Genomic DNA, 72089 nt, shown 5'->3' with positions numbered 1-72089 from the left:
CCTGCACAATATCAACAGCAAGGCTTCCAAGACACTTCCCTGGGGCACAATCTAAGTTACTTTGATATTTAATGATGACTCTTCATCCAAGATTACAAGCTACATTCTCCTTATCAAATATCCTCAACTGACGCAAATTTTCATTGATACCTCATAGTGCCTTACTTTTGATAATAGTATAGCCGTGGTACTGAATCAAATACTTTTCGAAAATCGAAAAATACTGCATTTATCTGCCTTCGTCCATTACTTTTAGCAGTCATCTGATAAAATAGCGAGTTGGGTTTCACGTGATCATTGTTTTCGGAAATCATACAGGTTGCCATGGGGAGGTCATTCTGTCAGAGATACCTCGTTATTTTTTAAATTTAGAATATATTCGAAGATTCTATAACAAATCGATATCAAGGATACCGGGTACGATCTGTGATTTCTTCCAACTACTGGGCAGGGCTTTTGTTCGTGCGATGGGCGATGGATTATAGTTAACAGAACTGCTAACGCAGCTGCAAATACAATGCACCGTGTTAAGGGATCGGTCGAGCCATGGAGCTTCATTCAATTTGAGAGATTTCAGCTGTTCTCAATGTTCGATGATCTATTGGAATTTCCCGGAAGCAATGGCCGAATGGTTCTAGGCGCTTCAGTCCGGGAATGGGCTGCTGCTACGGTCGCAGGTTCGAATCCTGCCTCGGGCATGGATGTGTGTGATGTCCTTAGGTTAGTTAGGCTTAAGTAGTTCCAGGTCTAGGGGACTGATGACTTCAGATGTTAAGTCCTATAGGGCTCAGAGCAATTTGAACCATCTGTTGAAACTGATTAAAGGTAAACACATTATATGAGCAGAATCGTTCTCTTCAGCAAATGCTTTGCAAAAAACAGATGACAGTCCTTTTTGAACAGCAATCTGTTGTAGACTAATTATTATTGGTTTTCCCATATTAAGGATACTGCAAATAATTAAATAGTATTTTCACCATATTTATAACACATCTTCCTAGTCATTCTGGGAGTATGGATATACGTTATAACACACATAAAAACTATAGGTCATGAAAGAATAATGCGAATGAGACGAAAATCCGTCGATGTGTAGTACATGTACAGAACAATGTGGATGATTTATCCAACAGAAAGTGCTTCAGAAATCGAGCAAGTAAGTAACGCGTTGATCCACATCTGGTGCTTATTCAGGTATTTATTCGATTCGGCATTATTAAGTACAGTTGTTGGATGTTCTCCTGAGGTATATCGTACCAAAATTCTGTCGAACTGACGCGTTAGATCGGCGAAATCCCGACGAAAGGTCCATACCCAAAGACTGGAAAGTTGCACAGGTCACACCAATATTCAAGAAAGGTAGTAGGATAACATTATGAATTACCTCGAAGAAAACGACCTATTGACACACAGTGAACATGGATTTAGTGAAGATCGTTCTTATGTAACATGTGAAGTGTTGACTGCTATTGACAAGTGATTTCAAATCGATTCCGTATTTCTGGATATCCAGAAGGCTTTTGACACTGTACCACATGAGCGGCTTTTAGTGAATTTGCGTGCTTTGGAACATCGTCTCAGTTTTGTGACTGGATTTGTGATTCGCTGTCAGAGAAGTCACAGTTCGTAGCAATCGACGGAAAGCCATTGAGCAAAACAGAAGTGACTTCTGGCGTTCCAAAGGTAGTGTTATAGGCCCTTTTCTGTTCCTTATATTTATAAACGATTTGGAAGACAATCTGAGTAGCTGTCAAAGATTGTTTGCAGATGACGCTGTCGTTTATCGACTAGTAAAGTCGTGAGAACAGCAAAACAAATTACAACACGATTTAGAAAATATATCTGTATACTGCGAAAATTGTCAATTGACCCTAAATAACGAAAAGCGTGAGGTCATCCATTTGAGTGCTAAAAGGAATCCGTTAAACTTCGGTTACACGATAAATCAGTCAAATATGAAGGCCGTAGATTCAACTAAATGCCTAGGAATTACAATTACGAACAACCAAAAATTGGAAGGAACACAAAGAAAATGTTGTGGGGACGGCTAACCAAAGACTCCGTTTTATTGGTAGGACACATAGAAAATGTAACAGATCTACTAACGAGACTGACTACACTACGTTTGTCCGTCCTCTTTTAGAATACTGCTGCGTGGTGTGGGTTCCTTACCAGATACGACTGACTGAGTACATCGAAAAAGTTCAAAGAAGGGCAGCACGTATTGTATTATCGCGAAATATGGAAGAGAGTGCCACAGAAATGATACAGGATTTGGGCTGGACATCATTAAAAGAAAGCCGTTTTTCGTTCCGACGGAATCTTGTCATGAAATTCACCAACCTTCCCCTCCAAATGCGAAAATATATTGTTGACACTGACTACACAGGGAGAAACGATCACCATGATAAGGGAAAGCAGAGCTCGTACGAAAAGATAAGGGTGTTCGTTGTTTCCGCGAGGTTTATGAGTTTCGAATAATAGAGGATTGTGAAGGTGGTTCTATGATCCCTCTGCCAGGCACTTCAATGTAATTTGCAGAGTATCCATGCAGATGAGGTGCTGCCCATAATGCTCCGAACGTTCTCAGTTGGAGAGAGACCAGGCAACCTTGCCGGCCGAGGTATGGTTTGGCAAGGACGAAGACAAGCAGTAGAAACTCTCGCCGTGTGCTGACAGGCATTGTCTTTCTGAAGTGTCAGACCAGAATGGCTACTCATGAAGAACAAAAAAAAAAAAAAAAAAAACAACACGTGCAATGTCTTGGACGTACCACTGCAGTGCTGTAAGGGTGTCGCGGCTGTCAACCAAAGAGGCCTTACTGTGAAAAGTAATGGCACCCCGGAGCATGACTCCTGGTTGTCGGGTCGTATGATGGTATACCACCACTGTCCATGAGGTTTCCACAAACGCTTTCGGCCTGGAATCTCATTGGCTGGGGTAGAGCTGTCTTCATTCTTGAGTCCCGCTTCGAACTGAGCGAAAGTGTGTCTGGAGGCGCCCTGGACAGCAGTGGGATACCTACTTGACTCTTCCAAATTGGCCTGTAGAGTGTAACGTGGTTACCGGTTCCAGTGTCTGCTTAGAATCGACGTTTAACGTGATCCGGTAACAAGATTTTGAGGTAATACTATTTTGTTCCCATCGGGATGCTTACTATCGCTGAGCACCCATGCCGCTCACCATTGGAATGCTTGATTTCGTAGAGTATCCATGGCAGGCGAGCCTGTCATTAACACCTTGTGGGCATTTTAACTTATTAGAGTGGTTGTGGTTTGTGTTCCGCGTAGCGGCCAGCGTGAGATTTACAGCGGTTGGGCGGAAACGCACATCTAAATCGGTCCAGGGAGGCGACCGAAGTGAAGCATTCAGCTTCAAATGGTTCAAATGGCTCTGAGCACTATGGGACTTAACATCTGAGGTCATCAGTGCCCTAGAACTCAGAACTCAGGATTGGAACCTGCGATAGTAGCGATCGCGCGGTTCCAGAATGAAGCGCCTAGAACCGCTCGGCCACAACGCCCGGCGAAGCATTCACGTGGTTTGGGCACTTATCACAGCCAACCCCGTAGGAAACAGAAAACTACGTTACCATACAAGTAGCTTATTTGCTAGAAATGTCTTTTATTTGCCCCGTACAAATTTACAACACACTCAAGCAATTTCTGAAGATCAGTATGTACCTTTTGAACAGAAAGGTTTACATTTACATCGTAAATGAAACGTAGAATCAAATGATTTGTGTCTTAAATGCAAAAACAGGCACAGTGGATATTTGTCAATTACAGCGCCATCTACCGCGATTGGGAAACAATGGTCTGCGTAGGCCGTAGGAATGTTTCTTTTTTCTTTTCTTTTCTTTCTTTTACTTACATACTTTCCTGCATGACGGACTGCCACCGACTCGTTATGTTCGTAGCTATCGCTTGGTCTCACGCTGTTAGTAAGATAGTAAGGGACTTCTGTCTTGGTGCGTGACAGTGGATAAGTGTGGCGAACAGAAATTCGCGAAATACTGAGCAACAAATACTCTTAGGAAGAGCTACATACTCTGTGATTTACGAACTTTACCGTACATATGAAAATGCGTTTATTGTTTCATTTGACAGACGCCATACGATGCTTGCCCAGTTTCATTATTCAAACTTTAATAAATATATCAGTTTTTAATGTTCCAGTGCGTTTTCGTTAATTGCAGTTTGAAGACAATCAACAGAGTCACAAAGAAAAAAAATCCAGATATACTACGAGGTAAAACCACTCGTAACAAACAAATGAGTAACCGAACGATTCTCTACAGTGATCTCGCATAAGCATTTCGCTTTTTCTTCATATGTATAATGCTTTTCACGATTTTGCGCGTTTCCGTCAGTAACTGCAAATATAGCCTGTAAGAAAATATTATGAAAACAATATATTACATATATGCAATGAAAAGTACATGCCTAATGACATAAGGCAGCTTCCTCGCATTTCGAGCTTCATTTAAATAGTATTATTTTAAGAGAGTATTACTGCTGTTAAATATGTCGCGTAACGCAACGTTAATGCCAGTATAGATGCAACAGGGAGAGGATTGTATAAGCGAGTATATTAAGTAATGCGGTAAAGTTCAAAGGTAATAGAGAATATAGCCTTTTCTGAGAGAACTAAGTGTTCTACATCCCACAGTACACTGAGGTATCTGCCAACCACAATCACTCACCTCGGGCCACCACAGTACTGATGAAACACGTTGAAGACTCTATCACCACTAAATTGCATCATAAGTGATACAATCAAAACACTTTTACATATATGGCAATGCTCCTAAGTCATATACACTGAAGAGCCAAAGAAACTGGGACACCTCCCTAACATCGTGTAAAGCCCCCGTGAGTACACGGAAGTACCGCAACTCGACGTGGCATGGCTTGACTAATGTCTGAGGTTAGAATTACATTAACACCTTCAGCTGCTGATGGGCTTTGATATATATAAACGAGCACAGGTGAAAATGTGTGCCCCAACCGGGACTCGAACCCGGGATCTCCTGCTTACATGAAGGACGCTCTATCCCGGTCGGGCACACATTTTCACCAGTCCCCGTTGCTATACGTCAACGCCCGTCAGCAGCTCAAGGTATTAATACAATCGTAATTTCGTTCTAGACGGCCTCAGGTCAGCAATTGTGTCCGTTCTTTTGGACGAGAGTCGTCCGACCATGCAACATATTTCCAGTCACCAATAGTCCAATATCGGTGTTGAAGGGCCTAGTGCAGGCGTAAAGCTTTGTGTCGTGCACTTATCAAGGATACACGAGTGGGCTTTCAGCTCCGAAAGCCCATATCGATGATGTTTCGTTAAATGATTCGGACGCAGCGATGTGGGAGACTTGATATTTTACCGGATTCCTGATATTCACGGTTCACTACACATACATCCTCACTTCGTCGCTACTTTGGAGATGCTGTGTCCCATAGCTCGTGCGCCTACTATAACATCACGTTCAAACTCACTTAAATCTTGATAGCCTGTCATTGTAGCAGTAGTAACCGATCTAACAACTGAGCGTGTCACCTGTTCTCTTATATTGCCGTTGCCGACCGCAGCGCCGTATTCAGCCTGTATTTGAATACGCATGCCTATACCAGTCTGTTTGGCGCTTCAGTGCATATTATTTAGTATTACCGAAGAGTATTTATTGCTCCATATTTCGCGGATTTTGCCTACTTCACTCAGCCACTACCACGTACCGCGACCAAACTAACATGGTAACTGCATTCATAATATCCTTAATGAGATATACGTCTGTGTGCATCTCATATCTAGACCGGTACGCATGGGTGTTCTCATGCCACACATTCTGACTCGGGCAACGATCTGGATGAGAAAAACTGGCGATACCTGCAAGAAAATGACCCAGGTTCCGAGCCAGAACCACAATCCCACAACGAGGCAGCTTTCATCGCATAACCTGGTGGCTGGGATTTGTTGCAGCTGCGGTGTTCATTCCTTCGTATGGGCCATTACTGTGGAGTAACACTTGTAAGCAGCAACAATCTGATGTAATGAAAGTTTACTTTATTACTGGCGCTTCCTGGCAGATTAAAACTGTGTGCCGGACCGAGACTCGAACTCGGGATATTTGCCTCACGGCGTTCTCTGCCGTCTGAGCTACCCAAGCACGACTCACGACCCGTCCTCACAGCTTCAATTGTACCTTCCTAAATTCACCGAAGCTCTTCTGCGAGCGTTGCAGAACTGGCTCTCCTGGAAGAAAGGATTTTGTAGAGACATGGCTTAGCCACAGCCTGGTGGATATTTCCAGATTGATATTGGGTACTTTATTACTGTTTAATTAAACAGCTTCATTAAACAACGAAAAAGTAACTCAAATTATATGAGCTGAATCACTAAGATTAAACTGCGTAATAACAGCAGCGCCGTCATTCACTAATGAACATGAAAAATATCAGTTCTGCAGAAGTATGTAAAGATTCTTACGAAAATTCCAATAGAGTTGCAGATTCTCAAGATAAGAAGGCTACACACAGCCCGCTACACTGGCCATACTAATGTAAAAGTTGATTCCTTATTTCCCTCGCAAAGTCCAAAACATCCCCACCACGCCTGAGGTTTTGCGGACCTCCTACCACGCCGTGCGTCAGCGCCGGCACGGAGACCTGTCTCTGAACTAACAGAGCGCTCCATTAATTCGGGCTGAAACACGCCACCACTCTCCAGGACAGGTGCAAGACCCACCCGTGGCTGGCGATAAGTCGCACGGAGACGTGGTGTGGATGTTTTACCAAATAGGCGCGCCTCCACTGACGGAACAGTTTCTGTCAACCTGCAGACTACAGGGCCCCTCATCATACAAGATACTTCCAGTCAGCGTTTGGTGTTAGGAAGCCTTCCAAATTTCGTATATACTCTACACTCGACACTCAAAATTATGTTTGAGAACATTTTTCATATTATCCCCACTATTTGTAGTTAAAGAAAGAAAATGATTACAGTGCTTCAAAAAGTAATATTTGCAGTAAACTGAAAAACGTATTGATTTAATTTTACATATTTTAAAAGAAGAAATGTTGAATTTTCTCGCGCAGAGTACGAGAGACTGGCGCGGCTATATGCGCACTGTTTTGACAGACAGGTGGAGCTGAGCTAGATAGGAGCTGGCGTGTATAGCTGGCTGTCTAACGAGCAGGCGATAACCGTGATACTGGCGGAATGTGTGCGCCACTTAGAAAGCGAGTGTCGTAATGACTGCAAGTCTAGTATACAGGCACGTTAATGCAAGTGCTTTTTCCAAGGGAGGGTGGTCTTCCCTGGCCCTCGCGACGTGTGACGGTGCCTCACGCCGCAAATTCTGAGATCGCAAGCTATTAGGATGGTGCATAAGATCGCAGCGTTTTCTTCTGTATATTAATATTGTTATAGGTTTGGGATTTTACAAGGAGTGTTATACGTCATTGGTCCCTTACCTGCATTTGTCGTAGATCCCTCGCCCAGCGCGAAGTTCCAAGCGACTGGAAAAAAAGCGCAGATGACTCCAGTATATAGAGAGGTAAAGAAACGGACCCGTAAAATTAGAGACCAATATCCCAAACTTCTGATTGCTGCAAACTCCCTGTACACATTCTCAGTTCGATTATAATAGACTTACGTGAGGCTAAGCAACATACGTCGACGAATCAACATGGCTTTAGGAAGCATCGTAAGTGCGAAACTCAGCTTGCCCTTTCCTCACGTGACATACTGAGAACTATGTATGAAGGGCAACAGGCAGATTCCATATTTCTAGATTTCCGGAAAGAATTTGACATCGTGCCCCATTGTAGATTGTTAAAGAAACTACGAGCATATCGAATAAGTTCACAGATATGTGAATGGCTCGAAAACTTCTTGAAAAATAGTACGCAGTATGTTGTCCTCGATGGTGAGGGTTCATCAGAGACAACGAAATGTGACAGAACGGCTGTTGTTCTTTATACAGGGCGAGGCCATCTAAATGTTCAATACATTAGCTCCGAGGAACAAATGGCAGTTTACTGAAATGTCCAGTCCTAGTTGCTTTTGGTAAAATATCTCAAAAGCTGGGGATAGTGAATTTTACGGGTAATTAAGGAAAGTATTAAATTGATGGGGGTGTTGAAGTAATGACAATTTAATAATTATACTTTGCTAACTTCCAGCATTCTGAAAGGCATTGTAGTGTCTCGAGAATTTCGGGGTAAATTCTAGAGACCCTCGTATTTCCACCGTCTTGAACACGGGTTATTTTAGAGACGAGTGTGGTAAAGTAGAATGTATCTACTGCACCACAATTATGTGTGTGCAGGACGGACATGTATGGGACGGATGATAGGCGCGGGCAGGTAGTCGCCGATCCTGGCTAACAAGGGGAAGGCCTCAGACACGGCCAACCGATTCGGCTCAAATTTGGCAGGTTGCTTGTGTAGAACCTAAAATGAAATAGTCCAAGATCTTTTGGGTCAACACCTCCGCAATTTTGAGAAAATCAACCCTAAAGGTTTTGACGAGCAACGGACTCAGAATTAGAGCGATCGATAGATAATTGTAAATAGAGCATTTTTCATCATCAGGTATGGGGTCCGCAAACGCAAACTTTTCCAAAAATTGAGGAAAGAAACTTTTACAATTGTCGCTCCTGTACCCACATGGTAAACGCTTTTCGCCGACAGCGGCGATAGCGGAACAGCTAAGGTAACTAACTGGCTGGGAATCGGAGAACCCTAGCGGATGTTATTATTTTCGTTTGTATTTTTCCATATCTCAATTGATAGGGATAGGATGGTTAATAAGGTAAATAAATTAATAAAGAATGATAATAATAAAGTAGGCAAACTAATTACCCCAACGCCATTGGTTAGTAAAGTATTAAACTTTTAAGGCTTGTCACATGACCACAACTACGACTAACAAGGGGAGGCCGCCAATTGTGAAATTCAGATTCGATCCCTACTGCGCATAATAAAAGCTCATGGCCAGAGGTGTAATGTGGCAAAGCACCAAGATGCACTTCTCAGCCGTTGTCGAGAAAATCGACAGTTAAAAGAAACCGTTGCGGTGAAATACTCTCTACGATTGATAGTTTTCTACAGCGTCGTGGATCAGCGGTAAACGCTCGGGTTCGTGATCCGAAGGTGGCCGGATCGAACAGCCGGCACGGTAGCTTAGCGTGTTCGGTCAGTGTGTTAGCTGCCGTCTGTAATAAAAAAACTGAGTTAATGGATCAACGACTAACTGAAACGGGTGTCTTGCGATGTCCGCCCCGAGCAGATACAATGAACAAAAATGAAATAAAACAAATATACAAAATAAAAAAAATCATTGGAACGCCTAACCAACTAATTAGCAGCATAAGCAGTGCAGGGTATATGAAGCGTGTCGGGAGAGGCGGAAAAATAAAAAAAAACAAAATCTCGCGCCATGCAACATTTTTTATTATTAGTGTTTTGTAATTCATATATGAATTGCTTACACATGTTGGTGAAGGCGGATCGCTGTCCAATTGTACCGCCTCAATTTTTCCGTTTGTTTAACAGGGTGTACCAAAGCTCTCACGTCCGCACTGATTTTCGACGATGTTATAAGTTGCGCTAGGGACCGCACCTACCTTCTTTCGAAGTTGGCAGGCAACTACGCTGTTATGCGGCGACTCGTTTCGGCCCATTCAACATCTGTCCTTCGAGTGTAACGAGCGAGTAACGGAGTTTATATTTCATACCTGCCACAGCAAATTTGTGTACGTGGGGTTTGTATTCTAATTCGAACGCTTGATTTACGCTATACGTATTCGTTTCGGAATATCGTTTCTACGTCTTCCATTAACTATACTTGGTTAACATTATGAAGACAATTAATAACATTAATGAAATACAACTTTGTTTGCGGAAAACATAATGATGTTCGAAGTTGCCAGTTTTTCCACGACAAACGACTTTCAACATCTTATTATATGCATAATTGTTGCAACTGATTGCTGGGAATTATATATATATTGTATGTATGTATGTACACACATTTGAATTACAAAAAACAAATACTAAAAAAAAATGGTTGCATGGCGCGAGATTCGATCCGGCGAACTTCGGAATTACGAACCCGAACCCGAGAGCTTACCGCTGCGCAACGACGCTGTAGAAAACTATCAATCGTAGTGAGTATTTCACGCCGGTTTCTTTTAACTGTCGATTTTCTCGACAGCGGCTGAGAAGGACATCTTGGTGCTTTCCCACATAGCACCTCTGGCTATGAGCTTTTATTATGCGCAGTATGAATTGAATCTGAATTTCACAATTGGCGGCCTCCCCTTGTAAGAGTGCTTCGAATTCCTCACGAGGGATCACAGACAGCCAACCGCGCGACGGTTGTTTACAGCGAGGCACGGGACAGAATGCACGCGGGGAGAGTTATGTTGTCCCGGTTGCCTCTTCGTCATATCATAGTTGTGAATCTGGAAAAGAGAAGGTGTCCAGCACGAGCCTTATAGACGTAAATCGGAAAGAGTTGTTTTCCGTCATTAGGCTGCCGCGATCCTGGCGGATACAGTAGTGATTTTTCCATCATTAATGTGCCGAATGAAATAAGTTTCGTGAATGAATACAGTGTTATTCTGTAAGTAACATATGACGAGTGTTGTATGTAGTTTGTAGAAATTAGATCGTCTGTTTATGCCGTAGTAACTAGTTATTATTTGTTGTCATATCTTTCAGGTGCATAATCTGAGTAACGGAGGATGTACACCCTTCGACTAGCGTTGTAATATATAGTTGGGAGCCTGTCACAGACGATGGCAAGCGGGAAGTTACCGTCACTGTGTTTTGGTTTGCAAAATACAGATGCATTATCAACGCACTACCGGAAGCAGCCAGGTCTGTTTCTCGGCGTTCCAGGTTGATAAGAACGGCTATGGTCGAGAGATTTTTGGTGGTGACGAACGAAATGACTTTTCTTGATACTGAGGTACTATGCCATGAAGACGAAGCAGAAGGTGATTCAGTGGAAGATATCCCGACTAGTGAATCGCTAAATTGTCATAACACTTCAGAAATCTCCACTTCTCTGGGAATATGTGCTTCATCCGTTCCCGATGAGTATCACGAACCAGTTACTAAACGACTTAACTACAGCTCTATACCCCTTGAAGTAAAAGTTAAGGCGGTAGCGCTAGCCTGGAATCATCCAAATTTGAACTTACAAACACTGCAAAAGAATGGAGCAACAACAGCCCTGGAACGGAAGAAGGACTTGAAATTGTGGGAAAGTGATATCGTTAAAGGAGGGACAAGATACGACAAATACCAGGCGATAAATATGTGGACTTACGACCGATTTGTCGAATCTTGTTGACGTAACGAGAATGTAACAGCGAGAATACTTCAGGAGTGGGCTGCAGGTGCAGCGCTTCAATATACGGCCAACAAGGATTCTACGTCTGCTGCATCATTATCTTGGGCAAAAAATTTCAGATCGGGGTATAAAATTCGTCAACGGCGCGTCACTAAATACGTCTCTCATAAGGAAGTACAAAATATAGAAGATATACAGAAAGTGGGAGCTCTTTTCAACAGGCAAACGGCGTCACTTATGAGCGGTTTTAATAGTGATTACGTGATCAACACCGGTCATACAGGATGCGAGTATTGGGTGAACATTCGAAGCACGTTATCGCATAAGGGAGAAAAACTAATCCTTGTCGCAGTTGGTAGTAAAAACCTAGTAAGACATTCGTACACGGCGCAACATGCCACTACAGCCTCTGGAAAACTGTTACGTAAGGTTTTCCTGTGTTTACAAGAAACGAATGTTACATTTGGTCCTCAGGTTATAGAAGAGGTCAACCGTTTAACCGACTCGTTGAAAAATTTTTACATTACCTTCTCCAAACTGACGAATGCGATTTACAGAACATTTCTTGAGAATGTTTTAAAACCATACGTTTCCGATAGCAAGTTTTTTCTAGTAGTGGATTCCTGGAGTGGACAAAGTAATGCTATATTATATGACACAATGATTATAGTTGGCGAGGGTCAGCCAACGTGCACGGTAAAAGTAATACCGCCCAACTGTACACCTGTGTACCAGCCGTGTAATGTTGATTTCGATCGCCAGGTTAAAAACCTTATTTCCAGGCTTCAGGATTGCAGTGTGCTTCTGGAAACCCAGCGGGAATGGACAACCGCACGGATACAATAACTATTTACAACATAATTCATAACCAACTTTCAGCATCGATTTTTCACGCAATGATATCGTATGCGTGGTACGCATCAAAATTAATTCCCGAAAAAGACATTTTGAAATGTAAACCAAGTTTGTTTTCCGCCTACTCTTGGGAAGGAACAGTGTAGCTTTCGAAAGATTGCATTCATGAGATGTTCTTGGTGCCGTGAGTATATTTGTTTCAAATTTTTATGTGACAAGTACCACCCATCTCGTTGTTCGACGAAAAATGAGGACACGTAACAGTGACTGGAAGAGCCATTCTAAAGTGACCTGGAGTAACATTTTAGATGTTTACTACCCCAAGAAGTTTCAGAAATTTATTTACCTACCTTATTTTTATCGTTCCTTATAGATTTACTTACCTTATAAACCCTCCTATTCCTATCAATTGAGATATGGAAAAGTACAAACGAAAATAATAACATCCACTGGGTTTCCTCGCGATTCGAACCCGGGTTCTCAGATTCCCAGCCAATTACCTTGGCTGTTACGCTTTCAGTGCTGTCGGCAAAAACCGTTTAAAAAGTTGGAACAGAAGCGACAGTTGCAAAACTTTCTTTCCTCGATTTCTGGAATAGTATGCGTTTTCGGATACCATAGCTGATGATGAAAAATGCTCTGTTTACAATTATCTATCGATCCCGCCAATTTTGAGTCGATTGCCCTTCATAACTTTTAGGGGTGATTTTTTCAATAACGCGGCGGTGTTGACCTAAAATATCTTAGATTCCTCCGTTTTAAGTGGTACACAAGCGACCTGCCAAATTTTAGCCGAATCGGTTGGCCATGTCTGAGGCCTTCCATTTGTAAGGAGTTACACGTCCAGCTCAAGGAACAAACGCGCCGTCTCAGTGCGATGTCAAACATTATTTGTGAATATTTGAATGTTGTTGAAAGAGAAGAAGGAACAATTACTTATTCATTCTTTCTCTTACTTTTGTAAGGTCCAGACGGTTGTCTTGTTAAATTTTGTGAGATTTGTACACTGTATTTATGGAAAAATGAATGTGATAGTTTCTGACGGACCAGAAGGTTCCGAGCTTGCGAAAAATGTTTTGTTGTTGTTGTTGTTGTGGTCTTCAGTCCTGAGATTGGTTTGCTGCAGCTCTCCATGCTACTCTGTCCTGTGCAAGCTTCTTCATCTCCCAGATCCTACTGAAACCTACATCCTTCTGAATCTGCTTAGTGTACTCACCTCTTGGTCTCCCTCTACGATTTTTACCATCCACGCTGCCCTCAAATGCCAAATTTGTGATCCGTTGATGCCTCAAAACATGTCCTACCAACGGATCCCTTCTTCTAGTCAAGTTGTGCTACAAATTGCTCTTCTCCCCAATTCTATTCAATACCTCCTCATTAGGTACGTAATCTATCCACCTTATTTTTAGCATTCTTCTGTAGCACCACATTTCGAAAGATTCTATTCTATTCTTGTCCAAACTATTTATCGTACATGTTTCACTTCCATACATGACTACACTCCATACTTTCAGAAACGATTTCCTGATACATAAATCTATACTCAATGTTAACAAATTTCTCTTCTTCAGAAATGGTTACCTTGCCATTGCCAGTCTACATTTTATATCCGCTCTACTTCGAACATCATCTGTTATTTTACTTCCTAAATAGCAAAACTCCTTTACTACTTTAAGCGTCTCATTTCATAATCTAATTCCCTCAGCATCACCCGATTTAATTTGACTACATTCCATTATCCTCGTTTTGCTTTTGTTGATGTTCATCTTATATCCTCCTTTCAAGACACTGTCCATTCCGTTCAACTGCTCTTCCAGGTCCTTTGCTGTCTCTGACAGAATTACAATGTCATCGGCGAACCTCAAAGTTTTTACTTCTTCTCCATGAATTTTAATACCTACTCCGAATTTTTCTTTTGTTTCCTTTACTGCTTGCTCAATATACAGATTAAATAACATCGGGGAGAGGCTACAACCCTGTCTCACTCCTTTCCCAACCACTGCTTCCCTTTCATGCCCCTCGACTCTTATGACTGCCATCTAGTTTCTGTACTAATTGTAAATAGCCTCTCGCTCCCTGTATTTTATCCCTGCCACCTTCAGAATTTGAAAGAGAGTATTCCAGTCAACATTGTCAAAAGCTTTCTCCAAGTCTACAAATGCTAGAAACGTAGGTTTGGCTTTTCTTAATCTTTCTTCTAAGATAAGTCATAAGGTCAGTACTGCCTCACGTGTTCCAACATTTCTACGGAATCCAAACTGATCCTCCCCGAGGTCCACATCTACCAGTTTTTCCATTCGTCTGTAAAGAATGCGCGTTAGTATTTTGCAGCTATGACTTATTAAACTGATAGTTAGGTAATTTTCACATCTGTCAGCACCTGCTTTCTTTGGGATTGGAATTATTGTATTCTTTTTTTAGTCTGAGGGTATTACGCCTGTCTCATATATCTTGCTCACCAGCTGGTAGAGTTTTGTCATGACTGGCTCTACCAAGGCTGTCAGTAGTTCTAATGGAATGTTGTCTACTCCTGGGGCCTTGTTTCGACTCAGGTCTTTCAGTGCTCTGTCAAATTCTTCAAGCAGTATCTTATCTCCCATTTCATCTTCATCTACATCCTCTTCCATTTCCATAATATTGTCCTCAAGTACATCGCCGTTGTATAGACCCTCTATATACTCCTTCCATCTTTCTGCCTTTCCTTCTTTGCTTAAAACTGGGTTTCCATCTGAGCTCTTGATCTACATACAAGTGGTTCTCTTTTCTCCAAAGGTCTCTTTAATTTTCCTGTAGGCAGTATCTATCTTACCCCTAGTGAGATAAGCCTCTACATCCTTACATTTGCCCTCTAGCCATCCCTGCTTAGCCATTTTCACTTCCTGTCAATCTCATTTTTGAGACCTTTTGTATTCCTTTTTGCCTCCGTCATTTACTGCATGTTTATCAATTAAATTCAATATTTCTTCTGTTACCCAAGGATTTCTAGCAGCTCTCGTCATTTGACTTACTTTATCCTCTGCTGCTTTCAATACTACATCCCTCAGAGCTACCCATTCTTCTTTTGCTGTGTTTCTTTCCCCCATTCCTGCCAATTGTTCCCTTATGCTCTCCTTCAAACTCGGTACAACCTATGGTTCTTTCAGCTTATCCAGATCCCATGTCCTTAAATTCCCACCTTTTTGCAGTTTCTTTAGTTTTAATCTACAGGTCATAACCAATAGATTATGGCCAGTGTCCACATCTGCCCCTGGAAATCTACTACAATTAAAAACTTGATTCCTTAATCTCTGTCTTACCATTAAATAATCTATCTCATACCGTTTAGTATCTCCAGGATTCTTCCATGTATACAACCTTCTTTTATGATTCTTCAACCAAGTGTTAGCTATGATTAAGTTATGCTCTGTGCAAAATTCTACTAGACAGCTTCCTCTTTCATTTCTTAGCCCCAATCCATATTCACCCTCTATGTTTCCTTCTCTCCCTTTTCCTACTGACGAATTCCAGTCACCAATGACTATTACATTTTCGTCTCCCTTCACTACCTGAATAATTTCTTTTATCTCATCATACATTTCATCAATTTCTTCATCATCTGCAAAGCTAGTTGGCATATAAATTATACTACTCTAGTAGGCATGGGCTTTGTGTCTATCTTGGCCACAATAATGCGTTCACTATGCTGGTTGTAGTAGCTTACCCGCACTCCTATTTTTTTATTCATTATTAAACCTACTCCTGCATTACCGCTATTTGATTTTGTATTTATAGCCCTATATTCACCTGACCAAAAATCTTATTCCTCCTGCACAGAACTTCACTAATTCCCACTATATCTAACTGTAACCTATCCATTTCCCTTTTTAAATTTTCTAACCTACCTGCCCGATTGAGGGATCTAACATTCCATGCTCCGATCCGTAGAACTCCAGTTTTCTTTCTCCTAATAATGACGTCCTCCTGAGTAGTCCCCGCCTGGAGATACAAATGGCGGACTATTTTACCTCCAGAATATTTTACCCAAGAGGACGCCATTATCATTTAATCATACAGTAAAGCTGCATGTCCTCAGGAGAAATTACGGCTGCTTGCTTTCAGCCTTTCCCAGTACCAGCACAACAAGGCCGTTTTGGTTAATGTTGCAAGGCCAGATCAGTCAATCATCCAGACTGTTGCCCCTGCAACTACTGAAAAAGCTGCTGCCCCTCTTCAGGAACCACATGTTTGTCTGGCCTCTCAACAGATACCCCTCGTTGTGGTTGCACCTACGGTACGGCCATCTGTATCGCTGAGGCACGCAAGCCTCCCCACCAACGGCAAGGTCCATGGTTCATGAGGGGAAAAAATGTTTTAGTTGTATGAAAAGTGTTATGTGTGATAAAAATACAGTGGGATTGAGTTCAAAATATTCTTGAGTGTACGGAGTTATTTTAAAAGTATAAAACATTTCCTCCAAAGTAGCATCTTATCTTGGGAGAAGAAGTTGTGCAGGACATCACAGCTGGCTATCCTGAAAAGAAGATCGGAGAAGCAACTCCAAGTAAGTTCGATAGCCAAGAGGGAGTGTGAGTCTTGCACACCAGTACCACACTGACACCCTTAATCACCGGAAACTGCCAGAGCATGGCATAAACAGTTGCCTCACTATCTTTCCCCAAATCCCTCAACATGCATTCTAACCTTACATCTGCAGAAATGGGCTGCAGTCCACCACATAAGAACTGATCCTGACCTTCTAATCCTACCTGTGGACAAAGGCTCCACCACTGTTGTTTTTAACTGCAAGGATTACCTGGCAGTAGGACTCTTCTGGCTGTCAGATACTTCTATCTACAAACCTTGCCACAGCGACTCCATTCCAGTAATCCAGCAAGATCTCCAATCACTACTCAAATCCTTATGCGCACATCAGACCCTCTCCCTGGAGTCCATGCCTCGGCTCACCTCTCTCACTCCACTAATAAATCCTACCTTCTACATGATTCCTAAAGTCCATAAACCTAATCACCCAAGACGCCCCATTGTGGCCGGTTACTGAGAGAATTGCTGCTCTCATAGACCAACCCCTACAATCTATTACCCCTAACATACCTTCCTATTTAAAAGATACCAACAATTTCCTCCAGCCAGCCAGAGTGGCCGAGTGGTTCTAAGCACTACAGTCTGAAACCGCGCGACCGCTATGGTTGAAGGTCCGAATCTTGCCTCGGGCATGGATATGTGTGATGTCCTTAGGTTAGTTAGGTTTAAGTAGTTCTAAATTCTGGGGGACTTATGACCTCAGAAGTTAAGTCCCGTAGTGCTCAGAGGCATTTGAACAATTTCCTTCACTGACTCTCCACAGTTCCTGACTCTTTACCACAAAGTGCCATGCTTCTCACTATTGGTGCCACCTTCCTGTACACTAATGTTCCTAATGCCCATAGCCTTCCTGCTATTGAACACTCCCTTTCCCAAAGATTGACAGATTCAAAACCAACAATCTAGTCACCATGACAAGTTTATCCTCACACACAATTTCTTCTGCTTTGGAGGCATTACCCACAAACAAATTCAGGGTATGGCTATGGGCACCCTCATAGCACCATCTAATGCCAACCTATTCATGGGCCATATAAACGAACCCTTCCTAAAAACAGAGAATCCTAAACCCCACTCCTGGTTCAGATTCAATGATTACATTTTTGCTATCTGGAGTGAGGATAAGGATACCCAATCCACATTCCTCCAGAACTTCAACTACTTCTCCCCCATTTGCTTCACAAGGTCCTACTCAACCCAACAATCTACCTTCTTAGATGTTGACCTCCACCTCAAATGTGGTTACATCAGTACCTCTGTCATTATCAAACCTACTAACCACCAGCAATACCTCCACTTCAACAATTGCCATCCATTCCATACCAAGAAGTCCCTTCCGTATAGCCTATCCCCACTTGGTCACCGCATCTGCAGGGATGAGCAGCCCCAATCTAACTACCTCACTGAAGCCTTCACTGACCATAATTATCCTCCCAACCTTGTATAATAACAAATCTTGCATGCCTTATCTATTCAGTCTCCCACCACCTCCCAAAATCCCACTGTCTGACCACAGACAACCATGCCCCTCATAACTCAGCATCACCCAGGACTGGAGAAACTGAATTACACTCTATGCCAGGGTTTCAATTACCTCTTGTCGTGGCCTGAAATGATAAGTATCCAGACCACTATCCTTCCCATGCCTCACATGGTATTCTGTCATCCACCGAACCTACATAATGTACCCATCCTTACACAACCAATGCTCCCAATCCCTTACCTCATGGCTCATACCTCTGTAACACACCTACATCCATACATTCTCCTGAAACCACCTACTCCAGGTCAGGCACCATCACCACTAATCCCATCAAAGGCAGGCCTACCTGTGAAACTAGTCATGTGATTTACAAGCTAAGTTGCTACCACTGTGCTGCATTCTATGTAGGAATGAGAATCAACAAACTGTCTGTCCACACAAATGGTCACCAACAAACTGCAACCAAGAAACAAGTGGACCACCCTGTTGCTGAACATGCTGCAAAACATGATATTTCAATGACTGCTTCACAGTGTGTGCTATATAGATCCTTCCCACCAAGACCAGCTTTTCTGAATTGTGCAGGTGAGAACTTTCCCTGCAATACATCCGATATTTCTATAACCCTCCTGGTCTCAACCTTCATTAGTCACTGTTCTCATCCATCCCACACCTTCCCTGCACCCGTTCCAGCACTATGCAGCCATTATTCCACCACCACACCTAGTCTTTTTATTTCCCTCCGTTTCTGCTACTTCTGCCACCCTCCCCACCTCTCCCCTGCCCGTGGTCTAACCTGCAGCACTTTACTCTACATCACTACCCACCCTCCCTCCCTGCCCCAGTATCCTCCATACCCCCACCCAGTTGCCACTCCCATCATGCAATGTTGCTGTGTGTATGTGTGTGTGTGTCTGTGTGTGTGTGTGAGTGAATTGTGAGAGTCGTTGTTGTGTGTATCAGCGACACAGCATCTGTGCTAGATAGTGAGTAGCAGCTTTCTTTCTCGTAATATTGTTACATTCTATCCTGGATTTTCCATTATTTGAATATGTATTATACTAATTCATGAACGAGATAGATGAGCACTTAAAATAAAGGGCCAAAGGGCCAAAATGAACTCCCTTGGCCTCTTTCAAAACAGAAAGAGCATATATTATTCAAAAAATTTCATGTAGAATGCCCAAGTACAAGAAGACCCTAATATAAGTAAATCTATATTTTTATTTGAATGCTCCTGAGAAAGTACCTGATCTGACTATTGTTGTAAGCATACCTGTATTCATTCCATCTATGCTGCGATCAAATGGTTAATTTTCCATACTTGTGTGTGAAGTGTAAATATTCCATTGTACTATTTCCCTGTATAAAACTGATGTGCTCAATACTATGTGGAAAATGATTCAAAATCAGTAGCCAATAATTAATCAAATAAAAAAAGTCCATTTGCAGTGTATATGTACAAATTGAGAAAGCTCATTTTTCTTAGTAAAGCCACAAAGACAAGTTTTATGAAATTACACAAGTTTTTTTGTACTCAAGTTGATCAGATACACTAATTACATACAGCAGCAGCGTTTTTTCATCATAATGGTCCAGCTAGGCATTGGGGATATGGTATTCTTTGAGAAGGTACTCCACTATTTTCCATTTTTAGATCACCTACAATGCTCAAATATTTCAATATGTGTAAAACCCTAAAAACCATTAACATTACCCTCTAACACAACCGAAGGTCAGATAGAAGGTCAACTGTTTCAGGAACTACAAGAAATGGAAAGAACAGAATCCCATTAGTTGTCAACTGCTGGACACTGGGGGTTCTAGATAGTTATTTCCATAGCGGTACAAAAATATTTTGCTCACTCCAGTAACTATTCTCTCCGGAAATGTCACTGGGTTACCTGTAGTGGTAGCGTGTTAAGTGTCAGAGAATGAAACTTAGAGAGAATAATAACAGCTCTTCCAGATGATATATCCCTCTCTATCATAGCCAGATCTCAGATTAGTTGACGTGAAAGCATAGTATGATCTTCTGTAAACAGGTGGCGCAAAGCACTGTTATTTAAGTAACTTTTAGTATCAGATGAGCCCTTATCACAGTAACTGCTACTTCTCAATAACCAGTTATTTCTATCAGTTACGTTATTTTCTTGTCACCTCTAATGTACACCATTACGCCAGGAGATACTAATTTACTGAATACTGGGGAAAACATCTGCAGTAAAATTCATTTTTACAGCCTTATATACACTCCTGGAAATGGAAAAAAGAACACATTGACACTGATGTGTCAGACCAACCATACTTGCTCCGGACACGCCCCAACATCGTGCATTGTACCTCCAGTGGTGTCGCGACAGGCGTGAATGGAGGGACGAATGGAGACGTGTCATCTTCAGCGATGAGAGTCGCTTCTGCCTTGGTGCCAATGATGGTCGTATGCGTGTTTGGCGCCGTGCAGGTGAGCGCCAGAATCAGGACTGCATACGACCGAGGCACACAGGGCCAACACCCAGCATCATGGTGTGGGGAGCGATCTCTTACACTGGCTGTACACCTCTGGTGATCGTCGAGGGGCACTGAATAGTGCACGGTACATCCAAACCGTCATCGAACCCATCATTCTACCATTCCTTGGGAACTTGCTGTTCCAACAGGAGAATGCACGTCCGCATGTATCCCATGCCACCCAACATGCTCTAGAAGGTGTAAGTCAACTACCCTGGCCAGCAAGATCTCTGGATCTGTCCCCCATTGAGCATGTTTGGCACTGGATGAAGCGTCGTCTCACGCGGTTGCACATCCTGCACGAACGCTGGTCCAAATGAGGCGCCAGGTGGAAATGGCATGGCAAGCCGTTCCACAGGACAACATCCAGCATCTCTACGATTGCCTCCATGGGAGAATAACAGCCTGCATTGCTGTGAAAGGTGGATATACACTGTACTAGTGCCGACATTGTGCATGCTCTGTTGCCTGTGTCTATGTGCCTGTGGTTCTGTCAGTGTGACCATGTGATGTATCTGACCCCAGGAATGAGTCAATAAAGTTTCCCCTTCCTGGGACAATGAATTCATGGTGTTCTTATTTAAATTTCCAGGAGTGTATATATCAAGATAGACGACAAACAATGTCATTTAGTTATTAGCCATATCAAGCGAGAACAAATTCCCTCTCGGTCATGCCACTACACTTCATAACTGTATCAAGAAGAAGATTCCGTAACCTAAATGGCAGCAGATGTCCAGGGCTGTTAAAATGACAATTTTTGCTGGACCCAGGTTGTATAATCTGAGTTGACAAGTAGCATAAATAATAGTTGAAGGAGACCAAAAGAGTGTTACAATACAGTACAAACATGGACAAAGACAACAGTATGGAGATAGCTACACATTGTATAAAAGTCTCATTCACAGTGATTATTATTTTTATAAAAATCATTCATGCACTTGCAGCTTGTTTGACATTTCACTGTACACATATGGACCAAAAATTCACACAATTCAGAGCAATGATCAGTTAATGATTTCAGATTTCTAAAATCAAGGCTATGTTTTTCACTTGTGGTGGCAGGCTGTTCTGTATCTTGGTTAAATGGTGCCATTGTTCATTGTTTGGACATGGAGTTTCCTATCTAATACAAAGTGTGTTGAAATGATGATAATGTAATAATAATCGTTTCAGTTATTTCCTCTTTGTCTTTTTTATGTGTTTTTTCTGTGTTTCTTCGCTCTGTTTGTATTTTGTCTTCATTGTTGTCCCCTGGTTGTAATTGTAAATTGTGTGAAGTAACAAGTTGAAATTATTTATCCTAAATAAGTGTTATTTTCTTAGCAAGTGGTCATGGACCCAGGTGCCAGGTGTTGCAGTACAACAAATAAAGGTGGAAAAAATTAATCCAGTACCTAATTTAGAGTCATGGCTCAAGAAGAGGAGGAATACAAGGTACTGTTGTTTAATGGGAAGAACTTTAGCAACTGAAAATTTAGGACTGAAATACTTCTATGTGAGCTGGAAGTGAGTTTTGTCTGAAAGAGATACATGGACATGGCTGAGACAGCTGTACGGCAAAACCGATAAGAAGTGTAAGTCTCAAGTAATCCAAAGAATTTCACAAAGTTGCTTGGAGTAGGCCTACACCAAAAATAAGAAATACATTAATTCAAACATTTGAGCTGAAAGGTATGGCTTTTATTAAGAACGGCCTTTAAAGTTTACTGCAAATGACAATAACTCTTGAAATTAATTTTTTGGAGTTTCGTAAGTTAATGGGTCATTTGAAGGATCGGATGATAATATTGGAGGAACTGATATAGTATGCGGTAACTTACAAACAATTCCACCAGAATCCTAAGTAGTTGTTACTGCTCTGAATACCTTCTCAAGTGAGGAATTGGAACCGGATTTCTTAAAGGGTAGATTACTAGACAAAGAAGCAAAACTTAATAATTCTAAAGGTAACAACTGGACAGTAAATGAATTGCCATCGTCGACAGCATCTAACAGAAAGGTAAAAGGATGTATTCAGAGACAACCAAGTCTCAAGCTATGTATGATGCAGCCAAAGCTTTGTCTAAAAATAAGATTTTAGTTGATATTGTGGATGCTAGGAGTTGTCATTTTTTACTTTGTAGTTCACTGTTGCTATATGAGTTCACATATTGTCATTTTGTTATATAGAGATAATGAGTGGAGGTTTGGACACTAGAAAATGGAGTGCCTAGTGGAGAAATCTAAACATTTCTGATGTATTTTTCTATTACATTTCAATAGGAATGACAGCTACGGAGGCAGTCAGAAACATTCACGCCACATGTGGGAGGGGGATAATTCCATGAGACAGATCATGGCAAGAATGCGGTTTTCTCGTTTTAAGAAGGATCATTTTGACATAAGTGATTCAGCACATTCAGGAAGACAGTCGAAGTTTCATAAAGATTGTTTAAACACATTAACCCACAATAATCAATGTCAGCAAACTTGAGAACTGGCAAATGTTATTAACTGTGATCATTCTACCATCGTGCGACATTTGCATGCAATGGAGAAGGTTGAAAAAAGGTACCACATGCTCTAAGCCGAAAACACATAAATCAGTAGGTGAATGTATGTGCTTTTCTCATTGTTCGTGATCAATTTGCTTGAAAGCAACGTTGACCATTCCTAACTTGTATTGTCATAGCCTTATAGGTGACAAGAAATGGTGTCTTTATCCTAAGATCATAAGGAAAAGAAAAGAATGGTTGCCCCCAAACAAAGCAGCAACTCCCCATATAAAAGCCTGCATGCATCCATAATATTATGCATCTAGTTGAACAGTGATGGTGTGGTGTAGTACAGATTGCTTCCCTGAGATGTAACCATCACTGATGATATTTATTGTCAGTAACTGAGACATCTTGTGGACGCAATTCGAGGACAACGACCAGGCAGACTGCGAAAAGTGATGCTACTCCACGATAACGCCCACGCCCATTCTGCTAGACTGACCAAAAACTTTATACTGGAATTGGATTGGGAGGTCATTCTGCACTCACCTTATTCAACTGATCTTGCACCCTCAGTTTTTCCTGCTCTATATCGAACAAACTTCAAGCTAAGCTTTGCCGGATGCAAAAGGTGCTCCTACCATGGCTCGACGAGTTCTTCACCTCAAAACCACTCGATGTCTACAGTCATGGAATCAAAAAGTTATTTCAGCATTGACAGACTGTTGTAAATAGTGATGGAGAATATATTATGGATGAGTAGGGTGTGTATGTGTATCTGTTGTGTTTGTCAAACGTACAGAAAAATGCAACAAACTTATGTAACAACCCAATATATGTGTTACAGACGTGGGAAACAATGCCATTATTGGGGAAAAATACAATGTTAGATTGCCACAAACGCATAGAAGTATAGTTCTGCAAATTTAGCTAAATCTCTCCAAAAAATAAACAGAAATGAAAGTAACTTTTCTTTCTCAGCTGTTACTGGAAATTTTCCAGGTGGCAAAGTGGATTGGTTTCTAGATTTGAGGGTAACAGGATATTTAGTTAATTAATCTGTTCTTTGATGGATGTGAACAAACTGGTGAATCAAATAAGAATAAAGTTTGGAGAAATTTATGTTGAAAGCATAGTTTGTGGACTGGAATTTCAAATTAAAACTAAAAGGTGCTCTTCTAGTGTCAGGTTCACTAAATAATTAATTGTCAGTGCATAAACTATAAATGGCTGGATGATGCTTGTTTTTAAAAATTCAGCGGGTTCAATTCAAAAGTGTGATAGCTATAGCTGCAGCTCACAGAAATGATTCAATTGTGTATATACACACACTAACAAGGGGAGTGCGAGGGTTGGGAAATGAAGTTAAGAGTGGGATGGCATGTGTTGGCAGCACTACCCCATAGAGTTACAACGCCCCAGCCATACGGCCAGATGGCTAGCCACTCACGAGAAAAACACTCTGAAACTTTCAGTCCTACAGTATATAATACCCATGTGTCTGCTCACTGAACTGTATGGCACAGTGGTCGATACAATATTGGTAACAATTCTTGCTTCGTATTTCCAAAGTATGTATTTGCTGAAAATCAGGAGATTTAAAAGTGACAACGGTCATGAGTATATTTGCAAAGTCAATTACGAAATGGAGTGGCAGAGCGACTAAATCATACTGTCATTGAAAAGGCTCATTGCACAATTTTTGGACGCGAAGTTTGAAAGCAATTTTAGTCAAAAGTTACTGGCAGATACTTTTATCATTAACCATAGTTATACTTCAGTTTTAGATGCAGAAATTTTAGAAATGCTATCGGATGGAAGAAAGCCAAATTTGAACAAATATGACTTTGGGTGTGTTGCATAGTGGCACATTCCAAGGAAAGTATTGAAAAGGAACTAGCCCATTAAAATGTTACGTGACTGGAAACTGTCTAATTAGCCACAGAATATGGTGTGCCAAGCAACACAAGGTTGTATTTGGGAGAGATGTAATTTTTGAAAAAGATATGTTTCTATTTGAAGGTGAAAGCAGTGATGATTGGATCTTGAAGAAGACCATTCAAGTGAACAATGTAATTCAGAACATTCTTCAGTTTCCTCAAAGTTAGTTCTGTTTTGAAGTCCTTGATTTTGTGCAAACTGTTGAAGGTAACTCAAGGCCCACGATGTCAGAAGAAGTGGAAGCGAGCAGAAACTTTGTGGAAAAGCAATAGAATAACAAGAAAATTTTGGTTTTTCAAGTATTATGCAGTGTTTCCCTTTAATGCAAAAACATTCATGGGAAAACTTACCTCAGAAGTATGAAGACGTTCAGGTAAGGCATCATGAAGAAGATGTAGGAAAAGAATGGAAAAACAATTAAGGAAAAATTGGGCTCTCTGTCATCTAATGGAACTTTGACTTATGAACCACTTACAGCAAATATAAGTATCACTGACAGTAAGAGGATGTTCAAAGTAAAAATAGACATGTCTGGAAATATTGAAAGAGATATGACTATACTCCACTTGCTCAATTCACAACACTAAGAATGCTCCTTAGTGTGTTGAAGGAACATAATTCATTTATGGAACAAACAGATGTACAAAATTGATTCCTGCATTGAGACCTGGTGTAAAGATTAAGAAAAGTCTTGTATGCAAACTAAAAAAAAAACTTTTGACAGTTTTAGGAAGGAAATCATGTTTCGACAACCCAAAATTGGCAGATGTCTCTATGTTGAAAGCATTGATGATCATTATACTCAATTTGCTTCCATATGTAGATAATATTCCAGCTGGATGTAATAGTAAAAAAAAAAGTCACCTACATTAAGAACTAGTTAAAATGTCGAATGTGAGAACTTGGAGAACCAAAATCATTCCTCAGAATAAATATGCAGAGCAACAGTGGCAAAATGTTTCTTTGTCACTATGTTCATCTTGAATACTTATTGAAAAGATTCAACATGGAAGACTGTAAACACTGAGAACATCGATGGAAGTCAAATGCAGTGGAGATGCTTGTGGTCAAATGGATGAATTTAAACCAGATGGACAATTACTGTGTTTTTCAATGTATATAATGACAGCTGTGACCAGACGAAGTGCATCACTTAACTATTTTAGTAGACAGCAAAATAAACCAACAGAATTAGAGTAGAAATTTTTGAAATGAATTCTTTGATATATTAAAGGAACACTTGATGTTGGCCTGTGATACAAAAAGGAAATTTTAAATGCTATTACTGCTATGTTGATTCTGACTGTGTTATGTTGTAGATCTTCTGTCTTCTTCACTTTCTTATAGTTTTTTGTTTGAAAATACTGTTTCTTGTGACAAGGAGACATATGAGTTTCACTATGAAATAGAAGCAGAATATCCAGCTTCGTCGACAGCTATGACAGACACCCCATGGCTTAAGCATCTTCTTGAAGAATATGTCAATTACGGAAGTGGGAACATAGATGACTGAAGCATGTGGATGTGAAATCCGTTCTACACAAGAGCTATACAACAAAGGCCATCTGAATGTTCAATACATTAGCTCCTAGGAACAAATGGCCCATATTTTACCAAAAGTAGCTAAGAGTGCACGTTTCAATAGACTGTGTTAAAAGCTGGGGATAGTGAATTTTATGGGCAATTTAGGAAATTATTAAATTGATTGGGGGGGGGGGGGTGTTGAAGTAATGACAATTTAATAATTATACTTTTCTAACTTCCAGCATTCTGGAAGGCATTGTAATGCCTAAGGAATTTCGGAGTAAATTCTAGAGACCCTCGTATTTCCACCGTCTTGAACACGCGTTATTTTAGAGATGAGTAGATCTGTGTCTACTGCACCACAGTTATGTGTGTGCAGGACGGACGTGTATGGGACGGATGATCGGCGTGGGCAGGTGGTCGCCTATAGTTACACATCCAGCTCAAGGAATAAACGCGCCGTACTCCATGCGACATGAAACATTACTGTGTGAACATTTGAATGTTGTTGAAAGAAGAGAAGGGACAATTACGAATGTAAGAGAAAGAATCAATAAGTAAGGTCTAGACAGTTGTCTTGTTAAACTTTGTGAGATTTGTAGACTGTATTTATGGAAAAATTAATGTGATAGTTTTCATACAACTAAAACATTTTTTGTAAGCTTGGAACCTTCCGGTCTGTCAGAAACTGTTGTGTGTGATGAAAATACAGTGAGATTGAGTTTTAAAATAACTCTGTACACTCGAGAATATTTTAAAGTATAAAAAATTTCCTCCATGTAGCATCCTATATTCAGAGAAGAAGTCGTGCAGGACATCACAGCTGGCTATCCTGAAAAGATGATCGGGGAAGCAACTCCAAGTAAGTTTGATAGCCAAGAGGGAGTGTGAGTCTTGCACACCAGTACCACACTGACACCCTTAATCACCGGAAACCACCAGAGCATGTCAGAAAAAACACTATGGTTTACCAAATTATGCAATAAATTGCAGAGAGCTGTCAAAGTAGAAATATTAATTTGTTTTACTTCATTACTATGCACCAATTAATGCAGAGTAATGTCGGAGGCAGCCACTTCCAGGTACGTTGGAAATGTGAGATGGTCTATGGACAGCTGATTCTGAGTGAGAAAGGACAACCATGGCAGACAAAGCCCTGAATTCAAATTTGTGTCCTAAGCTAACCACAACCCCATGATGTGAAATGCATAAGAGAGAATAGCAATCAACAATCTGTGCAGATTTAAAAATCGCACTTGCTTTGTTTATGGTGGTTAAAGCTAACCTCTATGAAGCAACTCGAGACGGACACACACACATTAACATTTATTTCCACATTATAGGTGACACAGGCAGAGTCCAGGAGAAAAAAGAATGGCAGAAAGAAAAAATAAGGGTAAATAAAACAAACAATAATATCAAAAATTACATGTAAACGAATTAATTGAATAAAAATAATAATAAAATTCTTTTGATCGGATTTATAAATTGAAAAAAAGTTTCATTTGTCGTTTTTTGATCCAACAACCTTCTACATCATGTTTATATGATAACCATTGCGCTAGGCCCCAACACAGGTATGTAGCTGGTGCATTAGTTTGTATATTTTTTCTATAGATTTAATAAACATAACAGAGACTTCAGCGTACAATAATATATCATCATTCAGTGCTTACAATGGACAGCAAACATTGGGGAAATTTTCGATTCTGCGAAATGTAAATGGCATGGTTTTCTGGGGAAGAATTCATTGAGTCATCTTCAGAACACTTTTTTAATCCGAAAGGGAAGTTCCATGAAAGTTATTTGATAGAGAGTGGAAAAGGCTCAAATCTGAGGCACAAGATCAGGTGAATAAGGTGGGTGTGACATGACTTCCCAACCCAACTTTTGCTAGACTGACAAAAAAATACTGTACGGAATGCAGGCAGGCTCTCTCATGGATCAATATTGCTTCACATGGACTTCCTGGTTGCTGTTCTTAGACTGTATATGCAAGACATCTTTTCTGTTGACAGAAAATGTCAGCAATAACGGTTACATCTTGCGGAAGCAATTCATAATACACCCCACCATCGTCGTCCCACTAGATGCATAACATTATCTTTTGTGAAAGCATGTAGATTTTTGTATGGAATGTTGCTCCTTTGTTTGGCCTCAACCAATCCTTTCCTTTCCTTATGTTAGAATACAGACACAATTTTTCATCACCAGGATAGTGCTGCACTAGTGTCAATCTAGCCAAGGGAAAGGGAAATTTTTTCGAAATTCAATGAAGGCGCTGTTGGGGGATGAAATCTGGGGCCGCTGGCAGAGTGGCATATTGGACGACAGCCAGCAGGCCAGGCAAGGTAAACATGGCACCTGCCGGCGCAGAGCTGCGACAGCGGTATTGCATGCACGATTTGTTTTGAGTGGAGCAACAATAAGGTAGGAAACTGCAGCATTGCCCTTAGTTAGTGGATATATTAGGTGGGGCACTAGGCCAGAGCCAGGAGTGGATATTTGTAAATGGCTGACCTGTAGAAATTTATCCTGCAATTGTTAGTGTCTCTCTCTGACACTATGTCAGAAGCAAGGGAGAAACCAATATAAATAGATGGGCAAGTTTAGCTTGACAGGGTCTGCCAGGTCAGTGGAACGTCGGGACAGACCTGTGCTGCTCTATGCTTATAGTGGCCAGTCTGGCAGCAATATTATAAGCATTCTGTATAAATTTGTACTTTGTTTCTATGTTGTTGCTCGGGCTATATTCTGCATCGGGGGACACAACGCCAGGGGAGGGTGGAATGGCATCCTTCCACTTGGAGATAGCACGGTCTGCCTGAAAATCGGCAGTGAGAGAGGTCTGCAGCAGGTCCAGGAGGGTCTCAGTTCCACTCTAGTGTAGTGGCCAAGTTTGCTTCCCACCTTGCATACTGGGTCTGGGCGAGGCATACCCTGAGGGTAGCAGAGCAGCGCTACGACAGCGCCAGAGATGACAGTGGGTGTTGCCATCCGGCAAGCACCATTAGCGGAAAATTTCAGCACAGAATCCAGGTGCGCGTGGATTTGAGTCAGGTCACTAGTTGGGAGCAGCGGTAGCCTGAGGGCCACGGGTGACCAGTACATCCACCTTCATCCCTTGGTCAGGCAGAGCAGGCCTAATGGGGCGGAGTAAGTCGCAAGGCGCTACGCATCGCTGGGTGGTGACCGGGAGAGCGGCGGCCAAGTTCCGTTGGCAGGCAGCCTTGATAACATCAGCAGTGGCATCGGCATACCAGGAGTCTGCTGAGCCGGCTGGACTTGCAGGACATCGGGCGGGCAGCACGCTGACACTACGCTTCACCATCAAATACTGTAAATTAGCTGACTAAAGCAATGTTACTGAATACTGCTGTATCACTCTGCACTGTCTCTCAAAATTCTTGAACTTGCTCGGCCTCCTGACGAAATACGGTGTGGTGGGTTCCAGCTTCTGGTCTGCCATGTGGAGTCCCGGGTTTGTCCCCTAACCCCACCACAATTGTAATGTTCAGTATTTCATGAGCCGCTTGATGATGAGCAAATAGAGATAGATATGGCCACCAACTGATTTTTGCGATTTTCACTTCGGACATGCGGTACTCATACACCTCATTTTGTAACCTTTCTGTTGCATGCAAAATTTGCACAGTGGTGGAATGATCATGATCATCAATGACCCAGATCTTGAATACACTGGCATGCATCACTGTGGATTAATCTTTCCATGATCTTCAGGAAGGCCTTCACATTTTTATGAACTTAGTGGGTCACTAATATGAAAATGGTCCTCCTTTAAATGAGAAAACCATATTCTTGCTGTGCTCTGATGAATAGCATTATCCCCACATATGGTGCAGATGTTTCTGGCTGCCTTCACTGCTGTCACCCCTCTACTGAACTCAAGAAGAAAATGTTCAGATTATTCCATTTGGCACTCCACTTTCTAGCGTCCACAGCTCCACTCACTATCTCCAAATGGCAAAATGTAAACTGAGATAGCAACAGTGAACTACAAATTAAAATGGCAATTGATAAAGAAACCCGTAGCAACATGCGAAACGAAAATGCTATTAACTTGTGTGTGAACCTTATACGTGTCAAAGTGTATGAAAAAGCTGATAGTTATACATATGTTACATAATTGGGCATAAAGTGTTTGACACACAATAAATAAAGGTTTTGAGTTTGATAATTTAATGTTTTTTTCAATTGGGATTAACAAAAAGATAGATGTGTTCTCAGTGGAAAGTGAAAAGCTGCTGTATCACATATATACCTAGTATATGACAAAGTAGTTGAGAGGAAAAGTAACAAATTGAAGGAAACTTCTGTATTCTCAGTACTACTTCATGATTTCAAAATGAGTGGTGCACAACTCTATTGATAAGAACAAACTGGATAACAACATTTCCGTGTGTAACAGCAAATGAGGTCTTAATGAACAGTCTGTAGTTAATCTTAAGTTGTATCAGAGAAAGCACGTTATTAAATGTTAATATAACATGGAGGGAAGGTATGACTCTGTGAAAGGCACAGTAAGAGTGACAGAATGGAAAGTAGTAGGAAACCCATGTATCAAGTAAAACTTAAATATGCTATGTAGACACTTTTGACACAGAAAGAGATATAGTTTCAATTTTTAAGTTCAGTGAACCCCATTTTATGTATGGAAGTGAGGGGGACATAGACAGACCCATAGGAGTTATGGTGTTACGTGGGGTCAGGTGGATACATAGAGGAAATTACCTATACTATTTTTGTATGGAGGTATAAAAGAAGGGACAATATCATCTCAAAAATAATATATGTACACAGTGTCTGTCCAAAAATTGAGTTGTAAATGTTGGTGCTACAAATATCTTAAGCTGCAATGTGATGTTGTGTCACAATAATGACATAGTCTCCAAAATAGTCAAAAGTAAAGAGACTTAGCTGGAAAATGACAAGTCAACCTATACAGAGACACCATTTAATATTTGTCACAAATCAGATTTGAAGTAACATAGTGCAGTACAGAGCCCAGAATCAGCATGTGACTCCCTATGGTAAAGAACAGTTAAACTATTTCCACCAAAACATGGTTATAAACTATGTCCTTACGAATTAATTACATACTATTACACTTAACTGGAAATGTTATAAGTGTGATCAATCTTAACAAGAACTTGAAATGCATGTATTATCTCTCACGCCGAGGAACGACATTCGTAATTGTTAAAAACATATTTTAAGTAATCAGTAAGTGTGGGCCAACCAACCGTGTGTGCCCTTTGTCGTGTATGTATAGATTTGTGAAAAGTGGAGTTAACTCATTAAGATCAGCAAGGCACAGCAGTGTTTGTGCTTCCACCCTGCTGTGGAGGTCCACCTGTGGGTTGAAGTCATGGCTTCGCAGTGTCTTTGAACTCGAGGAGAAAATGGACACTGGCGACAATGATCCAGAAACTTTTCTGTCACAGCCAGATTGAATGAGAGCTCCTGTTATGAGCCTGGCCACACCTACATACATATTCCACCAGAAGCTGTAGTGTGCGTGTACCCTGTGCCACTACTAGTCATTCCCTTTCCTCTTCCACTCGCATAAAGAGTGAGGGAGAAATGAATATCTATATGCGTCTGTGTAAGCCCCAGTATCTTATAGCTTATCTTTACAATTCATATGCAAAATGTATGCTGCTGGCAGTAGAATCATTCTGCAATCGGCTTTAGATGCCAGTTCTCTAAATTTCTCTATACAGTGTTCCTTAAAGAGAATATTGCTTTCTCTCCAGGGATTCCCATACGAGTTCCCAAAGCATCTATGTACAACTTATATGGCATTTGAAAATACCGTTAACACATCCTTCTCTCTCTCTCTCTCTCTCTCTCTCTCTGTCTCTCCCTCTCTCTCTCTCTCTCTCTCTCTCTCTCTCTCTCTCTCTCTCTCTCTCTCTCACACACACACACACACACACACACACACACACACACACACACACACACACACACAACCATAAATGTTGTCTAAATCATCTTGTACCACAGCATCATCTGCAAACAACCGCAGATTATTCCCCACCCTGCCTGCCAAATCATTATGTTTACAGAAAACACTTCCCTAGGGGCATTCCTGACAATACCATTGTTTCAGTTGAACACTCATCTCATTAGAGGAGTTTGTTAAGAGTGGTTAAATTACTTTATCGTGAGTCTGAGTAGATATGTGCTTTCTTACGGTCCTCAATCATCTGCAAACAGAAATAAAATTACATGGCCAGAAGTATTGGTACTGCACAGCAGCTCCACTGCATCAAGAAAGTACAAAGTGCAGCAGCAAATTTAAAGATCTATTCACAGCAAATGAGAGACAAGAGTGTTACTATGGAACGGTGGGTTTCCTATGGATTTCCATGAATACTACTACAGGTTGTTAAATGGAGATGTGGAACGTGCGCTGCCTAAACCAGACATAAGTACAGAGAGATGACAAACCAAAGATTCTGTGTGAGAGCTCCCACAGTTGTTTCTATAGGTATTTTGAAGCAATAAATTTCAACGGGCACCAGTATATTTGATTTACCTGTTGCACCAATCTGAAAAATCCAATAAATATTTCTCACTGTGGAACAATGAATGGTAAATGGTTATCAATCTCATACCCTAATATTTGTGTTTTGGAACAGATGAGACAGTATGCCATGCACTTGTGACCACCCACTTTCTGGGAGAGCACGGTGAAAGCATCATTAAGAATGGGACGTTAAACCCTAGTATACCTTTCTGTTTACATCATTAGGCCTTCACAGTTTTCCTGTCGATGGCATGGAATAAACTGCAAGTTCCTCTTTTTCAGTTTGCAAAAGCCACAAGATTTTACATACCACTTAAAATTTTGAAAATGGTGCCTTAACATGATAAAGAGTCACTCCCTAAACGAATGTGATAATTAGCGTACCCTAAATACGAGTGTAAATTTACTTACCACAACAGGGCTTATTTATTGCGTCCGAGTGTTACTTAGGAGTAACAATTGTTTCTACACAATCAGAACAAGATTATGAAATTTTTAGATATGTTTTTCAGATTTACTTGCCCCTTAAGGTTTTAGGGAGAAATCAAGCTTTTAACAGCTTCTCTGTTATTGACAGGACCTGCCTGTTGAACCGCACACTGTCATCCTCTGTATGTAAAAACTGTCACAGTGTTACTGGCAGAGCTAACTCTCTTAACTGAGTATGGAAGAAGCTCCCAAATGCTCAAGCTATCTGTGCACCCCCATGTGGGAATAGGATAAAGTTATCCCATAATGCTGTCACAAAAGAAATTTTGATTATTGGAAAATTCTGTTCTAATGTAGTGTATAACCACTCAGATACAACCATCTCAGTGTTGTGTATTTGATAACAGCACTTGCCACCATTATCTTTCTTCCCAATTCCAAATTTTATGGACAAAAACGTTGCAAGAGTTTGTTTTACATCTTGAGGTTGCTTCCTGACTACCACATCAAATTAATAAACACTGCCAGAGATGAAATAAGTTATATGTGAGATATCCTTAGGGAGATGAATTAAAATACCTATACATGTCAAACATATTTTTATTTCTTTCTGGATGAAGGCATAGCCGCTTACACTATAATTCAACAACATTGTTAACATCCACTTTCCGCAACAGGCAATAAAGATATAAAAATAGATGCTGTATATAAATCAAGAATTTGCTTTTATAAGAGATCAGTAACAAAATAATGGTAAGTGGCCATAAAAGTGTAAATCATCATCAACATATTACAATGACTTACAAAAAACACTGCGAGTGACAGTAGGGGATAACTTTAATAATGTATTTCAGGATAGTTAGTAATATTCTTTAATGTTCAGAACATACTAACAGTGAAACAACATACTAAACTTAAACAACATATTAAACACAAACAACATGTTTTTTTTTTTTTTTTTTTTTTTTTTTTTTTTTTTTTTTTTTTTTTTTTACAGCTTTGAAAACTAAATTACAAACAAGTGTTAGGCAATGCTATACATAAATTCGAGATAAAAATGGCTATACTGACCAGGATTCAGATGAGGCATTAAAGAAATGATGCAATGGTGTATTTAACATCCAAATGAATACAGAATTCCATCAAATGAACAATTCAATCATATCATTTAATTTTACTTTATTGTTGCAGCAAAATATGTGCACACCAAAAATTTATTGAATAAAGCAGAAATTTGTATTAAGCAGTCTTGCTTAAGGTGGTAATGCAGTCATCATTGCACTGATTAACAATCAACTCATCTAACAGAATAAATAAATAATTACAAATTTACTGTCCAGTGAATAGACTATTATAATTGTTGTTCATGTCATCAACATCGTTATCATCGCCATTAATACTGTTCACTGTGCTGTGTGTTATTTATATAATGTTATAACTTAACTGGGTCAAAGAGCACTTCGTGACACATTTGATGCTGTAGAATTAAATACTCTGAAACCCTTGATGGATGTTCTCAAAAAGAAGTACATGCCACATATGCACAGCCTTTATTGCCACTACTTTAGAGGCAGTCTTGGATAAGGTAGCGGTAAGCTGTCAAGTTACAGTTCACAGTGCCGCAAACGTATGTCGGCTACCCATGTCTTGTGTTGCATAAGAAGGGCTTTGATGCACATACAGATTCATATCCATATAAAATTTGAGAACTGTTGTTCATGGGTGGAGTGAGGATGGGTCTGTGTAGGACCAATTTTCTCTTGGAAAGGAAACTGAAGCCTCTTCACAAGTGTCATGTTACCCACTGCACCTGCAAAGGGAGGTACAAAGAACAGGGTGTGGTAGACAGCGTGATAGCAGTACAGATTGATCCAGGAGTCTAAGAAATATGGAATGTCCAGTACAGCTAGGAACAGAGCGTAATCCTGGTGGCTGCACACCTATCAAGAGAAATTCTTGCACCCCAGAGATGGTCATCCACTCAAGAATGTTTTCATTTCCACGCCAGTCCCATTGTAGCACTAGTCCCATCGTCAAATCAGCCCCATCGTAGCACTAGTTATGCTGTTACATCCAGAAACATCATAGAAATGACGTTTCTGATTATCACAGAATGTCATTAGCTCTGATAGTATTGTTAACATGCGAATACAGAGCTCATTTGTTTTACACAAAAGTAGTATTGTTTTGACTTCTCCTATATGATGCATACAAATATAAAGTAACCAAGCAAAACTGAAGCTAACACAGCTAACATTTACAGCATTAAGTATCAGATACCAGCAAGGCATCTTTACACTTAAAAATGCCTGCAGAAATCAGTGTACAGTAAGAAAGGAAAGAATGTCTTTAAACATTAATCTGAATGTTACTAAGTTTACATTTAATTTTGAATATTTTAAGATAATTGTGCATAAACTATTTTAATTATTATCATAAATTATAACTGTCTGTTTGGAATTGTGTTGACCCAAACTTAAGTTTCCTACCGAACAATAAACATTTACATACATAATGTATAAACAGGTTACTATATAACATGAATAAAAGTACTTACGTAACTAGAAACATTCTAGATTAAGGAATAATCATTATGTCAACATGACAAATTACTATCAAGCAGTTACAACTTTTACAAGCAGCATAATGGCAGATTTCTATAGTGATGTTTGCTACATACAGAATGTAAACATCAAAGGTAATTATAAGTTTAAGGTAGAAGATCAATTTTCAACATTTGGTAAATACAACTTCAGTTATAGCTGAGCAGTCTAAATATGCACATAGTGCAAACTTCACATCATCCTCTGTCTGTCATTCATTTTACATTATTGTTTGCACAACATACTAATATGTAGCATCTCTGTCCCAAATAATCCCACCACAAACCTCATAGTTTGGGCAATAACATAATATCAGACTGAATAACAATATTTTTGGCTTATACAGAACAAAGCAGTTATCTCACAAACAGCTGTATTCACATGATCTGAGTAAATGTCAGTTTTGTCCGACTCATGTTTCAAGATAAACAAAACAACAGCCAGTATTTTCTACAAAGGAATAAAACTGCACCATAAATTTTTTGAATGCATTAAACCCCTAATATTAAAAAAAAATGAAGCATACCTCTCAAATGGTTAATACTAAAAAGTCCATGATTATTTATGTAACATCAAGCAGGCATTGAAAAAATTATTATTATTTAATTAGAAATAATGTGAAATTCTGCACCCAGGGTCTGTGATGGGTAATTTCCATACTTCATCCAATTTTGTCATCTTAACATTGTGGTGAGCTGATGACTCTGCTTTTTCAAATGGGCTAAAGAGACAACACAAAGAATACAAGTGGATGCTAAAAGTATTGTCAAGGTACTTAAGACAGCTGAAACGCAGTGCCCAAACTACAAATATTTGCTCACCCAGTGTGTAGTTATCTGACAAAAACTGTATTTTTTTTTACGTAAATTGTAAACTTGTTTGGCAATGTGTATAAAAAATTGTACAAAACACTTCAAAATTAACAGCAGATCATCATCATCTACAACTGTAAAAGATGTTATTGCTGTATGTATGGATTAGTTAATTAAAATACTGTTTCCTCTTTCAATTAACATGACATATGTAATATTTCATAAACATTCTATGGTTGAATAAAGTAACTTACTAATATTTTCTGCACAATTTCGACTTTAGGCCCATAGATGCACACTAAATGCTGCAACATAACATAGTACATAAAACCAAAACCATTGGGCTGGATCTCTAAAAACTGAGGAGTACACAGTACTGATTGTGCAATTGCATCAGATTTTATCTTGGCCTGACTGGCAGCAACTTCAAGATATCTTAAATAAAAGGATGCTTTTAGACTAAAAACATTTAACTACATCTGCAACTGCCACTCACATGGCTCAATATAGATACAGCATTTCAAACACTAAAGATAATCTACAAACAAAATATACAACTAACTTATGGAGGAAAATGGGTATCTTAAAATAACTAGAAATATGCATTCACACCTTCAATTCATCTCAGCAAATTCTAAATGAGCAACTACAGCTGGCTAACAAACAATCCTGAAAATGTTCATTGCACTTTTCACACAAATTAAACATGATTGGTCTGTGTTAGGACTCTGAACAAGGGTATCCTTATTCCACTAGCTGCCCAACTTAACATCCATTGAAGAATATTGTCAGGGACCAAAATCAAAACACATGCCATTGCTTCTCGAGAGTAGCCTGATAAATCTTCTTGTTAATTCCTCCTATGACATGCTACAATTAGAGTTCCTCACTTGTAAGAAGTGCAGATTTGTATCGTCCACACATTCTTTACTTAACATACAGTAGATGAGATGTTTCCTTGTTGAGAAATGAGTGATATCGTTGGTCAGTGGATAGACTTTTCACTGTAAGCAAAATCATTACATGTGAAGAACTTGTCAAAGGCTGCAACTGATGAAAAATAATGTGAAGTGTGTGCACAACACAGTGGATTGTTTAGAATAAGTGCATTGTCTATAATTCTTAACTCTTCGTGTGTCATGCTGAAAATGCTTAAGGACCAAAGAAAGCCTAAATGATACCGACAAAACAAATTGAGGGTATGTAAGTATTTCATTTTATATTTTATCAAATACACGTATATTAGCACATTGTTGCAATTACTTAAAAAAAAGTAAGTAAATAAAATAAAAACCTGTAGACAGACATAATAGCTTGAGACTGGTAATGGCATTTAAATAAATACTTTTAGAAGTACTCATGGTTGGTTGCATTATTAATGAACATATGTTCACAGCTGTTGAGTTCAGGAAGATCCAGAATGGATAAAAGACCATTAAAATTATATGCTAAGCTGACAACAGCCAATGATTCAACATTACATATTTATAAAAGCATTTCAACCCTCAGAGAAATTTTGAAGTGAAATTATCTATAAAACATGATAAACTGAACTGTACATTTAACTATGTGGGCCCGAATAGTATGGAAACAAATGTGTACCCAGTAACTCAGATCCATAAGGGAATGCATCACATATCCTGTGACTATCTACATACTGCAAATAATAATGGTGTACAGGCATTTTTCCATATTATAAAAAGTTTTTACATCTATTTATCATGTTTTATGTTATTTAATTACAGGAAAATTGAAAATAACTCTGTGGGCAGCTACTGACAGGTTATGTATACAGAGATGCATGCTGAACTGATTACAAAAAATGCAATATTAAATACTTTTTATTGTATGCAGGCCTGCAAGGGACTGCAAGTGCTTTATGTGGATCAACTCAGTTTCATATAAGCATCATTTCATTATACTGGAAGAAAAAAACATCGGGACAGTGGAAGTTTTATAAAACTAAACGAAACAAACCGGGACCAGAAATGAGAAAAATCAGTAAAAAGTAGTAAATAGTGTTATGATGATGAAACTTTCCAAAATATTACTAATGTTAACAGTTTAATTCCATTACCCACAGACATTCTTGAATTCATTCACAAATTACTGTAACTATTGTCACTGATAAGCTTATTAAGCAAACGACTTCATTGACATGAATGTTCATAAATATCCTGAAGCTTGTTAGCAAGAAAAACAGATATAAAAGACTGAAGGTGACACTGTCAAAAGGGTGCAACAGTAAAGAACTGACTTATTTGTAACTACAGATTCTTTAATTTTTTGTATTTTCATTAAATACGCCACTAGCTTGTTCCCCTATCCAGGCGTTTTGCTATTTCATACTTCAAATATCTGTATCTGTGCTTACAAACATATCAATTCTTTACCATTGGATCGTTTTGACAACTTCACTTTCAGTTCTTTATATCCATTTTTCCCATGTATAATAAGTTTCAGGGCTACTCAAAATTCATGCAGGTTCAATATCCGTGCCAACATAGTTGAGGGCAAAAGCTAGTGGATATTAAGAGAAGAATTGGAATGCCCAAGCCTTCAGAAATAAGAGTAAATTATTTACAGACAGACACCTTAGTATACAAAGAAGAAGGACAGTGACTTGGATCATTTTAAATTATAGTTGCCAGGAATGGACTTTGTAGAAACAGGAAAAAATATACAGAAGCATTAGGAATGTGAAGTTGCAGAAAATCTGCTACAACATCCTGGGCCGGAAGAAGATATTTTTCCCATTTGGTTGCAGTTGCTGCTCACTGTTAACCCATTGTGATACAGATTTTCTGGACACACAACTTGGTGTTTTTTCAGGCTTTTCACTTTAAATGTGATTTGGTGACACTTTTACATTTAATTACGTCTCTAATAGTTTTACGTCTCTATATCATGCTGATTTTCTTTCAGCCCAAGATGTTCATAAACACTGCCCAGCTAAGAAATTGAAATTCACAGAAAGAAAAGAAATGCCATGGGTTCAGTCGGTATGTGATGTTACTTTAGTGATTACAAAATTGAGTCAGATTTACAAAGAACTTTTCAGTATGAGCTCACTTATCAATATGACATGCACCCAATTGCCCTTCTTGCATACACTTGTTTGTTTGGGAGGGTGTCATAAGGCCACTAGATTCCTTCCTCGGGCAAGCTGGCCTCAAACTGTTGTAATGGTCCACAATATTCTGGATACTGACACTGGGGCAGAGTTTACGTCCAAGCTCGTGCCACATATGCTCTGCAGGGAACATATCTAAGGATTTTGCTGACTATGGGAGCAGCTAATACCATGCATACAATTGATACATACACATGCCACTATGTGGATGAGCACTGTTGTGTTGGAAATAACATCACGATACTGTCATACAAGATGTAACACGAGGATTATCGACATCTGAAAGATTGTTGTTCCGTCACAGTTCCCTCAATCACTATCAACTGCAACCTACAATCATAACCATTTGCTGGCCATACTGTGCCTTTCCAAAACACTGGAAGAATGGAATGTCCCCCAAGCTGCCGCCACACGTGCTGACAGTGGTCATCGGGGATAGTGCAGAACCGTGATTCAACACTGAACACAATGTGACACCTCTCATCAGTAGTCTACCAGATGGTGCTCACACCTCTTGTATACCCTCCACCATCAACACTAGTGGCCTTTCTACTTTTGCTGAGAACCACTGCTCTAATTGTTTACATGCCCGCTAATAGTTTGTACTTGTACAAAGTTACACTGTTATGGGTGCTTTATTTCCTTTTTCCAGACACTGCATACGAGGTGTGATCAAAAAGTTACAGGAATTTAATTCTGTTGGCTGTATACATTTTTGTTGTTTTCTTGTTAGTACACGTGTTCCTGATGTACCGTACATATATTTACATCTATTTTCAGTATTTAGTTCATTGTTGACAGTGGAAAAGGAGGTCTTTGTTTTTGAGTGCTCAGAGAATTTTTACTTTCGAAAAAGTTGGATCAAAGATTCTCCATTAAATTTTGTTTAAAAATGGAACAAAGTGCAGTATCGCATTGGAAACATCGAATGTGGCTTTTGGCGACTCTACTACGAGTACAAGAGTTTACAAGTGGTACAAATGTTTCAAAGATGGTTGAGAAGATGTTGAAAATGACTACTGCAATTACTGACGACAATGTGGTAGGAGCGAAGTAAATTGTGGTAACCACAACCAACAGCAGGAATGGCTTGGGCTGTGGATCGGAGCCGCCAGGCAGGGAAGACGCCAGCGGTGGAGCACGCACCACAAGGTAAACACAGGACAAGTCGGACGACAGACCAATGACATCTGACAACAACCAACCGCTACCGACTATAGGCGACACAAGGAGGAAGAGATAAACAACAGAGGCTTGTGGACACCAAACACCAAACGTAAATCCACTCAGAACCAGAGCCAGGCAAATGTCAACAACGAGCAACAACCAGAATGCACTACCACCGAGATAGAAACAAAACCCAGAGCGGGTACCAGACTGGCTGGACTAGGGCAGAGCGGGTCCCTATTACGAAACCGGAGAGAGCGGCTATTGGCCACTGTCTGCACATGGCTTTCACTGTGACATAGATTAAGGCTTTCTGCCTGAAAGTGAGGAGAGATTTAATTAGGTGAAAAATGAATTAGTTACTTACATTATATCCTTTATTTCTCATCAACTGAGTTTGCACATGTTCCCCATGTGCTAAATATAATGCATAAATATGAATTATGTTCACTGGAAGCTCAGATGTAACTAAAGAAGATCTACGTAGTTAGTGTGTGTGTGTGTGTGTGTGTGTGTGTGTGTGTGTGTGTGTGTGTGTGAAGCTTGATTTCAACTTGCAATGGTACAGAATATAAAATACAATGGCCAAGTTGCCCTGCCTTACCACACAGACATAGGACACTCATTTACAGAAGGAAATGGCTTTCACTCAAATCATTTTTCAATGTCGGCCACTGTGGAAGACATGTTCTACAACAAACACATTGTTAATGATATGCAGAAAAACCTGCATATTCATTCCAGTGGCAGGAAAATGTATCTCCTGGAGCAGATAGATATACATTTATAAATGAAAAATAACAAAATGTATACCACCTGAAAAAGAATGGTTTACCAGTCACACCTGATTCTACTGACTCTTTTAGACCTTTTGTAAAGTTACAGAATTTTTAATACTGCAGTTTACCACAATAGCTTTGTCTGTGTTTTCACGTTGACTAAAGATCTTATTCTTTCCCAAACCCATAACGATTCTCAACTCTCAACTGCTTCAATCCTGTATATGAACATGAGGAAATAGAGCACAGCAGAATGGCCTTTTGAAGTACATTACTTGACACACATTTCCTCAGACAGGTCCTATAATAATTTAAGTTAAATAGTGACAAAAGTTGGAGACTGTGGCTGAAATTCACGACATTCTAGTTCAATCCCAAGGAAACATGTACGCCAGGTTAGTGCTGTTTCCTCTAAATACACGAGCTACAACAAATACTTTCTCGATGACTACTATTCAGTGTTTTATCAAGAATGAAAACACATGTTACATGAAGGATAGAAAATACTGCGAAGCTACTCACACCACGAGCATTAAATCACCTCCTACTCCTCCTTTCACAAGGTACACTTCAGGAGACAAGCACACATTTACACAACATAGGCTTTCACAGCGACTGTTCACATTAGTCAAAACTTCTGGACTGGCTTGTGGGAGGACGGCACAGTCGATGAATAAAATTATTTCTGACATTTCATCTCCGACTGAGGTAGACATCTTAGGATTGGTTGGTTTTTGGGGGTTAAAGAGACCAGACTGCTACGATCATTGGTCCCTTTTTCTAATACTAAAAACACCCACAGAGAATAAGAACAATCAACAAACCAGAGGACAGATGACACAGAATGAGAGAAACTGAGACAAAGACCAGACAAGACGAACTAAAATCACACGGAGAGTGACGGTGGGTGGCCGACCATAGAAACAGAAAGGAAAAGCCAACCACCGAGAAACACATTAAAAAAGGCAGACTAAAATCGTAGCCCATAGGCCAGAATCAACACAAAGCACACACAAAAACACACACATTTACATTAAGCGATAAAATCCCCCTGCCCGAATAAAATGCAAAACTAAGTCCGCTATGGAACAGTCATAAGTTAAAAGCGCAGAGAGCATTTCAGCCATCGCAAAAGTCTGCCTGAGCACAGTTAAAAGGGCGCACTCCAACAGAATATGGACCACTGTCAAGGAAGCCCCACAACGACAAAGAGGTGGATCCTCACGACACAGGAAATAACTATGCATCAGTCAGGTGTGGCCAATGCGGAGACGACAAAGGATGACTGAGTCCCTGCGATGGCCCACATGGATGACCACCACACAGTCATCGTCTCCTTGTTATGACGGAGTTTGTTTGGCATGGGCAGGTTGCGCCAATCACTGTCCCATAAATCTAAAACTTTTTGGCGTAATAGTGCCCGCAAATCAGTCTCCGGGAGGCTAATCTCCAGAGATGCTTTACTGGTGGCCTCTTTCGCCAGGCAGTCAACAGTTTCATTGCAAGCTATCTCAACATAGCCTGGGTTCCAAACAAAGACAACAGATCCGCCGCAACGGGCAAGATTATGCAGGGACAACTGGATAGCCATCACCAGACGAGAATGAGATAAACACTGGTCGAGAGCTGGTAAACCGCTCAGGTAATCACCACAGATAATGAAGGACTCACCTGAGCAGGAGAAGAGATACTCTAGAGCTCGAAAGATGGTGACCACGTCAGCAGTGTAAAAACTGCAGCCAGCCGGTAATGTTAGTTGTTCACAATGGTCCACTAGAGTTTGGGCATAACGGACACGACCAACAACCATCGAACCAACAGTGTAGACAATGCCAGAACCGTGATACGTGGCTAAGATGGAATAAAAGTGGTGGCGCAAGGCCTCCTCAATGGCATCACTTTGTTGGTATGATTAGTACACAGACACAATCATTACATTTCTTTTATGGAGTTTGTTTGTTGGAATGGTTACTACAAAGCCAAAATCATTGCATTTCATTCATTACCCTATGTATGGTTACTACAATCATTACATTTCATCCATTACTTGATGTGAAATATTTCTCAGGGAAGCTACAGAAAGCTCTTCACTCATTTCGTTTGTTTGTTGGTATAGTTCCTACAAACCCAGAATCATGGCATTTCATCTATCACCCTATGTGAAATATTTCTGAGAAAAGCTACAGAAAGGTCCTCCCTCATTTGCGTTTGTTTTTTGGTATGGTTACTACAAAGCCAGAATCATCGCATTTCATCTATAACCCTATGTGATGTATTTAGGAGAGAAGGTGCAGAATGGTAAAGCCTTATAGTTGGTATGATTAGTACGCAACCCTACGTGAAGTATTTCTGAGAGAAGGTGCAGAAAGCTCCTCCATCACATTCTTCTGATTGTTGGTATGATTAGTACACAGACACAATCATTGCATTTCATCCATTACCTGATGTGAAGTATTTCTGATGGGAAGCTACAGCAAGCTTCTCCCTCATTTGCGTTTGATTGTTGGTATAGTTACTACAAAGCCAGAATCATCGCATTTCATATATTACCCTATGTGAAATATTACTCAGAAAAGCTACAGTAAGCTCCTCCCTCATTTGTGTTTGTTTGTTGGTATGGTTACTACAAAGCACGAATAATTGCATTTCATCTATTCTCCTATATGAAGTATTTCAGAGAGAAGCTGCAGAAAGCTACTCCCTCACATGCATCTGATTGTTTGTATGATTAGTACACAGACACAATCATTACATTTTATCCATTACTTAAAGTGAATTATTTCTGACTGAAACTGCAGAAAGCTCCTCCCACACTTGCTTCTGTTTGTTGTTAAGATTAGTACACAGACACAATCATTACACTCCATCCAATACCTGACGTGAAATATTTCTGAGGGAAGCTACAGAAAACTCCACTCTCAGTTGCGTTTGTTTGTTGGTATGGTTACCACAAAGCCAGAATCATCGCATTTCATCTATTTCCCTATGTGAAGTATTTCTAAGGTAAGCTACAGAAAGCTCAAGCGTCATTTGCGTTTGTTTGTTGGTATGGTTATTACAAAGCCAGAATCATCGTATTTCTTTTTTTACCCTATGTGATGTATTTGAGAAAAATGCTGCAGAAAGCTCCTCCCTCACTCGCATCAGTTTTTTGGAATGATTAGTACAGAGACACAATCATTACATTCATCATTACCTGATGTGAAGTATTTCTGAGGGAGGCTGCAGAAAGCTATTCCCTCACTTGCATCTGTTTGTTGTTCTGATCAGTACACAGACACAATTATTTCATTTCATCCATTACCTGATGTGAAGTATTTCTGAGGAAAGCTATAGAAATAACCTCCCTTAGTTGCGTTTGTTGGTTGGTATTATTACTACAAAGCCAGAATCATTGCATTCCATCTATTACCCCTTGTGATGTATTTCAGAGAGAGACTGCAGAAATCTCCTCCCTCACTTGCATCTGTTTGTTGGTACGATTAGTACACTGACACAATCATTACATTTCGTCCATTACCTGATGTGAAGTATTTCTGAGGGAAGCTACAGAAAGCTCCTCCCTCATTTTCGTTTGTTTGTTGGAATGGTTACTATAAAGCCAGAATCATCGCATTTCATCTATTATCCTATGTGAAATACTTCTGAGATTAGCTACAGAGTGCTACTCCCTCATTTGCGTTTGTTTGTTGGTATGGTTACTACAAAGCTAGAATCATCGCATTTCATCTATTACCATATATGAGGTATTTCAGAGAGGAGCAGCAGAAAGCTCCTCCCTCACTTGCTCTGTATGTTGGTATGATTAGAACACGGACACAATCGTTACATTTCATCCATTATCTGATATGAGGAATTTCTGAGGGAAGCTACAGAAAAGCTCCTCCCTCATTTGCGTTTGTTTGTTGGTACGGTTACTGTGAAGCCAGAAACATTGTGTTTCATCCATTATCCTATGTGATGTATCTCAGAGAGAAGCTGCAGAATGCTCTTCCCTCACTTGCAACTGTTTGTTGTTGTGATTAATACACAGACACAATCATTACACTTCATCCATTACTTGATTTGAAATATATCTGAGGGAATCTACAGAAAGCATCTCCCTCGTTTGCGTTTGTTTGTTGGTATGATTACTACAGAGCCAGAATCATCGCATTTCGTCCATTACCCCATGTGATGTATATCAGAGAGAAGCTGCAGAATGCTCTTCCCTCACTTGCATCTGTTTATGGCAATATTAGTACACAGACAAAATCATTTCATTTCATCCATTACTGGATGTGAAGTATTTCTGAGGGATGCTGTAAAAGCTCCTCGTAATTTTCGTTTGTTTGTTGGTGGGGATACTACATAGCCTGAATCCTCGTATTTCATCTATTACCCTATGTGATGTATTTCAGAGGGAAGCTGCAGTAAGCTCCTTTCTAACTTGCATCGGATCGTTGGAATGATTACTACAGAAAGCACCTCCCTCATTTGCGTTTGATTGTTGGTATGGTTACTACAAAGCCAGGACCATCACATTTCATCTATTACCGAATGTGAAGTATTTCTGAAAAAAACTGCAGAAAACTCCTCCCTCATTTGTGTTTCTTTGTTGGTATGGTTACTACAAAGTCAGAATCATTGCATTTCATCTATTACCCCATGTGATGTATTTCAGAGAAAAGCTGCAGAAAGCTCATCCCTCATTTGCGTTTGATTGTTGGTATAGTTACTACAAAGCCAGAATCATCGCATTTCATATATTACCCTATGTGAAATATTACTCAGAAAAGCTACAGTAAGCTCCTCCCTCATTTGTGTTTGTTTGTTGGTATGGTTACTACAAAGATAAAATAATTGCATTTCACCTATTGTCCTATATGAAGTATTTCTGAGAGATGCTGCAAAACCCTCCTCCCTCACATGCATCTGTTTGTTGGAATAATTAGTACACAGACACAATCCTTATATTTCATCCTTTCCCTGATGTGAAGTATTTCTGAGGGAAGCTACAGAAAGCTCCTCCCTCATTTGCGTTTGTTTGTTGGTATGGTTACTAGAAAGCCAGAATCATCGCATTTCATCTATTACAATATGTTATTTATTTCAGAGAGAAGCTGCAGAAAGCTCTTCATTCACATACATCTCTTTGTTGGTATGATTAGTACGTATACACAAACATTGCATTTCATCCACTACCTGATGTGAAGTATTTCTGAGGGAAGCTAATGAAAGCTCCTCCCTCATATGCGTTTGATTGTTGGTATGGATACTACAAAGATAGAATCATTGGATTTCATCAATTACCCTATGTGAAATATTTCTCAGAAAAGCTACAGAAAGCTCCTCCCTCATTTGTGTTTGTTTGTTGGTATGGTTACTACAAAGCACGAATAATTGCATTTCATCTATTCTCCTATATGAAGTATTTCAGAGAGAAGCTGCAGAAAGCTACTCCCTCACATGCATCTGATTGTTTGTATGATTAGTACACAGACACAATCATTACATTTTATCCATTACTTAAAGTGAATTATTTCTGACTGAAACTGCAGAAAGCTCCTCCCACACTTGCATCTGTTTGTTGTTAAGATTAGTACACAGACACAATCATTACACTCCATCCAATACCTGACGTGAAATATTTCTGAGGGAAGCTACAGAAAACTCCACTCTCAGTTGCGTTTGTTTGTTGGTATGGTTACCACAAAGCCAGAATCATCGCATTTCATCTATTTCCCTATGTGAAGTATTTCTGAGGTAAGCTACAGAAAGCTCAAGCGCCATTTGCGTTTGTTTGTTGGTATGGTTATTACAAAGCCAGAATCATCGTATTTCTTTTTTTACCCTATGTGATGTATTTGAGAAAAATGCTGCAGAAAGCTCCTCCCTCACTCGCATCAGTTTTTTGGAATGATTAGTACAGAGACACAATCATTACATTCATCATTACCTGATGTGAAGTATTTCTGAGGGAGGCTGCAGAAAGCTATTCCCTCACTTGCATCTGTTTGTTGTTCTGATCAGTACACAGACACAATTATTTCATTTCATCCATTACCTGATGTGAAGTATTTCTGAGGAAAGCTATAGAAATAACCTCCCTTAGTTGCGTTTGTTGGTTGGTATTATTACTACAAAGCCAGAATCATTGCATTCCATCTATTACCCCTTGTGATGTATTTCAGAGAGAGACTGCAGAAATCTCCTCCCTCACTTGCATCTGTTTGTTGGTACGATTAGTACACTGACACAATCATTACATTTCGTCCATTACCTGATGTGAAGTATTTCTGAGGGAAGCTACAGAATGCTCCTCCCTCATTTTCGTTTGTTTGTTGGAATGGTTACTATAAAGCCAGAATCATCGCATTTCATCTATTATCCTATGTGAAATACTTCTGAGATTAGCTACAGAGTGCTACTCCCTCATTTGCGTTTGTTTGTTGGTATGGTTACTACAAAGCTAGAATCATCGCATTTCATCTATTACCATATATGATGTATTTCAGAGAGGAGCAGCAGAAAGCTCCTCCCTCACTTGCTCTGTATGTTGGTATGATTAGTAAACGGACACAATCATTACATTTCATCCATTATCTTATGTGAGGAATTTCTGAGGGAAGCTACAGAAAAGCTCCTCCCTCATTTGCGTTTGTTTGTTGGTACGGTTACTGTGAAGCCAGAAACATTGTGTTTCATCCATTATCCTATGTGATGTATCTCAGAGAGAAGCTGCAGAAGGCTCGTCCCTCACTTGCAACTGTTTGTTGTTGTGATTAATACACAGACACAATCATAACACTTCATCCATTACTTGATTTGAAATATATCTGAGGGAATCTACAGAAAGCATTTCCCTCGTTTGCGTTTGTTTGTTGGTATGATTACTACAGAGCCAGAATCATCGCATTTCATCCATTACCCCATGTGATGTATATCAGAGAGAAGCTGCAGAATGCTCTTCCCTCACTTGCATCTGTTTATGGCAATATTAGTACACAGACAAAATCATTTCATTTCATCCATTACTGGATGTGAAGTATTTCTGAGGGATGCTGTAAAAGCTCCTCGTAATTTTGGTGTGTTTGTTGGTGGGGTTACTACAAAGCCTGAATCATCGTATTTCATCTATTACCCTATGTGATGTATTTCAGAGGGAAGCTGCGGTAAGCTCCTTTCTAACTTGCATCGGTTCGTTGGAATGATTACTACAGAAAACACCTCCCTCATTTGCGTTTGATTGTTGGTATGGTTACTACAAAGCCAGGACCATCACATTTCATCTATTACCCAATGTGAAGTATTTCTGAAAAAAACTGCAGAAAACTCCTCCCTCATTTGTGTTTCTTTGTTGGTATGGTTACTACAAAGTCAGAATCATTGCATTTCATCTATTACCCCATGTGATGTATTTCAGAGAAAAGCTGCAGAAAGCTCATCCCTCATTTGCTTCTGTTTATGGTATGATTAGTACACAGACACAATAATTGCATTTCATCCATTACCTGATGTGAAATATTTGTGATGGAAACTATGGAAAGCACAACCCTCATTTGCGTTTCACTGTTGGTATGGTTACTACAGAGCCAGAATCATCGCATTTAATCTATTAACCTATGTGATGAATTTCAGAGAAAAGCTGCAGAAAGCTCATTACTCATTTGCATCTGTTTATGGTATGATGAGTACACAGACACAATCATTACATTTCATCCATTACCTGATGTGAAATATTTCTCAGGGAAGCTACAGAAAGCTCCTCACTCATTTCGTTTGTTTGTTGGTATAGTTCCTACAAACCCAGAATCATGGCATTTCATCTATCACCCTATGTGAAATATTTCTGAGAAAAGCTACAGAAAGGTCCTCCCTCATTTGGGTTTGTTTTTTGGTATGGTTACTACAAAGCCAGAATCATCGCATTTCATCTATAACCCTATGTGATGTATTTAGGAGAGAAGGTGCAGAATGGTAAAGCCTTATAGTTGGTATGATTAGTACGCAACCCTACGTGAAGTATTTCTGAGAGAAGGTGCAGAAAGCTCCTCAATCACTTTCTTCTGATTGTTGGTATGGTTAGTACACAGATACAATCATTGCATTTCATCCATTACCTGATGTGAAGTATTTCTGAGGGAAGCTACAGAAAGCTCCTCCCTCATTTGCGTTTGTTTGTTGGTATGGTTACTAGAAAGCCAGAATCATCGCATTTCATCTATTACAATATGTTATTTATTTCAGAGAGAAGCTGCAGAAAGCTCTTCATTCACATACATCTCTTTGTTGGTATGATTAGTACGTATACACAAACATTGCATTTCATCCACTACCTGATGTGAAGTATTTCTGAGGGAAGCTAATGAAAGCTCCTCCCTCATATGCGTTTGATTGTTGGTATGGATACTACAAAGATAGAATCATTGGATTTCATCTATTACCCTATGTGAAATATTTCTCAGAAAAGCTACAGAAAGCTCCTCCCTCATTTGTGTTTGTTTGTTGGTATGGTTACTACTAAGCACGAATAATTGCATTTCATCTATTCTCCTATATGAAGTATTTCAGAGAGAAGCTGCAGAAAGCTACTCCCTCACATGCATCTGATTGTTTGTATGATTAGTACACAGACACAATCATTACATTTTATCCATTACTTAAAGTGAATTATTTCTGATGGAAACTGCAGAAAGCTCCTCTCACACTTGCATCTGTTTGTTGTTAAGATTAGTACACAGACACAATCATTACACTCCATCCAATACCTGACGTGAAATATTTCTGAGGGAAGCTACAGAAAACTCCACTCTCAGTTGCGTTTGTTTGTTGGTATGGTTACCACAAAGCCAGAATCATCGCATTTCATCTATTTCCCTATGTGAAGTATTTCTGAGGTAAGCTACAGAAAGCTCAAGCGCCATTTGCGTTTGTTTGTTGGTATGGTTATTACAAAGCCAGAATCATCGTATTTCTTTTTTTACCCTATGTGATGTATTTGAGAAAAATGCTGCAGAAAGCTCCTCCCTCACTCGCATCAGTTTTTTGGAATGATTTGTACAGAGACACAATCATTACATTCATCATTACCTGATGTGAAGTATTTCTGAGGGAGGCTGCAGAAAGCTATTCCCTCACTTGCATCTGTTTGTTGTTCTGATCAGTACACAGACATAATTATTTCATTTCATCCATTACCTGATGTGAAGTATTTCTGAGGAAAGCTATAGAAATAACCTCCCTTAGTTGCGTTTGTTGGTTGGTATTATTACTACAAAGCCAGAATCATTGCATTCCATCTATTACCCCTTGTGATGTATTTCAGAGAGAGACTGCAGAAATCTCCTCCCTCACTTGCATCTGTTTGTTGGTACGATTAGTACACTGACACAATCATTACATTTCGTCCATTACCTGATGTGAAGCATTTCTGAGGGAAGCTACAGAAAGCTCCTCCCTCATTTTCGTTTGTTTGTTGGAATGGTTACTATAAAGCCAGAATCGTCGCATTTCATCTATTATTATATGTGAAATACTTCTGAGATTAGCTACAGAGTGCTACTCCCTCATTTGCATTTGTTTGTTGGTATGGTTACCACAAAGCCAGAATCATCGCATGTCATCTATTACCATATATGAGGTATTTCAGAGAGGAGCAGCAGAAAGCTCCTCCCTCACTTGCTCTGAACGTTGGTATGATTAGTACACGGACACAATCGTTACATTTCATCCATTATCTGATGTGAGGAATTTCTGAGGGAAGCTACAGAAAAGCTCCTCCCTCATTTGCGTTTGTTTGTTGGTACGGTTACTGTGAAGCCAGAAACATTGTGTTTCATCCATTATCCTATGTGATGTATCTCAGAGAGAAGCTGCAGTAAGCTCCTATCTAACTTGCATCGGTTCATTGGAATGATTACTACAGAAAGCACCTCCCTCATTTGCGTTTGATTGTTGGTATGGTTACTACAAAGCCAGGACCATCACATTTCATCTATTACCCAATGTGAAGTATTTCTGAAAAAAACTGCAGAAAACTCCTCCCTCATTTGTGTTTCTTTGTTGGTATGGTTACTACAAAGTCAGAATCATTGCATTTCATCTATTACCCCATGTGATGTATTTCAGAGAAAAGCTGCAGAAAGCTCATCCCTCATTTGCTTCTGTTTATAGTATGATTAGTACACAGACACAATCATTGCATTTCATCCATTACCTGATGTGAAATATTTCTGATGGAAACTATAGAAAGCACAACCCTCATTTGCGTTTCATTGTTGGTATGGTTACTACAGAGCCAGAATCATCGCATTTAATCTATTAACCTATGTGATGAATTTCAGAGAAAAGCTGCAGAAAGCTCATTACTCATTTGCATCTGTTTATGGTATGATGAGTACACAGACACAATCATTACTTTTCATCCATTACTGGATGTAAAGTATTTATGAGGGAAGCTGCAGAAAGCTCATCCCTCACCTACATCTGTTTGTTTCTATGATTAGTACACAGACACAATCATTTCATTTCATCCATTACCTGATGTGAAGTATTTCTGAGTGGGGCTACAGCAAGCTCCTCAATCATTTGCGTTTCTTTGTTGGTATTATTACTACAAAGCCAGAATCATCGCATTTCATCTATCACACTATGTGAAGTATTCCTGAGAAAAGATACAGAAGGCTCAAGTGTCATTTGCGTTTGTTTGTTTTTATGGTTACTACAAAACCAGAGTCATCGCATTTCATCCATTATCCTATGTGATGTATCTCATAGAGGAGCTGAAGAAAGCTCGTGCCTCACTTGCTCCTCTTTTTGATATGATTTGTACACAGACACTATCATTATATTTCATCCATTACCTGTTGTGAAATATTTCAGAGGGAGGCTACAGAAAGCACAACCCTCATTTGTGTTTCATTTGTTGGTATGGTTACTACAAAGCCAAAATCATCGTATTTCATCTATTACCTCATGTGATGAATTTCTGAGAATAGCTACAGAAAGCTCCACCCTTATTTGCTTTAGTTTGTTGGTATGGTTATTACAAAGCCAGAATCATCACATTTCATTTATTACTCTATGTGAAGTATTTCTAAAAAAAGCTACAGGAAGCTCAAGTGTCATTTGCCTTTGGTTTGTTGTTATGGTTACTACAAAGCCAGAATCGTTGCATTTCATCTATTACCCTATGTGAAGTATTTCTGAGAATAGATGCAAAATGCTCATCCCTCATTTGCGTTAGTTTGTTGGGCTGGTTATTACAAAGCCAGAATCATCTTAGTTCATATTTTACCCTATGTGATGTATTTCAGATAGAAGCTGCAGAAAGTTCCTCCCTCATTTGCATCTGTTTGTTGGTATGATTAGTACACCGACACAATCATTACATTTCATCCATTACCTGATGTGAAATATTTCTGAAGGAAGCTATAGAAAGCTCCTCACTCATTTGCGTTTGTTAGTTGGTATTGTTACTACAAAGCCAGAATCATTGCATTTCACCCATTACCCTATGTGAGGTATTTCAGAGAGAAGCAGCTGAAAGCTCCTCCCTCACTTGCATCTGTTTGTTGGAATGATTAGTACACAGCCACCATCATTACATTTCATTTATTACATGATGTGAAGTAATTCTGAGGCAAGCTAGAGGAAGTTCCTCCCTCATTTGTGTTTGTTTGTTAGTATGGTTACCACAAAGCCTGAATCATTGCATATCATCTATTACCCTACATGATGTATTTCAGTTAATAGCTGCAGAAAGCTCTTCCCGCACTTGCATCTGTTTATGGTATGATTAGTACACAGACACAATCGATACATTTCATTCATCACCGGATGTGAAGTATTTCTGAGGGAAGCTGCATAGAGCTCTTCCCTCACTTACATCTGTTTGTTGTTAAGATTAGTACACAGACACAATCACTGCATTTCATCCTTCACCTGATGTGAAGTATTTCTGGTGGAGGCTACAGAAAGCTCCTCCACCATTTGTGTTTGTTTGTTGCTATGGTTACTACAAAGCCAGTATCATTGCATTTCTTCCATTCCCCTATGTGATGTATTTCAGAGAGAAGCTGCAGATATTTCGTCCCTCACTTGCATCTGTTTGTTGTTATGATTAGTTCACTGACACAATCATTATTTTTCATCCATTACCAGATGTGGAATATTTCTGAGGGAAGCTGCAGAAAGCTCTTATCTCACTTACACCTGTTTTTTGTTATGAATAGTACACAGACACAATCACTGCATTTCATCCATTACCTGATGTGAAGTATTTCTGAGGGGGGCTACCGAAAGCTCCTCCCTTAGTTGTGTTTGTTTGTTGGTATGGTTACTACAAAGCCAGAATCATCGCATTTCATCTATTACCCTATGAGAATTATTTCTGAGAATAGCTACAGAAAGCTCCTAACTCATTTGCATTAGTTTGTCCAGAATCATTGGATTTAATTTTTTACCCTATTTGATGTATTTCAGAGAGAAACAGCAGAAAGCTCCTTCCTCACTTGTATCTGTTTGTTGGTATGATTAGTACACAGACACAATGATTAGATTTCATCCATTACCTGATGTCAAATAATTCTGAGGGAAGCTACAGAAAACGCCACCCTCATTTGCATTTGTTTGTTAGTATGGCTACTTCAAATCCAGAATCATCACATTTCATCTATTACCCAATGTTAAGTATTTCTAAAGAAATCTACAGAAAGCTCCTCCCTCATTTTCGTTTGTTTGATGGTATAGTTACTACAAAGCCAGAATCATTGCATTTCATCCATTACCCTATGTTATTTATTTCAGCTGATGAAAGCTCCTTCCTCACTTGTATCTGTTTGTTGGAATGATTAGAACACAGACACAATCATTACATTTCACCCATTACCTGATGTGAAGTATTTCTGAGGGAAGCTACAGAAAGCTCCTCCGTCATTTGCGTTTGTTTGTTGGTGTGGTTACTACAAAGCCAGAATCATCACATTTCATCTATTACCCTATGTGATGTATTTCAGAGGGAAGCTGCAGAAAGCTCCTCCCTCACTTGCATCTGTTTGTTGGAATGATTACTACACAGACACAATCATTAAATTTCATCCATTACCTGATGTGAAATATTTCTGAGGGAAGCTGATGAAAGCTTATAACACTATTGTCTGCTGCTGCTGAACCATAACCTTAAAGCAGGTTGTGAAGTAAAACAATATTATTAAAGCAATTATGGTATAATGCAACAGAGCAGTGTTACCCTCTGGGAGGAATTTTGTTGTGTTGACCGTGTTGTACCTAACGGAAGTGGCTTATCGGAAATGAAAGTCAGAATTACGGAAATATTTGAACAGTAATAAACAAAATTTTGTCTATCTGCACTGTTTAACAGGTAAAGAAAACGGTCACCAGCCTAAGTAGGCAAGAGAATGATTAACATTCTCGTTCAAGAAAATAGTTATTAGTAACTTGAATGGATAAACACAACCTATACATTGTCACATGCGAGAGCAGTATACTCTTGACACATTCATGTGGGTACGGTAAGATTGAAACTAACAGTTAAAGCAGCACAAACTATTTGCAAAATTATAACAGATACTGAAACACACTATTACTTTCAGGGCTTACACAAACTGAATGGTCTTTATAACATTATTACTACTAACTGCAGAATCATTAATTGGATATAGGTTAAGTCTCTCTCAGTTAAGTGCGTTACTATTTAAAATAAAAGTTAATTTGAATCCACTTACAGGTTGCTCCTCACTATCATTTGATTAAAGAAATTAAGGTTTTCCTAATTAGTGGTCTTTCTGTTACTTGTTACCAAGCATTAACCCAATATACAAACTGTGGATCCTGTTATATTATTAATAAGCACTTCTAATACACAGGAGAGACATACACTTAGCAGTCTTGAGTATATAATGTTCCACACAGCAGTTTTCCACTTTTACTACATTGACACACAAAATTAACATATATGTAAGATACTGACTCACCTTCTGTGATTTACAACAGGCAGTAATGAGATCATTTACGAAGCAAAACTTTATAAGCCTCAGCCTCACGAACTTTTTAATTTGAAGTTGGCAACAATGCATTAATAAGCAGTTTTATTAGCAAAATTACTTTCATTAACTTTCTTTTTTTATGTTCAAGAGGCATTAATTAGCAAAAACACTGGTCTTTAATGTTCTTTCAGTAGGGACACTCGGAAATCTCTTTACTTCAAACGGAGTGGAACCTGATAGGTGTTATGGTAAGGAGAAAAATCAAGGTAGGTACATAAACTCAGTTATAAATTACCTTATATTTGAGCACACTAACACATCCATTTAGCTGATCCATCACTGTACATCATTATAGTACTCTATTACAGTGATTGCGCAATGTAGTGGCGACTGCATGTCAGTAGGTGGAATTGCGGGTAGAATTGCTGGACTCTGTCATTTCTTGGTGGCGATGATAGATACAAATTCCAGAATAGTTCCAGCTACTTATCCATTACCTGATGTGAAGTATTTCTGAGGGGAGCTACAGAAAGTTGCACCATCACTTACGTTTGTTTGTTAGTATTGTTACTACAAAGCCAGAATAATCGCACTTCATCTATTACCGTTAGTGAAGTATTTCTATGAATAGCTACAGAAAGCTTCTCCCTCATTTGTGTTAGTTTGTTGGGATGGTTGTTACAAAGCCAAATTCATCGTATTTCATATTTTACCCTATGTGGTGTATTTCAGATAGAAGCCTCAGAAAGCTTATCTCTCACTTGCATCTGTTTGTTGGTATGATTGGTACACCGCCACAATCATTATATTTAATCCATCACCTGATGTGAAGTATTTCTGAGGGAAGCTACAGAAAGCTCCTCAATCATTTGCGTATGTTTGTTGGTATGGTTACTACAAAGCCAGAATCATCAGAATTCATCTATTATCCTATGTAATGTATTTCAGAGAGAAGCTCAGAAAGCTCCTCCCTCACTTGCATATGGTTGTTTTTATGATTAGTACAGAGACACAGTCATTACATTTCATCCATTACCTGATGTGATGTATTTCTGAGGTAAGCTACAGAAAGCTCCTCCCTCATTTGCGTTTGGTTGTTGGTATGGTTACTACAAAGCCAGAATCATCACATTTTATCTATTACCCTATGTAAAGTATTTCTGAGAAAAGCTACAGAAAGCTATTGCGTCATTTGCATTTGTTTGTTGCTGTGGTTACTACAAAGCCAGAATCATTGCATTTCATCTTTTACCATATGTGATATATTTCAGAGAGAAGCTGCAGAAAGCTCCACCCTCCCTTTAATCTGATTGTTGGTATGGTTAGTACAAAGCCAGAATCATAGCAATTCATCCTATACGTATATGAAGTATTTGTGAGAGAAGCTACAGAAAGCTCCTCACTCATGTACATCTTTTTGTTGGTATGATTAGTACTCAGACACAATCACTACATTTCATCCATTACCTGATGTTTAGTATTTCTGAGGGATGCTACTGAAAGCTTGCCCATCATTTACGTTTGTTTGTTGGTATGGTTACTACAAAGCCAGAATCAACGCATTTCATCTATTGCACTATGTGAAATATTTTCAAGAAAAGCTACAGAAAGCTCCTACCTCATTTGGTTTTGTTTTTTGGTATGGTTACTACAAAGCAAGAAACATCATATTTCATATTTTACCATATGTGATGTATTTCAGACAGATGCTGCAGTAAGCTACTCCCTCACTTGCATCTGTTTGTTGGTATGATTAGTACACAGACACAACAATTATATTTCATTTATTACATGACGTGAAGTATTTCTGAGAGAAGCTACTGAATGCTCCTCCATCATTTGCGTTTGTTTGTTGGTATGGTTACTACAAAGCCAGATTCATTGCATTTCATCAACTACCCTTTGTGATGTATTTCAGAGTGAAGCTGCAGAAAGCTTCTCCTTCACTTGCAACAGTTTGTTGGTATGATTAGTACACAGACACAATCATTACATTTCATACATTTCCAGATGTGAGGTATATCTGGGGGAAGCTAAAGAAAGCTCCTTCCTCAATTGCATTTGATTGTTGGTATGTTTTCTACCAAGTAAGATTCATTGCATTTCACACAATACCCTACATGATGTGTTTCACAGAGAAGCTCCAGAAACCTCTTCCCTAATTTGCATCAGTTTGTTGGTATGATTAGTATACAGACACCATCATTACATTCCATCCATTACCTGATGTGGAGTATTTCTGATGGAAGATGTAGAAAGCTCCTCACTCACTTGCATCTGTTTGCTGGTACGGTCACTACAAGCCAGAAACATCGCGTTTCATCTATTACACAATGTGAAGAATTTCTGAGAGAAACTACAGAAAGCTCCTCCATCACTTGCGTTTGTTTGTTTGTATGGTTACTACAAAGCCAGTATCATCGCAGTACATCTATTACATTATGTGATGTATTTCAGAGAGAAGCTGCAGAATACTTCACCCTCACTTGCATCTGTTTGTTGATATGACTAGAATACAGACTCAATCATTACATATCACACATTACCTGATGTGAAATATTTCTGATGGAAGCTACAGAACGTTCCACCCTCTTTTGTGTTTGTTTGTTCTTAAGGTTACTACAAAGCCAGAATCATAGGATTTCATTTTTCACCTAGTGTGAAGTATTTCTGAGAGAAGCTGCAGAAAGCTCGTCCCTCACTTACATCTGTTTGTTGGTATGTTTAGTACACACATACAATCAATACATTTCATTTATTGCATGATGTGAAGTATTTCTGAGGGAAGTTACAGAAAGCTCCTCAATCATTTGCGTATGTTTGTTGGTATGGTTACTACAAAGCCAGATTCATCGCAATTCATCTATTACCCTATGTGAACTATTTCTGAGAATAGCTACAGAAAGCTCCTCCCACATTAGCCTTAGGTTATTGGTATGGTTATTACAAAGGCAGAATAATCGGATTTCATTTTTTACCCTTAATGATGCACTTCAGAGAGAAGCTGCAGAAAGCTCCTCCCTCACATGCATTTGTTTGTTGGTATGATTATCACACAGACACAATCATTACATTTCATCCATTAGCTGATGTTGAGTTCTTCTGAGGGATGCTACAGAAAGCTCGCCACTCATTTACGTTTGTTTGTTGGTATGGTTATTACAAAGCCAGAATCAACACATTTCATCTATTGGACTTCGATAAATATTTTTGACAAAAGCTACAGAAAGCATTCTACCACATTTGCGTTTGTTTTTTTGTATGGTTACTAGAAAGCAAGAGTCATCGTATTTCATATTTTACCCAATGTGATGTATTTAAGACAGATGCTGCAGAAAGCTACACCCTAACTTGCATCTGTTTGTTGACATGATTAGTACACAGACACAATCATTAAATTTCATTCATTACCTTATGTGAAGTATTTCTGAGACAAGCTACAGAAAGCTCCCACCTCATTTTGGTTTGATTGTTGGTATGGTTAATACAAAGCCAGAATAATTGCATTTCATCCATTACTCTTTGTGATGTATTTAAGACGGAGGCTGCAGGAAGCTCCTCCCTCATTTGCGTTTGATTGTTGGTATGGTTACTACAAAGCCAGAATCATTGCAATTCATCCATTACCCTCTGTGATGTATTTCAGAGAAAAGGTACAGAAACACCTCCATCACTTGCATCTGTTTGTTGGTATGATTAGTACACAGACACAATCATTAAATTTCTTCCATTACCTGTGTGATGTATTTCTGAGGTAAGCTACAGAAAGCTCCCCCCTCATTTGCATTTGTTTGTTGGCATGGTTACTTCAAATCCAGAATCATCGCATTTCAACTATTACCCAATGTGATGTATTTCAGAGAGAAGATGCTAAAAGCTCCTCCCTCACTTGCATCTGTTTGTTGGTTTGATTAAACAGACACAATCATTACATTTCATCCATTACCTGATGTGAAGTATTTCTGAGGGAAGCTACAGAAAGCGCCTCCCTGACTTGCATCTGTTTGTTGGTATGATTAGTACACAGACACATTCATTACATTTCATCCATTACCTGATATGGAGTATTTCTGAGGGAAGCTACAGAAAGCTCCTCCCTCTATGGCGTGCATTTGTTGGTAAGATTACTACTAAGCCAGAATCATTGCATTTCATCTGTTACCCTATTTGATGTATTTCAGAGAGAAGCTGCAGAAAGCTCATCCCTCACTTGCATCTGTTTGTTGGTATCACTGGTACACAGACACAATCATTACATTTCATTCATTACCTAATGTGAAGTATTTCTGAGGGAAGCTACAGAAAGCTCCCCCCTCATTTGGATTTTGTTTGTTGGTATGGTTACTACAAAGCCAGAAACATCGCATTTCATCTACTACCCTATGTGAAGTATTTCTGAGACGAGCTGCAGAACGCTCCTCCCTCACTTGCATCTGTTTGTTGGTAAGATTACTACACAGACATTATGGTTACATTTCATCCCTTACCTGATGTAAAATATTTCTGTGGGTTGCTACAGAAAGCTCCACCTGCACTTGTGTTTGTTTGTTGGTATGGATACTACAGGCCCAGTATCATCGCATTTCATCTATTACTCTATGTGAAATATTTCTGAGAGAGGCTACAGAAAGCTCCTCCCTCATTTGCGTTTGTTTGTTAGTATGGTTACCACAAAAACATAATCATTGCATTTCCTCTATTACTCTATGTGATGGATTTCAGAGAAAAAATGCAGAAAGTTCTTCCCTCACTTGCATCTGTTTGTGATATGATTAGTACAGAGACACAATCATTACTTTTCATCCATTACCGGATGTGGAATATTTCTGAGGGAAGCTGCAGAAAGCTCTTATCTCACTTACACCTGTTTTTTGTTATGAATAGTACACAGACACAATCACTGCATTTCATCCTTTACCTGATGTGAAGTATTTCTGAGGAGGGCTACAGAAAGCTCCTCCCTTAGTTGTGTTTGTTTCTTGGTATGCTTACTACAAAGCCAGAATCATCGCATTTTATCTATTACCCTTTGTGAAGTATTTCTGAAAAAAACCTACAGAAAGCTCAAGCTTCATTTGCATTTGCTTGTTGGTATGGTTACTACAAAGCCAGAATCATCGCATTTCATCTATTACCCTATGAGAATTATTTCTGAGAATAGCTACAGAAAGCTCCTAAATCATTTGCATTAGTTTGTCTGTATGGTTATCACAAATCCAGAATCTTTGGTTTAAATTTTTTACCCTATTTGATGTATTTCAGAGGGATACAGCATCAAGCTCCTCCCTCACTTGTATCTGATTAGTACAGAGACACAATGATTAGATTTCATCCATTACCTGATGTCAAATAATTCTGAGGGAAGCTACAGAAAACTCCACCCTCATTTGCATTTGTTTGTTACTACGGCTACTTCAAATCCAGAATCATCGCATTTCATCTATTACCCAATGTTAAGTATTTCTGAGGAAAACTACAGAAAGCTCCTCCCTCATTTTCGTTTGTTTGATGGTATAGTTACTACAAAGCCAGAATCATTGCATTTCATCCATTACCCTATGTGATTTATTTCAGCTGATGAAAGCTCCTTCCTCACTTGTATCTGTTTGTTGGAATGATTAGTATACAGACACAATCATTACATTTCACCCATTACCTGATGTGAAGTGTTTCTGAGGGCAGCTACAGAAAGCTCCTCCCTCATTTTCATTTGTTTGATGGTATAGTTACTACAAACCAGAATCATTGCATTTCATCCATTATCCTATGTTATTTATTTCAGCTGATGAAAGCTCCTTCCTCACTTGTATCTGTTTGTTGGAATGATTAGTACACAGACACAATCATTACATTTCACCCATTACCTGATGTGTAGTATTTCTGAGGGAAGCTACAGAAAGCTCCTCCGTCATTTGTGTTTGTTTGTTGGTGTGGTTACTACAAAGCCAGAATCCACATTTCATCTCTTACCCTATGTGATGTATTTCAGAGGGAGGCTGCAGAAAGCTCCTCCCTCACTTGCATCTGTTTGTTGGAATGATTACTACACAGACACAATCATTACATTTCATCCATTACCTGATGTGAAATATTTCTGAGGGAAGCTGATGAAAGCTTATAACACTATTGTCTGCTGCTGCTGAACCATAACCTTAAAGCAGGTTGTGAAGTAAAACAATATTATTAAAGCAATTATGGTATAATGCAACAGAGCAGTGTTACCCTCTGGGAGGAATTTTGTTGTGTTGACCGTGTTGTACCTAACGGAAGTGGCTTATCGGAAATGAAAGTCAGAATTACGGAAATATTTGAACAGTAATAAACAAAATTTTGCCTATCTGCACTGTTTAACAGGTAAAGAAAACGGTCGCCAGCCTAAGTAGGCAAGAGAATGATTAACATTCTTGTTCAAGAAAATAGTTATTAGAAACTTGAATGGATAAACACAACCTATACATTGTCACATGCGAGAGCAGTATACTCTTGACACATTCATGTGGGTACGGTAAGATTGAAACTAACAGTTAAAGCAGCACAAACTATTTGCAAAATTATAACAGATACTGAAACACACTATTACTTTCAGGGCTTACACAAACTGAATGGTCTTTATAACATTATTACTACTAACTGCAGAATCATTAATTGGATATAGGTTAAGTCTGTCTCAGTTAAGTGCGTTACTATTTAAAATGAAAGTTAATTTGAATCCACTTACAGGTTGCTCCTCACTATCATTTGATTAAAGAAATTAAGGTTTTCCTAATTAGTGGTCTTTCTGTTACTTGTTACCAAGCAATAACCCAATAGACAAACTGTGGATCCTGATATATTATTAATAAACACTTCTAATACACATCAGAGACAAACACTTAGCAGACTTGAGTATATAATGTTCCACACTGCAGTTTTCCACTTTTACTACATTGACACACTAAATTAACATAGATGTAAGATACTGACTCACCTTCTGTGATTTACAACAGGCAGTAATGAGATCATTTATGAAGCAAAACTTATAAGCCTCAGCCTCTCGAACTCTTAATTTAAAGGTGGCAACAATGCATTAATAAGCTGTTTTATTAGGAAAATTACTTTCATTAACTTTATTTTTTTATGTTCAAGTGGCATTAATTAGCAAAAACACTGGTCTTTAATGTTCTTTCAGTAGTGACACTCGGAAAACACTTTAGTTCAAACAGAGAGGAACCTGATAGGTGTTATGGTAAGGAGAAAATTCAAGGTAGGTACATAAACTCAGTTATAAATTACCTTATATTTGAGCACACTAACACATCCATTTAGCTGATCCATCACTGTACATCATTATAGTACTCTATTACAGTGATTGCGCAATGTGGTGGCGATTGCATGTCAGTAGGTGGAATAGCAGGTAGAATTGCTGGACTCTGTCATTTTTTGGTGGCGATGATAGATACAAATTCCAGAATAGTTCCAGCTACTTATCCATTACCTGATGTGAAGTATTTCTGAGGGAAGCTACAGAAAGTTGCACCATCACTTACGTTTGTTTGTTAGTATTGTTACTACAAAGCGAGAATAATCGCACTTCATCTATTACCCTTAGTGAATTATTTCTAAGAATAGCTACAGAAAGCTTCTCCCTCATATGCATTAGTTTGTTGGTATGGTTACTACAAAGCCAGAATCATCACAATTCATCTATTACTCTATGTAATGTATTTCAGAGAGAAGCTCAGAAAGCTCCTCCCTCACTTGCATATGGTTGTTTTTATGATTAGTACAGAGACACAGTCATTACATTTCATCCATTACCTGATGTGATGTATTTCTGAGGTAAGCTACAGAATGCTCCTCCCTCATTTGCATTTGGTTGTTGGTATAGTTACTACAAAGCCAGAATCATCACATTTTATCTATTACCCTATGTAAAGTATTTCTGAGAAAAGCTACGGAAAGCTATTGCGTCATTTGCATTTGTTTGTTACTGTGGTTACTACAAAGCCAGAATCATTGCATTTCATCTATTACCCAATGTGATGTATTTCAGAGAGAAGCTGCAGAAAGCTCCACCCTTCCTTTAATCTGATTGTTGGTATAGTTAGTACAAAGCCAGAATCATAGCATTTCGTCTATTAAACTCTGTGAAATATTTCTGAGGAAATCAACAGAAAGCTCCTCCCTCATTTGCGTTTGTTTGTTGGTATGGTTACTACAAAGCCAGTATCATCGCAGTTCATCTATTACATTATGTGATGTATTTCAGTGAGAAGCTGCAGAATACTTCGCTCTCACTTGCATCTGTTTGTTGATATGATTAGTACACAGACTCAATCATTACATATCACACATTACCTGATGTGAAGTATTTCTGATGGAAGCTACAGAAAGTTCCACCCTCTTTTGTGTTTGTTTGTTCTTAAGGTTACTACAAAGCCAGAATCATAGCATTTCATCTTTCACCCTATGTGAAGTATTTCTGAGAGAAGCTGCAGAAAGCTCGTCCCTCACTTACATCTGTTTGTTGGTATGTTTAGTACACACACACAATCAATACATTTCATTTATTGCATGACGTGAAGTATTTCTGAAGGAAGCTACAGAAAGCTCCTCAATCATTTGCGTATGTTTGTTGGTAGGGTTACTACAAAGCCAGATTCATCGCAATTCATCTATTACCCTACGTGAACTATTTCTGAGAATAGCTACAGAAAGCACCTCCCACATTTGACTTAGGTTATTGGTATGGTTATTATAAAGGCAGAATCATCGGATTTCATTTTTTTCCCCTTAATGATGCACTTCAGAGAGAAGCAGCAGAAAGCTCCTCCCTCACATGCATTTGTTTGTTGGTATGATTATTACACAGACACAATCATTACATTTCATCCATTAGCTGATGTTGAGTTCGTCTGAGGGATGCTACAGAAAGCTCGCCCCTCATTTACGTTTGTTTGTTGGAATGGTTACTACAAAGCCAGAATCAACGCATTTCATCTATTGGACTTCTGAGAAATATTTTTGAGAAAAGCTACAGAAAGCTTACTACCACATTTGCGTTTTTTTTTTTTTTTTTGGTATGGTTACTAGAAAGCAAGGGTCATCGTATTTCATATTTTACCCAATGTGATGTATTTAAGACAGGTGCTGCAGAAAGCTACACCCTAACTTGAATCTGTTTGTTGGTATGATTAGTACACAGACACAATCATTACATTTCATTCATTAGCTTATGTGAAGTATTTCTGAGAGAAGCTACAGTAAGCTCCCCCAACATTTGGATTTGTTTTTTGGTATGGTTGCTACAAAGACAGAAACATCGAATTTCAGGTACTACCCTATGTGAAGTATTTCTGAGACAAGCTGTACAACGATCCTCCCTCTCTTGCATCTGTTTGTTCGTAAAATCTACATTTCATCTACTACCCTATGTCAAGTATTTCTGACAGAAGCTGGAAAAAGCTCCTCCCTCACTTGCATCTGTTTGCTGGTATGATTAGTACACAGACACAATCTTTACATTTCATCCAATACCTGATGTGAATTATTTCTGACAGAAGCTACAAAAAACTCCTCCATTCATCCATTATCCTCTGTGATGTATTTCAGAGAAAAGGTACAGAAAACTCCTCCTTCACTTGCATTTGTTTGTTGGTATGATTAATACACAGACACAATCATTAAATTTCTTCCATTACCTGATGTGATGTATTTCTGAGGTAAGCTACAGAAAGCTCCCCCCTCATTTGCATTTGTTTGTTGGCATGGTTACTTCAAATCCAGAATCATTGCATTTCAACTATTACCCAATGTGATGTATTTCAGAGAGAAGATGCTGAAAGCTCCTCCCTCACTTGCATCTGTTTGTTGGTTTGATTAAACAGACACAATCATTACATTTAATCCATTACCTGATGTGAAGTATTTCTGCCGTAAGCTACAGAAAGCTCCCAACTTATTTGCATTTGTTTGTTGGCATTGTTACTACAAAGCCAGAATCATCGCATTTCAATTATTACCCTATGTGATGTATTTCAGAGAGAAGATGCTGAAAGCTCCTCCCTCACTTGCATCTGTTTGTTGGCTTGATTAAACAGACACAATCATTACATTTCATCCATTTCCTGATGTGAAGTATTTCTGAGGGAAGCTACACAAAGCGCCTCCCTCACTTGCATCTGTTTGTTTGTATGATTGGTACACAGACACAATCATTACATTTCATCCATTACCTGATATGGTGTATTTTTGAGGGAACCTACAGAAAGCTCCTCCCTCTATGACGTGCATTTGTTGGTAAGATTACTACTAAGCCAGAATCATTGCATTTCATCTATTACCCTATTTGATGTATTTCAGAGAGAAGCTGCAGAAAGCTCATCCCTCACTTGCATCTGTTTGTTGGTATCATTGGTACACAGACACAATCATTACATTTCATTCATTACCTAATGTGAAGTATTTCTGAGATAAGCTACAGAAAGCTCCCCCCTCATCTGGATTTTGTTTGTTGGTATGGTTACTACCATGCCAGAAACATAGCATTTCATCTACAACCCTATGTGAAGTATTTCTGAGAAAAGCTGCAGAACGCTCCTCCCTCACTTGCATCTGTTTGTTGGTAAGATTACTATACAGACACTGTGGTTACATTTCATCCCTTACCTGATGTGAAATATTTCTGTGGGATGCTACAGAAAGCTCCACCAGCACTTGTGTTTGTTTGTTGGTATGGATACTATAAGCCCAGAATCATCGCATTTCATTTATTACCCTATGTGATGTATTTCTGAGAGAAGCTACAGAAAGATCCACCCTCACTTGCATCTGTTGTTGGTATGATTAGGACACAGACACAATTATTACATTTAATCCATTACCTGATGTAAAGTATTTGTGAGGGAAGCTACAGAAAGCTCCTCCCTCATTTGTGTGTGTTTGTTGGTATGGTTACTACAAATCCAGAATCCAAAATTGTTAAGACTTTCGTGGCCACTTGTTGACAAACTGCTTATTTGCTTCTGTCTCGGGTTCTTCGGCCGACGTTCGTGTGATGATTTTGCTGACGTTTCGTCAGCACGAGTGGCTGGCATTGTCAAAGCTTCACCCTCCATTGCCGGAGGTGAACTGGAGCCTGGCTCGCGGCCGCAGACTATATGTACCTTGCGCGCCAACGTCCGAGGGCTTCTCCGCGGTCATTTCCGCGGTCATTTCCGGTGCGTTTCTCCTCTTGCTACCTGCTACGGTCGTTCTCTGCAGTACGGAAAGCCAGGAGCCGTTTACCTTAAGGCTTTCTTCTTTCTTGTTGAAGCTGTTCCCGTGTTTGTGTATTTCTACAGCTTCTCTGTACAAGCGGGTGTGATAGTGCTTCTCTACAGCAAGAACTTCCGTGTCGGTGAATTTTATTACATGTACCTGGTCGGTCTCACTCAGTGCGTGTTCTGCCACGGCCGATTTTTCCACCTGTCCCAACCTGCAATGTCGCTTATGTTCTTTGATCCTGGTGTTGATTGATCTTCCAGTCATTCCGACATAAACTTTCCCGCATGTGCATGGTAAGCGGTATATTCCTGACATTGCAAGTGGGTCCCTTTTATCGTTTGCCGATCTAAGACATTCTTTGATCTTCCTTGTCGGTTTGAAAATTGTCTTTACGCCGTGCTTGTGTAATATACGGCCGATTCTGTCCGTCACTCTGGGAATGTATGGCAGAAAGACCGTACCCGACATTTCTTTTTCTGGTTTCTTACTTCGCCGGTGGTTTGGCTCTGTTACACTTCTAATATCATTTGTGGAGTACCCATTGCTCCTCAGAACACTTTCCAGGTGTTGCATTTCGCGTTTAAGGTGCTGCGGCTCACATATTCGTGCTGCTCGCGTTACGAGCGTCTGAATCATGCCTCTTTTCTGGCTCGGGTGGTGGTTTGACAGTTTGTGCAGATATCGGTCCGTGTGCGTCGGTTTTCGGTACACGCTATGTCCCAGGTTTTGGCCATCCCTTGTGACCAGCACATCTAGAAATGGTAGTTTTTTGTCCTTTTCCACTTCCATGGTAAATTTTATGTTGGCGTGGAGGTTGTTCAAGTGTCTTAGGAAGTCACCGAGCTGTTCTTCACCATGGCTCCACACGACGAAAGTATCATCGACGTACCTGTACCACACCTTAGGTTTACAAGTCGCCGAGTCCAGTGCCTGTGCTTCGAAATGTTCCATGAAGAAGTTGGCCACCACTGGACTAAGAGGACTACCCATGGCAACGCCTTCCAGCTGTTCGTAGAAATTGCCATTCCACGTGAAATAGCTCGTGGTGAGACAGGCATGGAAGAGCTTCATGATGTCTTGCGGGAAAATGGAACCGATGTGCTCCAGAGCGTCACTGAGTGGCACTTTCGTAAACAAAGAAACAATATCAAAGCTGACCAGGATGTCGTTTGGTGCAAGTTTTAGTTTCTTCAGCTTCTCGATGAAATGTCCTGAGTCCTTTACGTACGTGTCGGTCTTCCCCACGTGCGGCTGGAGCAGAGAGGCCAAGTGTTTTGCCAGTTTATATGTCGGTGAGCCAGGAGCGCTAACAATCGGTCTTAATGGAACGTTGTTCTTATGGATCTTAGGTAATCCATACAGGCGAGGTGGTAGGGCTTCTGTGTTGCGCAGGTATCTCTGTATGTCCTCCGGAACAGAAGATGCCTTGATTAACCGATTCGTATTCCGTGTGATACGCTGCGTCGGATCTGCGCTTAGTTTTCGGTACGTCGTCGGATCTAATAGGTCTCGGATCTTTTGTTCATAATCTTCGGTCTTCATTACGACGGTCGCATTCCCCTTATCGGCAGGCAGTACCAATATACTCTTGTCAGCGTTAAGATTCTTAATAGCTTGTACTTCTTCTTTCTTCAGATTGCATGCTGGTGGTTTAGCTCGGCGCAGTATCCTGGCTGTTTCAGTGCGTATTTCCTCTGCCCTTTCACAAGGAAGGGTCCGAATGGCCGCTTCGGTGTTAGCAATGATGGCCTCCACAGGTATAGTTCTTGGGATGACAGCGAAATTCCCTCCTTTTTGAAGAACGGATACTTCCTCTTCGGTCAATTGTCGTTCAGTGAGGTTGACCACCGTGCGTGACTTGTCGGGAATCGCCTTGTCAGTCTTCTTCCGGAATCCTTCAAACTTTTTCTTCTGTCGCTCTGTGCAGCGCTCGAGTTCATTCTCCATGCTCCTGTAAGTGATGCTGTCGATCTTGTCCCAGTCGTCTCGATGCATTCTGCTACTTAGTTGGTAGAACATGTCCAAAAGTTCCTGATCCGTTTTTGCCAAGTTTCTCCGTATTGTGTGAATTCGCTCACGAAGAAAAGCTCGTTCCATTCTGTTGTAGATACGATGAGCTTGGGCAGTGGTGAATAGGCGCTTACATTTCAAGAACTTCGGTGTAGCATCTTCATCTCTGCACCGCGAAAGGAAGGCGAGAGAGGACATCAATCGCACTTTCTTCTTCCGTTGTTGGTCAAGGCGTCGGTACAATCTGCAAATTTCCTCCCCGTAGAGGCGCAATACAAAATTGTTAAGACTTTCGTGGCCACTTGTTGACAAACTGCTTATTTGCTTCTGTCTCGGGTTCTTCGGCCGACGTTCGTGTGATGATTTTGCTGACGTTTCGCCAGCACGAGTGGCTGGCATTGTCAAAGCTTCACCCTCCATTGCCGGAGGTGAACTGGAGCCGGGCTCGCGGCCGCAGACTATATGTACCTTGCGCGCCAACGTCCGAGGGCTTCTCCGCGGTCATTTCCGCGGTCATTTCCGGTGCGTTTCTCCTCTTGCTACCTGCTACGGTCGTTCTCTGCAGTACGGGAAGCCAGGAGCCGTTTACCTTAAGGCTTTCTTCTTTCTTGTTGAAGCTGTTCCCGTGTTTGTGTATTTCTACAGCTTCTCTGTACAAGCGGGTGTGATAGTGCTTCTCTACAGCCAGAACTTCCGTGTCGGTGAATTTTATTACATGTACCTGGTCGGTCTCACTCAGTGCGTGTTCTGCCACGGCCGATTTTTCCACCTGTCCCAACCTGCAATGTCGCTTATGTTCTTTGATCCTGGTGTTGATTGATCTTCCAGTCATTCCGACATAAACTTTCCCGCATGCGCATGGTAAGCGGTATATTCCTGACAATGCAAGTGGGTCCCTTCAAAAAGGAGGGAATTTCGCTGTCATCCCAAGAACTATACCTGTGGAGGACATCATTGCTAACACCGAAGCGGCCATTCGGACCCTTCCTTGTGAAAGGGCAGAGGAAATACGCACTGAAACAGCCAGGATACTGCGCCGAGCTAAACCACCAGCATGCAATCTGAAGAAAGAAGAAGTACAAGCTATTAAGAATCTTAACGCTGACAAGAGTATATTGGTACTGCCTGCCGATAACGGGAATGCGACCGTCGTAATGAAGACCGAAGATTATGAACAAAAGATCCGAGACCTATTAGATCCGACGACGTACCGAAAACTAAGCACAGATCCGACGCAGCGTATCACACGGAATACGAATCGGTTAATCAAGGCATCTTCTATTCCGGAGGACATACAGAGATACCTGCGCAACACAGAAGCCCTACCACCTCGCCTGTATGGATTACCTAAGATCCATAAGAACAACGTTCCATTAAGACCGATTGTTAGCGCTCCTGGCTCACCGACATATAAACTGGCAAAACACTTGGCCTCTCTGCTCCAGCCGCACGTGGGGAAGACCGACACGTACGTAAAGGACTCAGGACATTTCATCGAGAAGCTGAAGAAACTAAAACTTGCACCAAACGACATCCTGGTCAGCTTTGATATTGTTTCTTTGTTTACGAAAGTGCCACTCAGTGACGCTCTGGAGCACATCGGTTCCATTTTCCCGCAAGACATCATGAAGCTCTTCCATGCCTGTCTCACCACGAGCTATTTCACGTGGAATGGCAATTTCTACGAACAGCTGGAAGGCGTTGCCATGGGTAGTCCTCTTAGTCCAGTGGTGGCCAACTTCTTCATGGAACATTTCGAAGCACAGGCACTGGACTCGGCGACTTGTAAACCTAAGGTGTGGTACAGGTACGTCGATGATACTTTCGTCGTGTGGAGCCATGGTGAAGAACAGCTCGGTGACTTCCTAAGACACTTGAACAACCTCCACGCCAACATAAAATTTACCATGGAAGTGGAAAAGGACAAAAAACTACCATTTCTAGATGTGCTGGTCACAAGGGATGGCCAAAACCTGGGACATAGCGTGTACCGAAAACCGACGCACACGGACCGATATCTGCACAAACTGTCAAACCACCACCCGAGCCAGAAAAGAGGCATGATTCAGACGCTCGTAACGCGAGCAGCACGAATATGTGAGCCGCAGCACCTTAAACGCGAAATGCAACACCTGGAAAGTGTTCTGAGGAGCAATGGGTACTCCACAAATGATATTAGAAGTGTAACAGAGCCAAACCACCGGCGAAGTAAGAAACCAGAAAAAGAAATGTCGGGTACGGCCTTTCTGCCATACATTCCCAGAGTGACGGACAGAATCGGCCGTATATTACACAAGCACGGCGTAAAGACAATTTTCAAACCGACAAGGAAGATCAAAGAATGTCTTAGATCGGCAAAGGATAAAAGGGACCCACTTGCAATGTCAGGAATATACCGCTTACCATGCACATGCGGGAAAGTTTATGTCGGAATGACTGGAAGATCAATCAACACCAGGATCAAAGAACATAAGCGACATTGCAGGTTGGGACAGGTGGAAAAATCGGCCGTGGCAGAACACGCACTGAGTGAGACCGACCAGGTACATGTAATAAAATTCACCGACACGGAAGTTCTGGCTGTAGAGAAGCACTATCACACCCGCTTGTACAGAGAAGCTGTAGAAAT

This window comes from Schistocerca gregaria, unplaced genomic scaffold (genome assembly GCF_023897955.1).
Source record: "Schistocerca gregaria isolate iqSchGreg1 unplaced genomic scaffold, iqSchGreg1.2 ptg000177l, whole genome shotgun sequence".
Lineage (NCBI taxonomy): Eukaryota > Metazoa > Arthropoda > Insecta > Orthoptera > Acrididae > Schistocerca > Schistocerca gregaria.
Note: the sequence above shows the minus strand (reverse complement) of the source record.